At 42.0% G+C, this 65,270-nt stretch overlaps 1 protein-coding gene across 1 annotated transcript; it reads right to left on the minus strand.

Annotated features, from left to right (window-relative positions):
- Positions 1-9,895: 9,895 nt before the first annotated feature.
- Positions 9,896-54,840, minus strand: MND1 (meiotic nuclear divisions 1). The gene is made up of 8 exons (XM_072130130.1): positions 54,675-54,840; positions 54,502-54,567; positions 50,681-50,738; positions 48,116-48,264; positions 22,263-22,337; positions 16,954-17,068; positions 12,820-12,864; positions 9,896-10,118 (listed from the first exon to the last, which is right to left on the minus strand). Exons 1-8 carry the CDS (start codon positions 54,675-54,677, stop codon positions 10,012-10,014), a joined length of 618 nt encoding a protein of 205 aa, XP_071986231.1. The 5' UTR covers positions 54,678-54,840; the 3' UTR covers positions 9,896-10,011.
- Between the last annotated feature and the right edge of the window lie 10,430 nt (positions 54,841-65,270).

Here is a 65,270-nt window from a genome sequence, read left to right on the forward strand (position 1 = left end):
TACATTGCTCACAAAACATAGGAAATTTGGCTAGTGGGCGATGTTGGCTTGTCGACAGTAGTGGCACTTGCCAGATTTCATGGGCAAACTATAGTGCAGAGGGCAGGGCTCTCAAGATCATAATGATACAGGATGTAACAAGTCCCTTCTCCACAGCATCACAGACTTGTAATTATGATTACTGTTTAGCACTGCTGTTATTCTTTACAGGTGAATGTGGACATACTCTAAACAACTGTTCAGTGCTTCATTATGTTTTTCACAACTTTCTGTTCAGTCCTCTTGATTGTGCTGCTAATATTTTGATAGCATTACATATAACAAGTGATCAACAGTAACTAACCATTGCTAAATTTCAAGCAGGATGTGCTCATATGAAAGAGAGCATTGAGCTTCCAGTGTCATCAGCAGATTGTAACAGAGATTAGAATAGAAGAATCACAAAAAGACATAGAGATGGGTGTTCTTTGGCCACATTGTGAACAATGCCCTGCCAAATCACATGATTAATGTCACACAACTCCAGGCATATTTAAGGGAGGAGAGATGCACCAAAGTGTCACATGTAACCATTTAAAACTTCTTATATCAGCACCTATCTACCCTGAATTAAAGGCCTGTAGGTCTCATTGCTGTTCACTGATGAAAGTTGATTCAAGTTGAGTACTGAGCAAAAATTATGTCTGCCACCGAATGTGCTAATTAAGCTACCTTGTGCGGAGGAATATCTTCAGCTGAAGTAAACAGCCCGGGGCGCCAAAGCTAACAGCAATGACCAAACAAGAATGGTGGCTACATAAATAAAGACGGCTGTAGAACAGCACTTATTGCTCTGATATAGTAATGTGATATAGTAATGAGCCCCAAGGTCCAGCAGAAAGCAACCCAGTTTATCTATTTAAGCATGGAAAGAGCAGAAGGTGTTGGAGTTGTTGAAATAATCTCTTTAAAGGGAACCCGTCATCATAAATTGACTCAATTAACTATAACCAGTATGATGGAAACAGATTAACACCTTCCAGATCATGTTTCTTGCATGGATCAGTGTGGTGGCATCATTCAGAAAATCAACCTTTAAATGAGATGTAAAAAGGTTGTATAAAGTCATGGAGGTGGAGAACTCAGCATTCAAGAAGTCAAGCTCTCCTCACCTCAGAATGAAGATCTGGTTAGTGATGTGTCTGAATGCAGGACCATTAATTACAGTGAAGGGGCTTGACTTCAGTATTAAACTCTCCACCTCCTTGACTTTATACAACCAAATTACATCTCACTTCAAAGTTGATTTTCTAGACCAGTGATGGCAAACCTTTTAAAGACCGAGTGCCCAAACTACAACATAGACCCGCTTATTTATCGCAAAGTGCCAACACAAAAATTAAATTTGTGGTTTATACTCCCTTCTCTGTCACAGTTTTCATTAATACCAGCACTCTGAGGACACCAATAAAGCAGAAAATAGTCCCAGGTAGAGCTGTCACTTTAAAATACCTCTGTGCACAGCAAGTCCTGGGCTGTCTGGGACTGCAGGAAGATACCTGGACTCATCTCTGGTGATGGCCTGAGTGCCCACAGAAAGGGCTCCGAGTGCCACCTCTGGCACCAGTGCCATAGGTTAGCCATCACTGCCCTAGCGCATTGAGAAGCCTTTTGCTGCTTGAATAACATCAGTGATCCAGACATTCTGCATGTACAACACACATGGTAGTTTCTTTTTTTTTTTTTTTAGAGTTGCTGTTCGGTCATGATTGTATATGCTAACTCTATAAAGTCAAGAAGAAGGAAAAACAATAAGCTTAATAATTATAACATCACATCTTCTCTTGTTCAGTTGACCAGAACATTTATAAATTGAACAAATTGAGTGGAAAATAGAATTATCCATGTTATGAATCATGTGTTTTATTGCAAGCATTTTTTCTTTCATCTGTAGCACCATTAAAGGGTTAAGAAGATGTCACACCATTTTATCATAACAATCATTAGTCCTTGTTCACAGGGCACATGTTTGTCAGCTGATCACAACATTTACGTGGGCTTAAAGCCACGGCAGAGAATCTCCAGAGTAAACATTGTACTACATTGAAATTGTATGACACAATTGGGAGAATTCTTTAAGACTGAACATGACCATGGGGAATGTAAGTATAAGTCGACCACAGTATAAGCTAATAACCTTAATATTGCCACAAATAACTGAGAAAACGTATTGACTCGAGTATAAGCCTAGGGTGGGAAACGCATTGTTCACAGCCTCCCAGAGTAATGAAATTCCCAGCAGCCTCCCGGATAATGAAATGCCCTGTAGCAGAGCCCCTAGTAATGAAATGCCCTGCAACAAGCCCCTCCACCAATGAGATGCCCTGCAGTCAGCCACTCCCTATTTATGAATGGCCCTACAGCTCCTGGGTGTATAAAAAAATAAACTACTATACTATACGCCTTCCGGCATTCCCCGCAGCTCCTCTTCCTTCACCTCTTCATCTGTAACAAAGTGAGCAGAGACGTGTCCATGCTTTCTGCCCGCTTTGTTACAGATGAAGAGCTGAAGGAAAAGAAGCCACGGGAAGAATTGGATGGTGAGAATGGAAGTTTATTTTGTTTATACACTAGTGTATTAGCCAAGGTGGTGTTTATCAGCTAATTTTTTTGTGCTGAAAAACCTGGCTTATACACAAATATATATGGTACTTTCTAAAAGATTTCCCATGGTAGATTGCCCCTCTCTGCAATAAATTTAAATCCGTGTAATATGCAAATTCATTTCCGAGGCTACTGGGGGCTTGGAGTAGCCTCAAACAGCTCCAGGGGCAAAGTTTACTTCACGCCCCCCCCAGTTGCCCCTGCACATCTCCGTGTCTCGGCCACCATGCGAGATCTGCGCAAGTACAGTAGCTCCTATTCATGTGTTGGCAACGGGCCGGCAGCAGGCGCATCTACAGCAGGTGTTGTTGCACTTGCGCATAGCTCACATGGTGCCTGAGACGCGACGAACTGCTGGCGGGTATGCAGGAGCATGGAGAAGCCGTCACCCATGGAGCTGCCTGAGGCTACTCCACGCCTCCAGTAGCCTCTGAAATAAACTTGCATATACACAAATAAAAGTTTATTTCTGCAGCATCTGCATTCCAGAGTTAGGAAAAAACAGGATGCAGCTGCTGCAGGGTGGGAAGATCCACCATGCGGAATCTTTCGGAAAGTAGATTCCCCATCTTTGATTTAATTTAACCCTTTCCCACCGAGGCCCTTTTTCGTTTTTATTTTTCACTCCCAAACTTCAAAAATCTGTAACTTTTTTAATTTTCCATGTAAAGGGCTCTGTGATGGCTTGTTTTCTGCATAACAAATAGCACTGGTATTTAATTACGCATGCTGTGTACTGGGAAGCATGATAAAAATTCCAAATGCAATAAAATTGGTGAAAAAATGCATCTATGCCATTTTCTTGTGGGGTTGGATTTTACGGATTTCACTGTGCGCCCCAAATGATACATCTTCTTTATTCTTTGGGTCGGTACGATCACGGGGATACCAAATTTGTATAGGTTTTATAATGTTTTCATACAGTTTCAAAGATTAAAACCTATACAATTTTTTTTTGCCAATAACTTTTTAATACTTCGATGTACAAAGCTGTGGGGTGATGTCATTTTTTTTAACTTTTGATAACGTTTTCAATGCAACCATTTTTAGGACTGCATAAAAAGGACCTTTTGATCACTTTTTATTAAAATTTTATGTTTTTCATAATGGCAAAAAAAAGTGCCATTTTCGACTTTGGGCGCTATTTTCTGTTAAAGGGTTAAACACAGTGAAAAACCCAGACATTCTCTTAACTTACGGAGTTCCTCTTGATCAATAGAACACTCTATTTTGTTGATTTCCAATTTTTGGAACAGTGGGAGCAATGAGCACTTACGTATTTGTTGATTTCCTATTTTGGGTTTCTTAGCTAGATGAAAGATATGAACTTGCATAAGAGTGCATCATGTATAGTATTATTTGCTCAACAGGGATTCTTACTTCACATTTCCTTATTTTTAGAGTGATACAAACCCCCCCGGAAACTTCCTAAACTCTGTGCTGATTTGGTACCGTACTGGCTTGTTTCTAAACACGTCTACAGTATATGCACGTCTGTGAGTCAGTGTACGTGTCATAAAGCAGCTGTGTTTATTTTAATTTGTCATCAAAACATAGAAATTGAATAACGCTTTTTTTTTTTAAATGCCAGAATCAGCAATGAAGATGACGTCATCAGTGTTGTTATGGGAATGTTCTAAAACAAGCCGCCTGAATACCAACAATGTCCCTACCTTATTCCCCGGGCCCTCTGAAGCTGTAATCCAATATCTTTACGATCATTAATATAATTGTGTTGTGAACATGTGTGTAGGGGGCTGTAATGCAGATGTATTACATTTATTTATACCATTTAGTTACTGAAAAAAAATAAAAGGTTAACCTATTTGAATTATCTGGAGTTAGGTTGCGGTCACACGTCGCGTTTAACGCATGCGTTTAAAAACGCATGGGAATAGTTGAAGAGTGATTTGCCTAATTAAACAGCTGTTAACACTTGCGTTTACAAAACGCAAATGTTAACGCTTGTGTTAATGCATGCATTATCATTGCGTTAACAAGCGCATGCATTAACCATTAATGGAAAAGACAAAGTAGCTATATTGCAAATTGTTTAATATAAAGATATTTTCCTAGCTTAAAAAGGTATGGTGTATCTATGATGTAAATGATTACAAGGTTGGGGTACCAACTGCAGGCAAATACAAAATCAAGAAAAGTCAGTCAAAAACCAGCAGATGAATAAAAAGGGTAAATAAAGATGGTAGAAGATTGGTGAGTACTTTGGGGGACACTTTTTCTTTTATGTCATGCAACATTTTTAATATACAGACGGTCCCCTACTTAAGGACACCCTACCTACAGACGACCCCTATGCCTGCTGTGACCTTTGGTGAAGCTATCTGGATGTTACTATAGTCTCAGACTGCAATAATCAGCTGTAAGGTGTCTGTAATTCAGCTTTGTTGATAATCCTTGGTCCCATTATGGCAAAAAAAAAATTGAAACTCCAAGTGTCACTGGGGCAAATATTTTCATTTGTCTGGAACTACAATTATAAAATATACAGTTTCGATTTACATACAAATTCTACTTAAGAACAAAACTATGGAACCTATCTTACGTACGTAATCTGTGGACTGTCTGTATTGCACAGCTATGCCAAATGTGCCGTTTCAAAGTAAGGACATAGTAAGAGAAGGTATAACTCAATCAAAGAAAAAACTGGGGGTGTACAAGTAAAAGATAAAGTAACTAAAACAGTGGTGCACATTTATATATAAAAAAAACCTCTGTTTCCCATAGCAACTGATCTCAGCATCTCTTTTCTCCATTTTTTTTCAAAAATTAAAAACATTTTTGTAAAACAACTGTTTTAATAAATGTTCCACATTATAGATAGTAAATTGTGATTTAGGCCACTGTCATAAAAGCCTGTTCTGGTGACCATATAGTTAAAAAATGAGGTCATATAAATATCTAATAAGCTGAATTGTAGAATAGCAAGCACCAAACATCTTAATTATATGTTGACACACTGTATACAGCAGAAGCATGCATACAGGAGAAGCATCAACGCTCGTCTCACATTTCTTAAACACCTGGAAGACACAAAATATAACACACCAAGAAGTTGTTGAGTCCAGTGAGACTAATAACATTTTGCTATCTCCATTCTCTAAGATTAAACATGGAAGTACACAGGTTCTGTTTGCAGTTGGGTCTGTAAATCTGGCATATGTGGAAGTCGTTGAAGCTGGCACGCCAGCTGGTTATAATTGGCACTAAAACTGACAACCCAGTTGCCCAAGGAAGTGTGGCAATCTAACACTGAGCTGTTCATGTCCAGAACCAGACTGTCATCCCAAAAAGAACCTGAATTCATTGCTAAACACAATACATGTCAGTTTTGTAGAACCTTTGTAGACAAAGTGCCCGGCTGTTACATGGCCGAGTGTTATTGGCACTGAACCAATAAATTTAGTTCTGTGAAACACCTGGAAATAATCCAGCAGCAAACAATTATATATAATGAAGGTGCCACCCATGTCTGGCATCATGTGGAAAAACAACTAGTGACTGGCTTTGTATTCAGCACTATAGATACAATGCAGGACTTTTATCATAGCCCCCGCTCCATGCACCCGCCGCGGCAGATACATCATGAGGCTTAAACCTTCTGATGTATCCATAAGGCGGCTGTGCCGCAAGACCGATCCTGGCGTAGTTTTGTTTAAAGACCTGCGAACACTCAGAAATGAATGTTCCCAGGCTTTAGCAAGTGTGAAGGCATGGGACAGGAACACCCCACGCTGGTCCACTCCTCCAGCGTCTGTACCCCCCTTGGCATGGAGTTGGCATAGTCGCAAGAATAATTATTTCAGTGCTTCTATACCACAAAACTGCCATAGAAGCACTGATAAATCTGCCCCTATTGCCTTTTGCAGGGTTCATTCATACACCTTCGCCAGGAGCAAGAGGCCAATGGCACTTTTGCCAAAAGGCTGTAAAAGACTGATATCACATTTCAGAGTTTGGTTGAAATAGTTGTTATGTTTCTTGATAATTAAATGCCTTTCATAAATTTCGTATTGGAAAAATAACTTGTATTACATTGCACTGACAGATCAGAGGATGTATATGGTGTTTCCCTGTGGGCAGAATACTGGTTGTTTGTTGTGTAGTGACTAAAACAGATTTGAAATGTTGATAAACTGATTTATTGTACCATTACATATTTAATATTGCCTTGTCCTGTGTGTTCAAAGCACACAGAACCTGGTCATTAGAAATGTACTGAATCAAGCCCCACACTAATACACAGAGGCGAATGAATGTGTGACTCTTCCCGATCAGGAGACATTCACACTTTCCAGATCCCTCAACAAAAGTAGGCTTCTGTCATATAAAATGGATATGAACCATTTTCTCTGTTGGCTCTTACTTTAAAAAACACAATTTAATACAATTCCATAAAAGGTCTTAAAATTATACAGAGTTCTCCTGTTTAAAAGGTTCCATCCACTTAAAGGAAACCTACCATCACAGAACTACCTAATAAGGTAGATCCGGTGGCAGTATTGGATTTCAGCCCAATACTTTTTTACCTAATACTTTAGTTTACAAAGTTCTGGGGCACTAAAGTATTAGGTAAAAAAGCATTGGCCTACAATCCAATACATGAACCTGCTACCGGATCTACCTTGTTAGGTAGATCTGTGATGCTAGATTTCTTATAATAGAGCAGCATTTCTTCTTTGTCAAAACATGGTAAAGCCTTTCTCAACAGCCAAAGAAGCTGTGAAGGTTTACCTCTTTCCACCTACTTACATGCGGTCTGCTTAGTAGTGTAGTAGTACTCACTGTTGCTAAATGGGCCACAGACTGCAATGGTTCACACAAGTCCATAGTGGTGTTTTTTTAGTCATGTTCTGTGATCTGTAGAGGAGGGGCTTTAAACTCCTGATGAAGCCTACTTGATAGGCGACACGCGTCTGGTCCTCCTCCTCAGACGTAGGTTGGGTTTTGGTTATTTGTTTCTTATATTTTTACTATGTGCACAATCATGCCTTATATGCTTAGTAACTAGTATTACTATCTTTTGCCTTACAAACTCTATGGAGACCAATGTAATAGTTCTATATTCATATTTATATCGATTACCTGCCACCCTTTTTTGGGATCTTATTACAAGTATTATTGTTTTTCTTGTTGGCCTCCTTGCATATATAAGCCACGTATTATAAATGTATGCACATATGTATTTTTATAGTCTTATATATAAACCCCCTACTATTGTCTGATTGATTTATTGTGTATGTCCGTCCCAGGACTTTTTAATGGTTTTTAATTGTGTCTATGTATTTGTCAAACAATAAAAGAGTTATTTTGTTGATCCTACTTATATGCATCCCCCTTTTTTCTTTTCCCATTTTTTTGGGGCTTTAAACATCACCTATCACGAATGGTGGTCCCTACAGTGGACAAAACAGGAAGTGTCATCATTTTATAAGACTTAGCACTTAGCAAATTTTTTTAAAAACGAAAATGACATATAAAAGCAACATCACAAAAAACATTCTGTATCCATGACAGGTTTCTTTAAAAAAAAATCTACTACATCCCCAAAATGTTTAAATCCGTGGGCAGCATGCTGAAGAAAAATGCTCTGTGATTTCCAATATTCCTGTATTATTTATATCCATTATATTGTTTCTCAATAATACCCATTTTAATCCATATGCTAATGAAGCAGTTGGTGCACCTAGGTCATGTTTTTAGCACCTGGACCACTGCCCCCTAGTCAGATAAGGAGATTTGTCTAGTGAGAAACCTCGAGCAACAATAGAAGAAGAGGGAGATGATTTAGGTGGGATAAAAGTAATAAGGGTTTGTAAGAGAGGAAGTGCAATGTTCTACAACATGTCATAAACAGATTTGAACAAACATGCCATCAACAACTGAACAACTGGTGGAGGTGGTAGACTCACTTAAAGTGTAGTTGAGCTTCAGTAACACAGTCTGGCCACAATGCAGAGAATTAAGCTGTTTATCTGGTTACTTTCTCAGTGATGCTTGTAGCACAGAGAAGACTAGGATTACATAACAAGTGGGTGTGTGTGTGTGTGTGTGTGGGGGGGGGAGCGGCAATCTTCAAGGTCAGATACGCATGATTTATTATCGAAATAAAAATAGCCACAACTATCCATATTTATCTGTTGTTCTTGTATGTAGCAATATTTGCTCAGATTAGACTACTTTTTATAGTCACGAGTGGTACATAAACACCGTGCTATGATTATTTTGTCTTTTCATCCCAGGAGGATGCAGCAATTAACTCCCCCTATCATTTTTCTGACAGACAGGATACACAAGCATAGTTTTATAGCCGCAAGTAAACACCAAGTTCCATTAGGGATTGCAGAAACACCATACAGAATTCTGTGCACAGCTCCCTTAATCCCATCAGATATACTCTCAGTGTGACTATTACACAGTTCAGAACACTCAGAGGTGTGTCTGAAGAACAAAAGCTCTTAGCATTGACAATCTCAGTAATTAGCTCTTCCCAAAGGCTCTAAAGTCTCTAGAAACTGTTATTGAAGGAAAATGCATTTAATCAAGTAATGAGAATTAAAGTATATGACTGGAAAAATGATTCAATTATCCCGATCATCTTTATATGTGTGGTAATGAAACAAATGGTTCAGACTAATAGAAGTGCATTCTTTGTCTGTGTGCTTAGCCTAATGTATATACCAGGATAAACCTCTGGTGCAATATTATATATAGTAAAAAGAGCTGTGACCATTCTTGACTGGCCCAACCAGAGCCCAATTGAGCATCTCTGGAGAGACTTGACTTGATAATAGCCTCCACCAACATTCACCATCCAACCTAAGGAAACTGTTCTCGTTTAAATAGCAAAAATATCTACATTTCTGCTTTTTGTCTGTCAAGATGAGGTACACATTAATGAGCAAAAAAGAAAAGAACTTTTTTGATCTTACCAATTGGCTGCAATGAAGCAAAGTGGAAAATGTAAAGGGGTCTAAATACATTCAGTACCAACTGTAATCGACTGGGTATTACCAATTGGAAGTTGTATCCTATTTCCCTAAAATATGTTACAGGGGTTCTCTGCTTTTGCAGAATACTCCTGGAGGGACAGCATTTGAAGGGTGGCTAGAAGAGATTGTTATACTTAGCCCATGGATGTCCCTGGCTCCCTGGTGACCACCCACCCCATGATGCCTAGTAATGTTACATTCATTGCATATGTGATGTTTTCCATGTGTCATCCAAGACATGATAATGTAAAACATCTTTATTTATAAATAAAGGTTTAGAACACCTTTAACCAATGTTAAACAATATAACAAAATATCAATGTTAGTAAATAGCAACAAATACATTCATCAAAGTAATTCAATCAATGTAATCAAATTCTTCTGGTATTCCAAATGTCTTGTCTATCTTGCTTTCTTCAAATCCAAACTTCTTCTTTGCCCAAGACTTCACCGAAAAGATATTATCTGCAAATAATGTTAGAGGTGAATATCACATCTTTAATCCAACCAAAGGCTTTATTTTTATTTTTTTTTTTAAAGGAAATCTACCATCAAAATCCATTATGATAAACCAGGGACACTTACTCAAAGATCCAGGCACCGTGACTGTGGTAATATTATTATATAACATAATATTTTAACAAAAGTATGCTTATGAGCCTGAAGGGCTCTGGAATGTATTACCAGTGCCCCACCGTTCTGTGGATTTACAGGCTGTTACATTGCACAGAAGCATTTCACTTCCCGCTGTGTGCTGAAACATGCGCTGCAGTGAGATTCAGGCGGGGTAGTGGGGGAGTGCTAAGGGAGTAGAGGGAAGACCGTGTAACAGCCTGTTAAGTGCATGGAGGGGACTCTAGCAACACCCCATGAGAACATTAGCATAATTTAAAGAGTTCATTTTAGAATTAAGGAGGCCTTGGATAACAAATATAAGAAGATTACCACAGTCACGGTGCATGTATCTACGAGTCCCTAGTTTATCATGATTGATTTTGATGGTAGATTGCATTCAAAGTGAAACTCTTCCAAAGGCCTGTGTAGGATATAAGTTGTAGTGCGCCTGAATAGGAGGTGGTCGCGCGCATTAAGTGGTCGTGCGCGCATTAAGATTAATAAAGCATTTAAACGCTTTATATCGGTTTAAAAACATAACAAAAAATAAGCGCCGGCACCAGCTGCTTATAACCACCATCGGAAGTGGTGGGTTTCCTTTAAGTGGTGGGTGCCGAGCCGTAGATTCCGTGGCATGGGTCACACATGACTACTAATGAAGAGGCTGTACTCCAAGGTACAATCAAAATCATTGCTATATTACAATCTATATATTGTAAAAGAAAGCGGGCGTTGCCTAAGCTGCCACAATTTCCCAAAATGTGCAACTAAATTTTGGAGTGTAAACTAAAAATTCATATACAAATTCATATGCAGACTAGGAAATGTAATCTACTATTGTGAGCAATCCTGAGCAGTACAAGTCTGTCCGACACTTTTAGGTGATTTACCAGAAGTCTCTAAGGTAAAACTGTATTCACATGGAATAGATCCTCTAAGGTATTTTTTAATACAATCTATGGTGTGCTGACTTCTTTTCATTTGTCTCTATAACTGAAGGAACTGATGCCCAGGCCCTCTTAGGCGAGCACCCGCTTTTTATTTTGTTTACTCCTTGTGTGTTTTGATAGTGCTGCTTGCATCTTTTCTTACTGTAAGGTAAAACTGTTCTAGTTGCTCATGGAAGCCAATATGAGTTCAACTTTCAAATAACATCTGTGGGAAAATTAAAGCTGAGCTCTGATTGGTTGCTAGGGGCAACTAGAACAGTTCAGCTCTAAAAAGAATAAAAAAGTCTGCACAGTTACGTAACGTATCAGGCGGACACTCGAGTAATGTATGGCTGGTTGAATGGTAGCCGAGTCTTTACATCTCCATCTCATTTCATACTACAATCTGTGCTTACATTCCCGCAGCCTGTATCCTATACAGTTGTAATGCACATATGTTTCATGCATTTAGTGGCAGCTTCTGCTTCATTGCAAAGAGGCAGCACAGACATCAGACTGCTATAGTGACAGCCTTATCTACACAACAAGGCGCGGAGCAGAAGTGATGTTTCCTGTCACTAGTTGCTACACACATTTCTCAACCAGAGCATTGTGCGCTGAAAATGAAAGTGCTGAGCAAATATATATTATATATATATATATATATATATATATATATATATATATATATATATATATATCTATATATCTATATATCTATCTATATCTCACTATATCTCACAGGTACCAGGTTTTCCTGGGGTCAAGAGCAAATGTTACTTATTGGAGGGTATTAGAATAAATATAGTTTGCTGGTGCCACCAGTAAAGAATAAAATCCAGACAATAAGAATATTTATTCTTCAATATATTAAATCAGCTATTAACTATCAGCTATTTCTTCTATTCTAAGACAAAAATATTCACTTTCTGTGGCCTATGCTGCATGTAACGCAAGAACCTCAGAAATGGAAGCAGAACACTGTGGGTTTCCTTCCTCCATTTTGCAAGGAGCAATACACATTTCAAGAAGTATTCAATAATAAATCTCTATTTATGTAGCACCATCGTATTCCCTAGCACTTTACAGATCATGGGATGCATATACAAACAAAATTAGACATTACAGAGTAATAACGTTGTCTGTTGAAACAATAGGTATGAGGGTCATGCGCACAAAAGCTTACAATCTGTTAATTTAGCAGAGGTTCCCTTACTAAATACTGAACATCAGGAGGAAGTGCGCAGCTTTATATTTGAAGACTCTTCAGCAAATATAGCCTGAATATTACCTGTGCAATAACAAGATGTTTAAAAAAAAAAATACTCTTCAGAAGTCTCAGTCTCGTTTGGATCTATTAGTAGTTTATCAAACAGCTCAGAAATGGTTACATTATTTAATAAAAGCATTAACACTCATTCTGCTGATCTTTTATCAATGTGGCCTAGGTCCATCTGCTTGTCTCTACTTCCTAGTTCCTCTGGACTTACAGGAAAAGTCACTCACTGGTTTAAAGGGGTCAGCAGCCAGTGACAGGGTTAACAATAGTTCTTGGGAAAAGTCATTTTCTGATGGAAAACTTCTCAAGAAACACATAACAATATGCTAATCCGACAACTTACCAGTCCATCTGTTAATGGCTTCTTTAGCTACTTTGTTTGCTTTGCCTACAAAGATATAAAATAGAATAATAAATAATAAACTTTTACATAGAGGAAAAGAAGTTTCACGTTGACTGGTTTCCTCTACTATTTTCAGACTTTTTTTGTCTAAAAAAAAAAAAAAAAAAAAAAGACCAAATAACCCACAGATGAAACCAGACAACTCTGTAATAACCCTCCCCCTTGGACCATGGGGAAACAACTTCATATCACTTTACTGATCACAGATGAAAATTCCGAGACCTTACATCTGGGAGCACAAAAAAAGGACATTGTTGCTGCTGTAAAGGTCCCTACATTTCTATCACCTGCAACTAAACTCAAACTTGAAGCACTTCACTTTACATGGCAGAAGGTTAAAAGGGACTCTGTCACCAGATTTTCACCTAATAAACTACCAGCCCCCTAAGCTAAGGTGTGATATGTCCTTTCTAGTATTCCCTCTTTTCTGTAAAATTTACCGTTTACTGTTTACCGGTAAAAATCTTCTCCAAAGACATGTGAAAATCAGCAGAGAAGAGTCAGTTTTCCTGAGATGAGTCAAGTTTAGTGGTTGCAGGAAGAGTGTTCATCGTGACATTTATATTTTCGGTTCAATAGTATCTTGAAACATAATGGTGTCATAATAAAGATAAGAATGTCTTTCAGTTGACATCAGGCCTGTTATGTGATCTACACAACCAGAGACGCAGGCAGTTAAAGACATATTTGGAAATGCAAGTTGCATTTCCTTATCTGCCTTATTAAAGATGAGATTATATTCTTTAATATAACACAACCAAAGGCTTGTTATTAGGAACTATAGAACTAGAGATATTGGTATCTGAAGTGACTTCCCCCTGCAGACTCTAAACGTGACTCGTCTATATGACTGTTCTCTGCTTTTATATAAATTTGGAGATTTTTTTAATGGGTAAAAGGGCAAGATTATACATAAAAGAGGGAATTCTAGAAAGGACATTTCATACATACCTGAAGGAGCTGGTAGTTTAAGGAGGTAAAATCTGGTGAGTATTCCTTTAAGAGAAGTTAGTCACAACCAGATTGGCACGGATATATATTTAGCTGTACCTGGTGACGTCGCTGATGGCTCAGCGGGCATAAGATCTACACTGTTTGTTTATACATTCATTGCCACAAAGCGGTCTCCATGGTAAAAGTCAATAAACCCCTTTCTTTCCTTACTGACAAGCGAGATTTACATCAGAGATGGTCAGGAGCCAAACTATTATTAATGTGCCAAGCTGTAATCTAACAGCAAAAAAAAGTAATTGCTCATATGCTCCATCTGTATATTCACTAAACACAGGCTGCTCCATGGCAGGATCACATATGTGTAGATAATAATAGCTCTGCTAGTTCTCCTTATTTACCTACAAACTATTAAAGGACACCTGTCATCAGGTCTCACTATTTCTGTCACTACTACCTGTTGGAGCAGCTCACAAGCCTTTTTTCTAGGCACTTCATACATTAATCATTGCAAAGTCATCTTTTCTTATTATGTAAATTAGTCTGGTCACATGGTCAAAGGCAGTGATGTCACCCATGTTACCCCTCCCCTCTCCTCCCCCTGCTCATGTCTGTGTGTAATGTATAGTAATGCATTGCTAGTATCTGTGCTTTATCTGCTGACATGCTCTCCCTCCTAATACACATGTGTGCGACAGACATCAGCTACACAAATACCTGACATGTTCTGCTATAAGATGGCTACCTGGAGCTGTTGTATCTCGCCTATGTACACACACAGGCTGCAGGGGGGCAGCACCGGGAAGCACATGGAGGAGCCATTACACCATTATACCTCACATCATTATACAGGCTGTCAGTCATGTGTATAGGAGTATCTCATACACACAGGCTGCAGGGGGCGCCAGCACCAGGAAGCACATGGAGGAGACACTATAACCCAGATCATTATACAGACTGTCAGTCAAGCACTGGGGGTGTGGCTGTGCCTCCCACTCATGAATAAGCTGGAATTGAATAGCCTGAATATGATAATGTCTCATTGGACCTCTCTCAGGTCATTTACATACAGCTTTAGGACCTCATTGCTTAGGTTTACAGGCATGTAGAGGGACAATGAAGGGATAGAGGCAATACTCTCTAATGGCAGTTTATGAAAATATATTTAGTTTAGGGGGTTATTTTGCCTGATGGGTTCTCTTTTGGGGTTGTCAGAGATTATGAAAAAGCCCTCGTTTCTTATTTTTTTAAAATCTGGGTTGAGACTACACCCAAGGCTACATTCACACGATGTATGCCCGCCGTACCGTAGTATGGTGGGCAAACATCGGCGCTGCGGAGAGGAGCAGGGGATGAGTGCTGCTCACCCCGCCCCTCTGCATAAGAATATACAGCGCACGGCGCCGTATTCAATATAAGGATAGGACATGTCCTATCTTTCTATAGGCTACACAATGGTATGGTGCCACACGTGTACGGCAGTGTACGCCGTGAGGCCATAGAAGTGTTTGGGGGCCATATATACGCCCCCCATACGTTCGTGTGAATGTGGCCCTACAATGTATTTGAACTTAGAATGTAACTAAACCTTTGAACCAGAGATCGCATTAACCCCTCCACAAGCGTCATAGACGCTTCCAAATACAGTATTACTCTTTAAAAAGTCACGCACTGACTTTTCCCTGTGACTGGGGAGACTAAGGAGCTGAGCAGCAGCAGTTCTGCCATGTCCTGTGTCCTGACAGCTCGGCCCCCGCACAGCTGCTACTGTGGAGTTATTGTGGAGGCGCAGGTGACCTGTTTTGTGTGTGAGCCCGAGCAGTGCAGCAGCGGGACACAGCCCCTCCCTGACCTCATGCTGTTTCTCTATAGCCGGGGCAAAGTGGGCGGGGCTACCGGAAGCCACGTCCACTCCCATGCCGATGTCTCTGTGTGATAGTTGTGGCAGATATTAAAGGCTGGGGCTGTACCAGAGGAAAAGGTGACAACAGAGAGCTGACTCCATAGTGAGTAATCACATCAGTGTAACAGCCTGCTGCCCAGGCAGGGTTATACATGGAGGTGCATATATCATGTATACAATGTGTAAAAGCAGCCTTACATGTTGGGTGATAGTGGCTTAATACTTTCAGTCAGTTTCTGAGACCATAATGATTTTTGGTGGATATGGCCATCCCTGGACAATCATAGTCACAGCTAGTTGCAAGAAGCTTCAATTTGCTGCATTGTCGTTTGGGCTGTTTGGGTCCGGGACTCGCGGTAGAACCAGAACGCGGAAATCGTGACCGCTTATCTCTGGTGGCCAGCATTGTCCACAGTCAGGTCTGCATGACCAGCATCACCCCCCTTGCGTGGTCAGGGGTGGTCTGGGGCGTCATCCATGGTCTGGAGGGGAGTGCTAGGGGTCATCTATGGTCTGGACAGAAGGAGTCTTGGGCGTCAGCCGAGGACTGGAAAAGCGGGGGGGCTGGGGCGTCAGCCATGGTCTGGAAAGGGTGGCCATAGTCTGGTCTGTAGGTTGAAATAATTTAAGGAGACAAAAATAGCTTATGCTCCATTATTTAATGCATGATGTGAAATTGATATAATTGTCTCAATTGGCAATATAAGCACTCAAAACACTGGCTGCAACCATATTCATGCATAAATGAATGATTGCAGCCAGTATTTATTTATATGTATTACTGAAAATTTCATACTCCTCCTCGCCTAAAAATACTCCTCAAAAATGGTGAGAGGAGTATTATTACCCTTCTGGAAAAATGTTAGTGCGACCTCTACTTTGAACCATTTTTTAAAATTTTTTTTCAGAAATGAATAAAAGACATAATAATAAAGTTTGCATTGTACTTCATTAACCCCTTTCTGACTAGGCCTTAAAATGCTTTACTGACCAGGTAATTTGTAACAAATTTTCATACTTATTGGTTTTTGTGCAATACCGTAAAAATTTTTGCTGCATTTTTTTGGTGACACATAGGGATAGTTAAAAATAAAAAAGTTAAAACTACTGAAAACTACCAAGTTGCTAACATGGGAAAAAAACATCAATATGTTGTTTTATGAACTGGAAGCCATAAAAATGGCATTAATGCTACACGTATGAAAATGACCATTACTTACGAATTTCATCTATAACATCTGGGTCACATTCTTTGTATTTTTCCAGCTCAGTCCTTAGTCCCTCCTTTTGCTGCCTCAATGATGATAGTTCCTCAGATAACTTTGTCCGTTCCTCCTGTAAAAAAAACAAACAAGCAAACTGTGTCAGTTTGTTTAATGATGAATAATCTCATCTAAACCTAAACCTAAACCTAAACCTAAACTAGGGCAAGTTATTGGGACTGCCCTTGTCAGGGCGGGAGCTAATCACACCTGGGGACAGGGACAGTTGTAGCCTTGTTACAGTTCGTGACGTTTTTGGATCTAACATATACAGGTATGTCCTTTACCATCTTAATGCTCCCGTCAATACACGTACTTTGGAAACAGCACAGCTGACCACTGGACACAACTACAGACCATTACCAGTTGTGGTAAGAACCATCTTTTATTTCCTCTTTGCAAGGTATTTTTTGGATGGTATGGTGCATGGCACCGTGATTTGCAGGTACGTGGTATCCCCATTGTTTGATCCACAACCGTTGGGGGTTGTGGTGATCAGTATAGTCGCCTAGGTCGGCGTCTATAGTACGGATTTTTGTTGTTGTTTTTAGAATTCACAACCTGTGACCTTTGTATATTTTAAGGTATATCTAATAAAAATATAAGTTTTAGTTCGCAGCCATGCTGATAAATTTTGAATATTGAGTGAACCAGAGGCAAAAACGTCCTTGATTTTGGGCCATAATATTACATGCTTTGTGTTTTGATGAATAATCTCACTAACCAGTTGTCCTACAATAATAACTTATCACCTACCTACAGGATTGGGGATCAGTGTCAGGGGTGGGGATCCCTCTTCTGGAACCAATACTGATCATGTGAACAGAGTTCTTGTGTCTCTAAAGCTCTATGGCACTTCATAGAGTCAATATGGTGACTGATTGTGACATCTGAGTACAGTACAGAACTCCGCTACCCTATGTTTTTGGGCGGTCCCATGGTTTCTGAATAGAGCAGATACTATTTTCTTTAAGAAAATGTTGACCACTCTTTCCAGTTTCAATCCCAAAATAGTAAATACAGTTCTGTGCTAGGAACTATAATTCATACCTGTAGCCAAACATTAAAAGTTCTTCTGTGTACATAGCAGATGACAGTAAGGACAAAGCTCTTTTTATTTATCATCTTATAAAAGCTACAAGCGGGCTTGAGTAACAGCAGTAGGCATTATTCCAGCATTGTAATCATGGATTAAAAAAAAACCCCAAAGCTTTTAGGATTCACCGTCCATGTAAGTGATGGGCATGATTTAAGGTACATAAGCTTCTGAGGTACATTGGGGTGCAAGGATGACCCGTCAGGCTCCCTATGACCAGCACATGTCCCCTAGTTGTTGCAGGCATCTGCCCTGTGCATAATACCTTATATACAGAGCAGATCTACAGGGACACATTGGCTAAACATGTCATAGCACCCCAGCTGTCATGACAATAGTTCATTGCTCTCCAATGACCCCATATGAGGGCGAGGATCCAGTCCAAGATGGTGGCGCACATGTCCGTGAGCCATTTCATACATTCTTAACATCATGATGTACAAATCCTTCATGTGTCTTTAAAGGTATTAAATGGTCACTAACCATTTATCAAACGTCACATAAATTACTATAGCAAGTGACTTCATAATTTTAATCAGAGCACAATTCAGAAGTATCCACTTATATCTTCTCTCCTTCCCTGCAAAACCGCTTTTCACTATGAATTTCATCTTGCTAGCAACAAGACAGAAGGAGAAGGAACAGCAGTCTCCACCCACCGGCTGCAAGTCTACTGTTACCTTACATACAAGGTTGTACAGATGGACAGCTACTGGAAAAATAAAACAACTAAATAAAAGGAGAGTTGTGACCCATTCACACATTATTTATTCCACCAGCTATTGTGAACCAAAACTAGGTGTGGAGACTACACAGAAATGAGTTACAATAAAAACGGTCACCTCCTGGATGACCACTCCTGGTTTTGGCTCACAACACACTCAGAAGAATCACTGGACTATTGATTCTGGTTAGTTTTCACGCAAAACCTGGAGTTTTTACCCCAATCCTTCCAGTCCACCAGGTATCACAAATTTTTAACGTTACTATAATTGAGGAACAGATAGTGGGGACCCAATAAACCTGTGCAATATACGAACAAACATGATTATATGACTGCTGGTCAAACAAATGTTGAAGATCCCCCCTTCCCCCCATAACTTCTATTTGTTACCCATGAAAGAACATGTATAGGTAAACCAGAGAAATAAAGTTCCCTAAAGTCTGCTGCTTATGTTCAAGTCATAAATTCAGCTTTAGATTTGTGTTCTCTGTTTTGAAGTATGAGATTCTCCATGAAATAGATGTATCACTACAGGGAAAGTTGGAAAAGGTCAATATTCTGCAGATGTCTAAAGAGATTAGAAAAGGTATCCACAAATCATCTCTACATGTCCTGGCTGGTACAGAAGTAAATAATTCCCGGGCTACAATCAGGGGTTGGAGATCTCAGGTGCTAAATATATCAAAAAATGGAAGCTTACAGATGGCAAAGTCCCCTTGTAATTAATAAATGGCCACAAACTACAAATCAAATGAGAGAAAATACTTGCACCACAAGTCTAGAGAAGTATGTGACAGGGGAAATACAAGTTTCTGTTACTGGCCTCATTCATGGCATACGGCTCAGTCCATACTTGAAGTTTAAGGGGCTTTAAGACAAAGGTTTTGCTAGAGTTTTTGTCTTTCTCTAGATGTTAATTTCATAGGTAAAAAAGTTACAAATAGTAAATGTGTTTCACCTGTTGAAGATACAACTGCATGAAAACTAGAGAAACCGAAAGCAGTTTACAATGTGCTCATTTCCTATATGGTTTTTACAGCACCAAACCCCATGGAATAACTATTTCCATGGAGTTGGATTTGTGTTCAAATGGACTGACTAAACAAAAATATAATTAAACAGTATGCTCAGTACATTAAAAAAATAAACTCTGTACTCACCTTTCCGACGACCCCCACAGGTTCTCGTCATGCACAGTGCTAGAATTACTTACACATGGAGCCTGGAGGGGGCGTAGAGGGTCGCGGCCGCCGGCGGAGTTTGCAGGTTTGTACATAAAACTATGGCAGGTTGGACTGGGTGTAGTTTTGACCAGCGGCAATGACAGCTGCCAGATACATCAAGAGGCCTAAGCCTGCGCTGATCAGTACTCATTTCCAGAAGTGGGCAAACCCCTGTGCCTCCCTCCCCCTCCCCTGGATAAAGACCTTATCTGTCTGTAGCTTGTAGCTTTACCCTCCTCACGCTGTCAGAAGGAAGTCTCTATGTGCGAATGTGAGCTCATCTTGGAATGCAAGGGTGGGAGCTTAAGTGCAGAGAGGAGCTCAGTGCAGCGTCTGATACGAGACTAATATGTCTTCCTGGCCTTAAAGTCAGAAGATTCACAATCGGATCCTGTGGCAACCAAAATTGTGTACACCAGGACTGATAGAGTTTGGAATTATATATGTGAAAAGTTTTTTTTTTGTTAAAGCAGTGAGTTAGAGAATGTGTTATTTTGCTATACTGAATATATCTAAGAATCTTGCCTTTTTGGAAATAGCCCTTTAACACTTTAACACCTGTGATCAGTGCCTGCAAGGGTTTTGCAGTTTACTGTATAAGGGATAAGGTGCCCTGAAGTGCAAGCAGCGTAGGGAGGGGGGGTCTAAAAAAAATGTATATATATTATATATACACATACATACACACACATATTCTATCATTTTTTTTAATCCACCCCCTTCTCCTAAAGAACACATAATATACATTTTGTAAACATTTTCACATGATTTGTATATTCAACCCATACAAAAGTTCTCATGTATTCATAGTTTACACTACTCTATCATAATACAATTGAGAAGCAAATCAGACCTTAAAGAATAAGATACATAAAGTGAGAGAAGTTCTCATTATATGCAATATTCCCCTATTTGTGTTATACAGGATAATGGTATCTATACATTATAAAGTTTCTTGTTCTAGATAAAGTATCTAGTATGTGAATAACGATGAAGCACTTAAAAGCAGTTTGTATATTGTCAATGCATTTCAGAAATTCAATGATATATAATACAAAAGGATTTCAAAAACCATTTTCAATGAATTCCCATGAGTATTATACTACATCAGTGTACTCCATATAGACAGTATTCAATTCAGACCTGTAATATATTCTCATCCAAGCTTACTAAAATCTTCCAAACACATTTAAATGAATTACCACATGAAGACTACATGTTTATGTATAAGGCTTACAGACGGCAATGGTTTAGGGGAATTCATGTAATCTGTCACTCAAACCTGAAGATCAATGGATTACACACTTATAAAGGACAGACTACTGCTGACCCTAAAGATTATTATTATTATTATTATTATTGAGTGTATATCGTCAGCAGCCACCAATTGGCTGCTTCCAATGAAGGGGGTGTGTGTGTGTGTGTTTCCCCAGTGATGTCATGGTCCTAATATGGACAGTGACATGACCGGGTCCTCCCTCCTGTCGAGCGACTTGTGCGCTTGACGGGGCTGTGAGGAGTGATGAAATACATTGCATCCGCTCTCCTTAGCGATCTATTGCCTCCTCTGAGCGCATGCCTCCATCCTGCTTTTTTTGGCGTACTTTAGGTATAGTGGTCAGACGGAGGCAACAACTATGCCTCCGTCTGCCACTATTTGTCAATGGATACGCCAAACGTGTATGTCGGTTGCTTTTCCAGCGTATACGCTTAGCATAAACCAAAAATATTACGTGAACCCAGCCTTAAATACAAAGATTAAAATTACTATTTTGTTTAAAGGGAACCTGTCAGAGTGATCTTTGACACCTCATGGACTGGTGGTTTAATTTCCCAAATCACCCTCTACATGGTTGTATTAAAGAAAAAATAAAATTCATACTTCCAATTATCCGGAGGTCCCGGCACAAGCACAGTGTAGACAGGATATTATCCCCACTTCACTTGCCACAGACCTGTGGTCGGGGTACGGTCCCCAATTTACTTGACAGGTCCTCTGTAAGAAATTACACGTATCATGCTTGTAACACGTGTGGTCTGCGGATTCATTAATATGGGGGATTAGGGACCCACCAATCACATAATGGGATCCTATTAAATGTATAGAGGACAACTTTTAATCAATTCAGCCCCCCTTTAATAAACTGCCATCCCTTTCACTTCATTACTGTTTAGACAATGTTCCTGGAATACGGAAATGCTAAATATTATAAGAAATCTGTACCGTATCCTGACGTCCAACTTTAGCTTTCTTTACCGCCTCCTCTAGCTGCTTTTTCTTTTGACTTGCTTCTGAGAACTGAATTAAAGAAAAAGAAAAGCACATTACTACACATACATAAAATATATACTGTAGCTTCTGGATGATCTGTTCACGTTGGCCATCGTCATGTCATTAATGTTTCAAAAAAATTATTAAAAAAAAAAAAAAGGTTACATTAATACTTCATTTAACAGATCAGTTATGGAAACCCTTGAGGGACACCGTCACCAGGTTTTTTTCCCTTTATTTAAATTTTTATTACAGAACAGCAGGGGGATACAATAACAATATATCATCATCACATATTATACAAATACATATATAATTATACAATCCTAAACTCAGCACAGGATTAAATAAATAGAAACCGTCACTAGGTTTAACCGACCAGGTATTGTATATCCTTTCTAGAATTCACTCTTAAGTGAAATCTCGCCCTATTATCAAGACTGATGCGATCAGATGATATTCGTATCTTTAATAAGACACCAGAAGACTGTATTATATGTACTATAGAACTAGAGGCGTCTGAACTGACACTCCTCCTGCAGTGTCTGAACTTGACCGTTTTCAGGCAAAGAAAATGACTCTTCTCTCCTACTTTTCACATGACTTCGGAGGAGACGTTGTTAAAGTAAAAGGAAGGAACAGGAAATTTTAGAAAGGACATTTCATACCCTACCTGAGACGTCTAGTAGTTGAATGGGGTAAAATCTGGTGACATTCTCTATATCCTAACCCTGGTTAAAAGCAGACTTATGTTACTGTAAGCCAAAATCTTCTAATACTTAAGTTCAGTTGTGTGTCCATTGTTTTATTCATGGAGTGAAACACCAGAGGGCTACTAAGATTGCTGCGGGGGTTAAACCCCAAGGATTTAGACACTTATACATGGTAGAAGTGTCTTTAGCTAATGATTTCTTAACACTCAGTTTGCCTTAGGCTAGGATTAGGCTTAGTTTGCTTTATGTTTGCAGTTATGTATAGTTTCTGTTTGCAGTAATGTCTAGTACAATTGTACCATGCATGTTATCTGTTTGTCAATGACCATTTGCCAATGATTTGGCAATAGCTGAACACGTGGTACAACTGTCAATCAAACCTGAACACCCTTAAATTCTACGGGGGCCCTCGTGCGACCAAAATTTTAATGCAACATGTTTATTTCAAGATCAGCCAAATTTATGATTTGATAAATCTGGCGCGTTCCTAGGTTTTCCGAAGAAATTTCTACAATTTTCCTGGAGTCAGTTTTGAAACACTTTTTGCCACTTTCTCAATGAATGCTTCTGACTTAACAGGCTAACACCACACACTTTCCAAAACTAGAATGGGGTACACACCCCAATGTTCACAAGATTTTTGTGAATACAAGGCTGAAAAAGTTGCAAATGCACTTCTCACATGGCTTGTCAAGACACACTACATGCTCCATCACTTATGATGCTACTGTTCCAAACCAGCTGAGAAGTATATGACTTATGAGACTCTCTCTGGGTTTCTTCCTGTAGCTTACAATGAAAGAATGCAAGAAGTCAAGGATATTAGTCTAGAACATCACTGTAAAGCTTCTGTATTTACTTGTCCATCTCTCTCTGGTAACATGAACAGCAGGGAATACAATAACTTAACATGGGAAAGAAGTACAGTGTGGGAAACCAAGCAACTGTAAAAATTCCTCCCCAAGAAAAAAGTTTCAATAAATAACAAGGGTTGTGACTCCAGGGTTAAATATATTAGGATCCAACAGAGACTTGAGCGATCAAACATATAAAAGAGATGACTGGGAGCTATGGGTCTTCAGTAAGCAAGTCATGTCTCTGAGTATTGTGGGTGGGAGAACCACTAAACCTGGCCCACATTCCAGCTGCATAACATACACACACAGAATTAGGTGGTGCTGGAAGTTACTACCTATTAATGACCTATCCTGCTGGTGGCAAACTTGTGGAACGGGTGCCAGAGGTGGCACTAAGAACCCTCGCTGTGGGCATCCAGGCTGTATTCACGGCGGTGGTCGCGTTCCGATGCATGGAGAGGGCTCGCGGGCCGAGCCCTCTCCATAGCCGGTAAGTCTCTGCTGCATATTGCAGCAAAGGCTTACCGGTAACACCCGCGATCGGTGACGGCACCGATCGCAGGTGTTTTCTTGCTGATCGCCGCCGGCAAAGCTGCCGAGGATCCGTCGCCAGCCATGGTAGCTTTGGGTCTCACGAAGACCCGAAGCTACTTCGGGTTAACCCATTCATTACAATGTGCTATCAGCACATTGTAATGTTTGAGGAGTAAAATCCCCATATACTGCCATGCTGTAGTATGGCAGTATATGGTAGGATCGATCAGACAACCTAGGGTTAAAGTACCCTAGGGAGTCTGAAAAATAGTAAAAATAAAAAAAAAGTTAAAAAAAATAATAATTAAAAAAACCTAAAAATTCAACTCACCCCCCTTTCCCTATAACTGATATAAATATAAATAAACAGTAAAAATCATAAACACATTAGGTATCGCCGCATCCGAAAATGCCTGATCTATCAAAATATAATAACGGTTTTTCACTGCATTTAACCCCGTAACGGAAAATCGTGTTCAAAATCAAAACTGGCACTTTTTGGTCATTTAAAATTTTTTTTAAAATTCTATAAAAAGTGATCAAAAGGTCGTACAGTCCTAAAAATAATATAATTGAAAACATCATCAAAAGTCGCAAAAGATGACACCATCCTCAACTCCATACAACGAAGTATGGAGAAGTTATAAGCACAAGAAGACGGCAAAAAAAAAAAAAAATGTAAATGTATGAAAACATCCCTGTAATCGTACTGAACCAAAGAATAAATTAGATGCGTCATTTGTGGCGTGAAGTGAAAGCCGTAATATCCAAGCCCACAAGAATACGACACAAATGCGGTTTTTCACCATTTTCACTGCATTTGGAATTTTTTTCCCGCTTCCCAGTACATGGCATGGAATATTCAATGCAATCACTATGAAGTGCAATTTGTTACGCAAAAAACGAGCCGTCACATAGCTTTTTACGTTTAAAAATAAAAAAGTTATAGATTTTTGAAGGTGGGGAGTGAAAAATGGAAATGAAAAAACGGGAAAGGGCCCGGTCTTTAACCGGTTAACTGACTGACACCATTCATTTAGCTAAAAATTGTTTCGTTCTCATTGACATAAATCACCTTTTATCTTGTATTACCTGGAATCAGAGGGGGCGTGTCCTGCTCGACTGGCCCCTCCCATCTAATCCTCCCCATGCCTCATGTCTCCTTACTGGTCACAGTTCATGTCATGTGACCAGCGTGACATCATCTCAGGTCATTTAGCCACTTAATTATAGCAAACTGTACCCGATGCATGTATCTGACCATACAAAGTCACAACAATCTCCATGGATATACATGGTGTACAGTTTGCTATTGTTAGAAGGCTGGAGAGATCTGCGATGTTGTCACTGGTCATGAATGTAACACAAGGCACTGTGTAAAGAAATTGACACAATATTTCCCATCTGTACATAGAGCTTTATATGTCTGTAGTTGAATATTAGCAGACGGTCCCCTAGTACAAGGAGGCAGGGCAGTGATTTGAAGAGACACACAGCTGTCAGTCATAATGGGGTGTGGCTCACTGCCAGCCTAAAAGAGAGAGGAGTCACAGATACCAGTGGTAAGTCAGAAACTCTAATTTGCATATCAGAAAACCATCTGTTTTAAGGTACAGTGCCTTAAAACAGATGACTGAAAGCTGTAACACAGCAATAATAAGTTACTGCTTAAATTGCCAGTTTGGCACTTCGTGATAAACTAGTGGTAATTGGTTGTAGTTTGGGCACTTGGTCTTCAAAAGGTTCGCCATTACTCACCTATCATATTATATTATATATACACATACACACACACAGGTCATTATCACTTTAGGGCCCTAAAACCCCTCTAAGTAATATGTGTTACCCTTTCTTGCCAATCTCGTAAATACTTGTATTCCCAATTAAATGAGAAAAGGCGATTTATAACGGTTATTTATAAACAGACAATTGGGTGTTACCATGCTATTGTCAATGGGGTGTGTCCTTACACTGCCTGACGCTATAAGTGCTGATTAGACTGGGTCAGACAAGAATTCACACCCAGATATCCATTTATAATGTCCTCTGAGAAATAAGATAGCAAGAGAACATAAAGTTATAAGAGAAGATGCTGTAGAACTGTTCCTTCAGGTATTTGCTCAATCAGATATACAACACAAGTGATAGGTTTTCAAAATACTAAAAAGCTGAGTTACACTCATACAACAGGGAGAAATAATAAGTGAAACCATATAACTGAATATACTGTACTATAAGATGCTGTACGAAATACAGAGCTGCATATGTATAAGGCAAGTGAACACATTTTCAGTAAAAGAAAAGGTTAACTACAAAAGACATCCGGAGGTTTCCTGTGCAAGATACAAGTGCCTGGCTGTAGGTGGTGGGGGGCTCACGGCTTAGTGCTGTTAGTAAGAAGGCTTCAGAGGAAGTGTTCATAGACCCAGGTACATGTGCTGAAGAGGTGGCACAGTATATGACAAGTAAAGGAAACTATTAAAAAGTAAGGTTATATATTCTCACCTTAGAGATTATCTTTTTTAGGTGAAAACTGAGAACTCATTGATATGTAAGAAATACAAGAAAGCAAGGCTATGTTCCCACAGGTGTTTAGGTCCTGGTTAGCAGGTTTAAATTGCCCTTACAAATCTACAGGTGGAATCTCGCTGCACACCCTATGGCACGTTCAGGTGCTCTGAACAGGGACAATCTGTTTTTCAGTACAATACTGTATACAAACTAAGTGCACACATGGAATACCAGAGGTGCATTACGGTAGTTTGAAAGAACTAAAACAGAAAAAAAATTGTAATAAAAAATGTGTACAAGAAGCATTTCTAGATACTCCTTTAAAAGGAGTACCAGTGCCTTGTAATAGCCTGTTCATCTTGTATAAAAATGTATTACATATTTATGCAAATGAGGCCGAGGACCCCCTATTCCCACCACTTACTGGCGTTTGCCACTTACACACAGTGGGGCACATTTACTTACCAGTCCCGTTAACGCCACAGATCCGGGAATGTCCAACGAGAATTCGGGTCTGCTGCGATTCACTAAGATCGTGAGTCCAATTTCCTGCATGTGTCGCTTCCCCTACTGAGGTCTGCTGGAGTTCACCATCTTCTTCCCGATACATGTGGGTGCTGATATTGCAACACAATTTGCTTTTTTAAATTCTGCGGTTTGTCTGAATCAGTCGGGTTGTCCGACGTCCACCGCTTTGTGTCGCATGCAAGCCGATCGCGTGTGCCGAAAACCCGGGCCAATTCAGGGCATAACGATAAAAAGTTGGGAAACCCAACGAAAATGCAGTGTTTGGACCCTTCGTAAATGTGCCCCAGTGACCGCACAAAGCAGAAGTCCATTGGAGGGGCTTAGCATGCATCAGAAAGTATTCCCGAGAACATCAGTACTCTCGGGACGTCAGTAAGTACAAGGCAGTAGTTCATTGGAGGGGCATAGTGTGCACGAGTCCTCCCCTCCAATGCAGTACTGTCTGCTATGCTTTGCCGATTTAGAGGCACTAGGAATTGCTGAAGGTTCCCCGGGAAGTTTAATTCCAGAACCTGGAGGGACTCTAGTGACACAGCCCAGAGCCCTTTGTCCTCATTTGCATAAACATAAAAGTCATTTTATCCGAAACAAGCGGGCCAATTTCCCTAATAAAGGCATACTACTATACAGGTTTTAACCTCTACAAAGCACCACCAGTTAATTTAAGAGACTTCCTTTAACTCTTCCCAAACACATACTTTATTTAGGAGGCACAGGAAGCAATGTAGATTACAGACACTGTAACTTTATGTTTTTTTTTTTTTTAACACCGAGCCAAGATAGACCATTACTGGGATATGCTCTTCACACAATCTTTCCCAAGAACGTCACGCATAGGTTTAGATGAAAGTCAGGCTGCTGTATGTCATATGAGGCAGGAGACAAACGTTCTTTTTTACTTTTATAAACACAATATAAATCATGTGTGTTCATGCGTTGAAATATGAATATACACAGTCAGCGAATAAAAATACAAGCTATAGTGCCAATCTGTCAGCATTACATGAGTGGCCAAATGTACATGAACAGCTGAAACAATACAGCGCACAGTATCAGGACACTGTGACAACTATCTTTGTTTAGAACAGGCTAAGACCATTCTTTCTGCTGCCAAGTTATTTCTTACCGAGTTCTCAATATCATATTAGCTGAAGTGTCAGAAATAGAAATAGCGTTGTGATTCTGTATTCTAGAGCCTAGCGCCTGAATGTTACTCCTACTTTTTTTCTGCTGGGCTTGCAACATAGACCAAGGAAATTTTGTAGTTCAATTTGTTTGCAATTATTTGCATGAGGATACATTATTAGTCAATGTACCAAATAAGATAATCCAGTACCACATAAACCCTTTAAAAATAAATTTTCCTTATTCAACAAAATTTCAATAAAAGATAAGTCTACACATTTCAAGTGTTTCCACTCTTAGGCACCATGCACACGGTGGCATGTTGGTCCGTGATACAGCTACACAATTTGCGGCTGAATCACAGCCCATATGAAGGTTTATGGCACACTGTCAATATTTTTGTTACTCGGCTTTCTATGGAGAGCGGACGGGTGAGAAGCCACATGCCCACTTACTTATAGCCTGGGAAAGCACACGTTCGTGTGCAAGGTACTTCGTCATGGCTAACTGGTTTATTATTGGTGTGTGTTACTGTATAAATTGCAGAATTATTAACATTTTATTTGCTTAATCTAATAGTATTTAGTGGAATTAAATGTGCTATAGTGATTGTAAAGACTTTTTTCGTTTTATTTGTACTAATTTTGTATTTCTTGGGGAGGTGGAGCTCATAAAGACTAGAAAATAAATTTTAATTTTTTTTGCTCTGTTTGTTAGATTTTGGCAGGTAGGTGATAACATCCATCGGCTAGCCAACATCCCGGAGGTAGTCCAGAAGGGCAAATGGAAGATGGTCTTGCAGTGGTGCGTCTTCATGCTCACCCCACTATTTTCCTGTATGCCATGGCACCCATCAAGGTTGCCAGCTTTCCATAAACCAAATATAAAAATATATCAACGGGATAGGGCCTAATTTGCTGAGGGTCCGACGGACTGATCAGCAAGTTAGGCCCTATTCCGTGGGTAGGGCCTAACTTTTGTGGGAAAACCCCTCTAAGGTAAAATCTTCCTCTACAGCTGCACAGCACAGAAACTGGAAAAAGTCTCAGTTTGAGACCTTGGGGTCTGTACTATATTCACGAATAAATAAGCTGTATGCTTCACCATGCCAGAGGTGCTGCCAATGAGCTTTTGGGAGGACACACCACACAGACAACACACAGCGGGGATCGCAGGAGGACCGGGTAAGTAAAAGTGCCCCTATTCACTGTGCATTGTCCGACGATAATGCTTTATGCCGCAATTTAAAAAGATTGTGCGCCGGATATCCTGCATGTGTCGCTTCCCTGCTCAAGTCCAAAGGAGTTCACCTTCCTCCTGGTGCATGTAAGTGCATGTCTTGCGTCACAATTTTTAAATTAAATCCTGAGGTTTGTCCGAGTCAGTTGGCCTGCCCCCACTCCCCGATGTGTGTCGTATGAAAGGAATATCTGAACCAGCATCTGGGCATATATATATTACGGTATATACACACACAAACACAAAAGTGCTTCTTTATTTTATGTTTTTCTTCTAAAAGCTGTTATACAGTCTAAACAGAGAATCACTACATTGACCAAAAATTACAGGAGGCTAAATCCTAACTCTTTACATGCCTAGATAATATTCAGGTTTAACCCCTTACCGATGCGTGTCATAACAGTACAGGCTGAGCCCTCTCCATAGCCAGTAAGACTTTGCTGCATATTGCAGCAAAGACTTACCGGTAACACCCGCGATCGGTGCTAGCAATGCTGCCGGCGGCTTCTTGCCAAGGATCGTCGCACCGCGTGACGTCATCAGGGAGCGACAATATGTTGCCATGACAGCCTCAGGTCTTCCGAAGACCCAAGGCTGACTTGCGTTAACCTTATAATTACAATGTGCTATCAGCTGTGCTAGGGTTGATCAGACAATCTAGGGTTAATGTACCCCAGGGAGTCTGAAAAATAGTAAAAAAATACAAAACCAAAAAACATTAAAAATAATAAAAACCCTAAAAAAAAATCACCCCCCGTTCCCTAGAACTGATATAAATATTAATAAACAGTAAAAATCATCAACACATTAGGTATCGCCATGTCCGAGAATGCCCGATCAAAATATAACGGTTTTTCACTGTGTTTAACCCCATAATGGAAAATAGTGCCCAAAGCAAAAAATGGCTCTTTTTTTTTTTTTTACTTTTTTTGAAAAAAATAAAAAAAAATCCATAAAAAGTGATCACAAAAGTTTGCAGAGTCCTAAAAATGATAGCAATGAAAGTGTCATCAAAAGTCGCAAAAAATGACACCACCCAAAGCTCCGTAAACCGATGCAAAAAAAGTCACTGGTGCCAGAAGATGGCAAAATTAAGAAAAAAAAAATAATAATTGTACTGGAGGTTTTAAGTTTTGTAAATATATGAAACCATTATAAAACCTATACAAATTTGGTATCCCCAAATAATAAAGTAGACATGTCATTACAGTAAAGCTGTAAACTCCAAACCTACAAGAAAACGGCACAAATGCGATTTTTTTTCACGATTTTAACTGCATGGATTTTTTTTCCCGCATGGAATATTAAATACGGCCACGAGGGGGCGTGGCCTGGCTGTGGAGAGCGATGGACGCACACTGACAGCGCTCCTGCACTTACCCCACTTTCTCCCGTTATAACCAGCTATCCAGCGAACCCTCTCAATTCCTGATGGGAGCAAAACGGAGAGCACCATCCAAAGCACCCGTGGTGCCAGCAGGCAAGGTGTCCGCCCGTGGAATCGGGAGATATTTGGCGGAGATGGCCACTACTGCAGCCGGGACCCGGGCCTCCAAGATGGCGGCGGGCCCGCCACATGCTGAGGAGAGTCGCGCGGGACCCCCTGCTGCCGGACAGACTCCGGCGCTGACACCGGAGCCAGAACGAGCTGTAAATTGCCCTGCGGGCAGAAGGGGAGGCTCGGAGGCACCCACTGGACCGGGTGAGCACGTGGCACCTACCTCGGTAAGCCACGTGGGGAAGATGGCGGCCGCACAGGAGACTTCCAGCGGGGGCGGACCTGAGGCGCCGGAGCGTATACCTGCGCGCCCTGCTCTGCAGCGAGTGGTTGCGGAGGTGCACGCTGCTCATGGAAGAGCACAGCGGGGATCGGAGGCTCCCACGGCCCAGCCTGAAGCCGGTCCCACGTGCGACGGGGAGGTTATACCGGCCTCCCAACAGGTACTGTTATCCCTCCCCCCTGCCTCTGCAGATCCTACAGCTGGGCATAGAGGGGATCAGAAGTTCCCTGCCTCCCTAGACCCACAGTGCAGAGATCCCTTTCCTAGCTCCCCGAAACCGGGCCCTTCCTGGGCTGATGAAGTGGAAACCCAGCAGCGGGGGTACGGGGAACCGGGGACCTGGCCTGGGGAGTACACGTCGAAATCTCCAAGTGGCGCTCAGGGGCAGGAGATGACATCAGCTCCCCAATCCCCCTTGTTGTGGCCTGAGAAAGGAGATAACTGGCCAGTCACACCAATGCATAACTCTCCAGCTCCATATCCTATGACTCCGAGTCCCTCCCAGCTCCCAGAGATGGATTCTAGCCTTAATGTTCACAATGGACGACAGTTACCCCATGCAGCTTTCTCTCCAGGGGGCACCCCTACCTCTCAGCGTATGTTGCTTTCACAAGAACAAGGCGCTCTTGCTGAGCTGCGCGCTCTGAGCTCTTATCTCCGCACTATACCTACTAGAGATGATATGGAGAGCTATATGGCTAGATTGGAACAATCGTATACTATTGAACTTAATGGAGTGCGAGAAGAGGTCCGGCAACTGGATGGTCGAATATCAGGGGCAGAAGCGGCTCATCAGGTTGTCAACGAACGCCTGGATTCCCATGATGCCACCTTATCTGCCCATGCTTACCAATTGCAATATCTGTCGGATCAGATGGATGGATGATGCAGGGGGCGCCGTAACAACATCAGAGTTCGCGGCCTCCCGGAGACAGTGGAAAACTCTCAGCTTCACGAGACTTTGCGTCAAATCTTTAACTCCATACTAGAAGTTCCGGCCGATTCGCCTTTGGAGTTGGATAGGGCTCATCGTTCGCTACAAGCACGGCCACAACCTCAGGAGCAACCTAGGGATGTGATCTGCAGGGTCCACCGTTTTCAGCTAAAGGACGCCATTATGTCTAAAGCTCGATTGGCAGGCAACATCGTGTATGAAGGGACTCAATTGCATCTTCTTCCTGACTTATCCCGTCTGACCCTTCTTAAGAGAAAAGCTCTTAAGCCTTTGCTGAATGAGTTACAACGAAGGAACATTGTTTATTCATGGGGATTCCCATTTCGCCTGCAGATAAGGAGAGCAGATCGAAGATTTGTTATTCGCCATCCTAGTGAGATTCCAGCTGTGGCCGAGGCATTGGAAATTCCTGTCCCGGACATAGCGGAGTGGCCGGGCCTTCCTACAGTAGCACAGAGGGGAGCTCCTCCCCTCCCCGAGAGGGCACCCAGACGCCGCGCCCGAGGGGGCGTGGGAGAGCTCCTGCCAATCGGGGCCCGGATCCTCGGCCTCCCCCTCTGGAATAGGCTAAGCCATATAATGCGTACTAATTATACTGGTCCTTAGATTAATGCCTCAACCTAAGATTAATGGGCGTACTATATTATGCCCCTAGGGGCCTGTGATATAGACGATGTTTAACCACGGAGGCTTATACTATACTATTCTCTCCCTCTTTCTCGCCTTTTTTCTTCTCTTTCTTACCTCCTCTTCCCCCCGACTCCTTCCTTTCTTTTCGCTGGATATCTCTAAGAATTCTTCTTTCCGTGATGTGTAATTAACGGGTTTGGTGGGGTGGGTTGGGATCTGTTCCACAGCTAGTCTACTACCCACCGGGGAATCCGTGGTCAGCAGGCTGCTCACGGTATTGTCATTGTTGTTTCCCCAATATATATATATATTTGTCGTTTTTTTTTAGTGTGGTCTACTGTTTGTTTCCCCCTTGTCTTCGTTGAATCCAGTTTGTTCAAAAGGAGGGCCCTAGAGTGTATAGAACCTTACTGGGTCGGTCCTAGTCCGTTGTCTACCCCCTAGTTGCCTTACCTCTTGTATTTCCCCCTGGCCGGTGGTCTCTGAACCTCAATATGGATACCCTAAAGATAGGGTCCCTTAACGCGAGGGGAATAAATGTCCCACAGAAACGATCTCAGATTTTGTACGATATGCATAAGCAGAGGGTTAACATTCTCTTTTTGCAGGAGACACATTTCAAGTCTACCAGCGTGCCAAGCATACGTGACCGATATTACACGCACTGGTTCCACAGCGCCAACCCAGAGGCAAAGTCAAAAGGGGTATCTATTGCCTTTCATAAATCGCTACCACATGAAGTGATAGACTCACGCGAAGACAACGAAGGTCGGTATGCTTTTGTGAAGGTTAAAATATGGGGACAAGTGCTCACTTTGGCCACCTGGTACCTCCCTAATCACAACCCGATCCCTTGCTGCAGAGAGATACTAGAGCGACTATCAGGTTTTGCCGAAGGTCATTTAATAGTAGGAGGGGATTCTAACTTTACCCTAGACCCATCTGTAGACACCTCCATGGGGCGTAGTAGCACTCCTCTTCACCATATCCGCGCGCTGAGAAAAGACCTGCAGGCCATGCAATTGTTAGATGTATGGAGAGTCCTTCATCCCCAGGACCGTGACTACTCTTATTTTTCCCCAGCACATGGCTCATACAGCAGGATTGATTTTTTCCTGTTAAGCCATGACGCGCTGTCATGGGACCCTACGGCCTCAATTGGAAATATAATTCACTCTGACCATGCTCCAATTTATCTGACGCTCACTCTTTCTCGGAGACCTCGTAGTCCGTGGACCTGGAGACTGAATGACAATCTTCTTAGGGACTCCCTATGCACCGCAGACATTACAGAGCACATAACATCCTACCTACAGTCATTAGGGACTGAGGATTCATCAGGTTTACCAGATCGGTGGGAATTGCTTAAGGGTGACTTGCGAGGCATCTTCATCAGACATGGCGCCCGACTCAAGAGAGATAATTTAGCTCGGATAACTGACTTGACTACACGTATTCAGACGCTGGAGACGCGGCATAAGTCCTCTTTAACTCCGACGGACCTGGCCGACTTATTGGTGGCTAGGGAGTCTCTGAGATCACTACTCGACCAGAAATACCTTCAGCATAGGACACGCTTTCAGGGTTACCTATATGATCATGCCGATAAGTGCGGTAGACCCCTGTCTCGCCTCCTTCACCCACGGAGTCAGGCATCATATATGCCCAAAATTAGGGGACCAGGAGGGGCAGAAGTATATCACCCTGATGAGATGTGTAAGAGCTTCGCTTCCTTCTATTCCTCATTATATGCCATAGATAGGCCCACTCAGCCTCGAGACCCCCCCCCCTCGCGGCCCAAATTGAATCCTACATAGCGGACACTCGTCTGCCGACTTTGGATGAGGAGGTAGCCAATAACATGGAAAAGGAGATTGAGGGAGATGAAGTTCTTAATGTCATAAAAAACACGCCAACAGGGAAGAGCCCAGGTCCAGACGGCTTTACTCCTGCATTTTACAAGCAATTTAAAGACGCTCTCGCTCCGTTACTGGCCAGGATATTCAACGCTGTCTCCGTGGACTCTGGGTTTCCGGATTCCTCTCTGGAAGCACATATTAGTGTCCTGCCAAAGCCAGGTAAGGATTTATCTCTCCCAGCCAGTTACAGGCCTATTTCCTTAATCAATATTGATGTCAAACTTTACTCTAAAATCCTGGCGGACAGGCTAGCTCCTCATCTGCCTTCGATAATACACACAGACCAAGTCGGCTTTGTCCAAGGCAGAGAGGCTCGCGACAACTTGAACAAAACACTTATTCTCATGTCTCACGCTCATGCTCAGTCGATTCCCTCTTGCCTGTTGTCAATCGACGCAGAGAAGGCGTTTGACCGGGTCCACTGGGGGTTTATGGAGGCAGCGTTGAAGCAAATTGGACTGGGCCCGAAGTTTTTGGGTAAAATAATGGCACTGTACTCCGGACCTACAGCTAGGGTGAGGGTCAATGGTCACCTGTCCATGCCTTTCCCTATAAAAAACGGCACAAGACAGGGGTGCCCACTATCCCCATTACTGTATGTACTCGTAATGGAGCACCTGGCGGTTGCTATTCGGAAAAATCCTAGCATCCACGGCATCCAGATAGGTTCTCGTCATTGTAAGACAGCCCTATATGCAGATGACTTACTGCTATACGTGTCTCAGCCCAGGATCACTTTCCCTTCCATCGTACAGGAATTTAAAAGGTACAGTGCAGTAAGTAACTTTAAAATTAATTACTCCAAATCGGAGGCCCTTAATATCTCACTCCCTCAGGACGAGGTACAAGGTATCAGAGACAACTTCCCGTTCCAATGGCAACCAACCTCTATAAGGTACTTGGGGGTCTCAATACCACACGACTTGTCTAAACTGTATACGCTGAATTATACACCACTCATGGATCGTACCGTGAGAGACCTGCAATCGTATGACAAGCGGAAATTGTCCTGGTTCGGTAGAATTAACGTCTTAAAGATGGATGTACTCCCCAGGTTTCTGTATATGTTCCAGGGTGTGCCAGTAACTCCACCGGCGAGTTTTTTCCGCACCCTGCGCAGTGCTATGATGCGTTTCATTTGGGGGACGTCTCGTCCTAGAATGGCGTGGAAAGTGCTGATTAGATCAAAAGCTATGGGAGGAGCGGGTCTTCCAGATCTTAAAATGTATCATCAAGCAACAATCCTTTTGCGTATTATAGACTGGAAACATCATACCGTAGATAAGCAGTGGGTAGCGTTGGAACAGGCCCTATCTCCGGTCCTCCTCAAAATATTGCCATGGATCCCTATAGGATTAGACATTCATATCCCTCCTCAGGCATCTCTGTTAAAAGAGGCACTACGGCTTTGGAGGAGTCTGATCTCCAGAGGTACCCTGTCCCGCCAGTGCAGCCCGCTTACCCCGATATTTAGGAATCCAGCTTTCCCCCCAGGCATGGCGAGGCTCTCTTTTCTGGGATGGAAACTCCAAGATGATCCGTGTATGTACGACATCCTTAAGGGTCATCCTCTACCGGCACTGGGGGATTTTCATCTAGGGCAGGACAATGCTGCTGTCTCTTGGTTTGAATACTCACAGTTAAGGTCTTTCATACTCAGCGCGAGTTCGAATGCGAAATACGCAGACTCCTTGACGTCATTTGAGGGACTTCTCTATTCTAAGACAGCTCCAACACACACTATATCGCAAATATATTCGCTTCTCTCGCAGGGATCAGACGTTTCAGAAATCCCGTTTGTTAGGAGTTGGAACAGAGAATTAGAGACCCCATTGGACCAAGACGAATGGGAACGCTCCTTTCTTTATACACACAAGATGTCCTCGGCATGCGCAGCGCAGGAGAAGGGGTACAAAGTAGTTGCCAGGTGGTACCGGGTGCCTACAGTGCTGCATAGGGCCTTTCCTTCCATACCGGATTCTTGTTGGCGTTGTGGAACGGGTGTGGGCGACATGCTGCATATATGGTGGACCTGCACGAAACTTAAACCATTCTGGGATCGAGTATTTGAGGCATATAATCAAATGTCCGGAAAGCAAGTTATTCCCTCTCCTGAAATTGCGCTTCTCTCAGCCCTTCCTGGGCCGATAGGTACTCAAAAAAAAGATATTTTGAGATTCTGCTTGGTGGCTGCCAGAGCGGTGGCGCTCCTCCGTCTGTCCATCCTCCTCAGAGTGGGCCCGAGAAATGTCTCATCTTTTTCGCATGGAGGAGCTAGCGGCGGTGTCTCCGGATGCACATGCGCGATTTTTGAAGGTATGGGAGCCCTGGATACGCTTTAGGGAATCCGGGGAATTTAAAATCCTCTTTGGGGACTAGTTTCATTGGCCGCCCCCCCCCCCCTTTTTTCTACTTCTCCATCGTTCCTCATTGCTTTCAAATATGGCTTCTTTTGCCCCTTCTGTTCCTTCTGCCTACTCTCCCCCTGCTCCCCTCCCCCCCTCCTCACCCTAATGTGTGACCCTATTGTGTGACCCCATGTGACGTGTGATATGCTCGTGGAATACCAAGTAAATCGGTCTGGTATGTGTTATTGCAAGTTGGCATGAGGTTTTAAGAATAGACATAAGAATACTGCCACCGGAGTTTTGCATCCCCTTTGGGGTTACATTTCTAACTGGGGCGGAAGCAGGGTGTGAGATTATCAATTATGATATGAGTAATGTGTGCCTAGTTTTTTGTTTCTTTGTTCACTTCTCTACTGTTCATTCTTCATGTTGCGCACATTATACGTACCTGAACTTGTGGACTATCCTGCATATACCTATCTAGGCCTTGTACTGCACACCGATACCTTACCATTTATTGTATCTTAACATACTGTTCATTGTACAACTTATCTTGGTATTATGTTAAATTTCCGGTATGCTGCAATATTTTGTATTGTATCATATATAGTATCATAATTTTTTGTCTTTCTTTTCCGATGTTTTTGTTGTGTAATGTTTTAGATTGTTTACTACTTGTTGTATACTTTTGTCATTTGACAATAAAGAGATTCAACATTAAATACGGCCACCATGAAGTGCAATTTTTTTCTGCAGAAAATAAGCAGTCACACAGCTCTTTATTTGTGAAAATAAAAAAGTTAGATTTTTGAAGGTGGAGAGTGAAAAATAGAAATGAAAAAAAAAAAGAGGACCTGTCACCCTACAAATCGGAAGATCTACCCCAATATTAGCAGTGTTAAAACTGCTAGCGAACACGGCAGTGCCATACCCATGAGGGAGCGATACGAGTTCTCGACCCAGTGTTCTCAGAGTATGGCAGTGCAGTGTTCAATAAAGCCAGCAGTTTAACACTGCTAATAATGGGGTATGCTCCTAAAGTAAGTAGCTCCTAGAGCGCTTTTTTAGGGTGACAGGTCCTCTCTAAGGCAAGCCAAGACAAGCTCAGAGGCCAAGCCCAGGTTCTATTCACGGCTCTAGACAGAGTCTTTAACCTCTAGAATACCCCTAATATAGAAGGGTAATGTAGAAGAACTTCTAAAGGACCTGAAGAGAGAATTCTTGCTACAGGACCTCAAAAGTCCCACAAGCTTTTCCATTCTAAGAACAAAAAACTGTTTTTATCTTATGTTTATGTGCAGTGAGTGGAATGTCTGAAGAGGAGATGATGTCTTGGATAAAAGAAAATGGATTTTTAATTTTTATAACATAAAAAAAAAAAAACATTATACATTCATTATGATTCTAAATCCCCCCACAACAATTTAGCCAGTTATCTTCCAGTTTTAAAAAGGTGGAAATATTGCTGATGCACACAAATGTAATAAACTTGGGTGTATTCATGTTGTTGTCTTCAGATTTTATTACATTGTTATACAGTTGTTTGAATGGTCCAGTACATTCTTTAATATGAAACGTATCTAAAGTTGAAGTACTATTTTTAGTGCTGTCCACCAATATAATTTATTCTCCTAGACAGGAATGACTGCAATGTTTTCACACAGTTTAGCAGTGGATTCATAGGTCACAGCATCTAACTCAAAGAAGGTCACGAAGCCGAGGATTAGTGTAAGGCAATAGCATAGACAGAGCTAAGCGTTAATTCCTAAGGCATTGGTAGCTTTTCAGGCTGCAGTCCAAGAACATTTAAAACACTTTCACCAGAGAGCTAAAAATATATGAAGGAACTTTACATTACACTAGTACATACAGACTTTCAAAGTGGCTATAAATCAGTGGCTAACCAAACATAAGATGTACTAGTTACATCTTATGTAATCATTTACATATCTGTACAAGCAAAAATTCAATGAAGAGAAACTTTCCCCAAAGTTAAGAAATTACGAAGAATAAAAACAAACTGGTTAACATAATAAATCAATGTGCCCTCTGGAACATTGTCATTACCCTTGTTTCCTGGCCTAGTTTTATCATCCATATACTTTATCAGGGCACATGTAGTAAACTGAAGGATAAGAAAAGTAAATCCGTCACACAAGTTGACTTTGAAAAAAAAAAGAAAAAAATGAATTGTGTCGAGTGCAAAAATCAAGCAACGCAAATCAGCTATAATTTGAAGGCACAGTGTCAGAAGACACAGGGGCTGTCATGCAGGTATTATGACCATGAAATCAGACCCACCAGTGCCCCTAGAGCAGCGATGGTGAACCGATTGAGTGTGTGACCATACAAGGTAAATCACCATCTCAGGGAGGCCATCTTCAGTGTATTTCCTGCTGGTAGGTGTTCAGACTTTAATTCCCAACCATGAGCATAGAAGGCAAGAACATCACCAGTGAACCATGAACTCATCATAGAAAACTTATGATGAAAGCACCGCCCCTACTCAGATACTCCTGATGTATCCGCCAGACGGCTGTGATTGTGCAGGATCCTACGGCTGGCATATAATTGCTCTATTACCAATTGCTCATAGTCCATGGCGAGTGTACAGACTACGATCTGGTCACCCAATGCTGGTCTGCTCCGCCGCTAGCTGCAAGCCTTCATGAGAGGAAAATAATTGCAATTCCTGGCAGTCCGCAAGAAATTGAGATTTTCTCATGGCTTGTAAGCCAAAAACTTGTGTTCAAGTCTGGATAGATCTATCCAAATGGCTGTCTATGGGAGGAAAAACAAGAAAAACTGGAAAAAATAAAAATAATAATAATCACATGGTCATATGTATTCAGACCCTTTGCTCAGTATTGAGTAGAAGCAAATTTTGAGCTAGTACAGCCATGATTCTTCTTGGGAATGATGCAGTTTTTCACACCTGGATTTGGGGATCCTCTGCCATTCTTCCTTGTAGATTCTCTCCTGTTCCCTCAGTTTGGATGGTGAACGTTGATAGTCTCTCTAGAGAAGCTTAATTGGGTTGAGGTCAGGGCTCTGACAAGCATGGTCAGAGTTGTTCCGAAGTCACTGCTTTGTTATTTTATATATGTGCTTAGGGTCATTGTCTTGTTGGAAGGTCAACCTTCAGCCCACTCCGAGGTCCTGAGCGCTCCTGGAGAGGTTTTGATCCAGGATATCTCTGCACTTGGCCGCATTCAGCTTTCCTTCAATTGCAGCCAGTCATTCTGCAGCTAAAAAACACCCCCCATAGCGTGATGGTGCTGCCACCACCACCATGTTTCACTATTGGAACTGTACTTGGCAGGTGATGAGCAGTGCCCGGTTTGCTCCATACATACCGCTTAGAATTAACACCAGATAGTTCAATCTTCGTGTAAGCAGACCAGAGAATCTTATATCTCATAGTCTGAGAGTCCTTAACATGTTTTTTTTGCAAATTGTATGCGGCTTTCATATGTGCTTCTGTCGGGGCACACAAAATCCCCACTGGACTGCAGTGATAGGTGACTTTGTGGCACTTTCTCCCATCTCCCTACTGCATCTCTGGAGCTCAGCCACAGTAATTGAGGGGGAACTTCTTTACCTCTCACAACCAAGGCTCCTCTCCCATGATTGCTTAGTTTGGCTGGCCGGTCAGGTCGAGGGAGAGTTGGGATCATCCCAACCTTTTTCCATTTTAATAAAGAAAAAATTTCCAGCGCAACGTCTTCCACGCTCTAAAACTTGCTTTTATTGGTGCATCAGTACATTGGGTATATTTACTTAGAAGATAAAACGATCAACGCGTTTCGGCTATGCAGCCTTAGTCATGTGATCATGACTAAGGCTGCATAGCCGAAACGCGTTGATCGTTTTATCTTCTATGTAAATATACCCGATGTATTGATGCACCAATAAAAGCAAGTTTTAGAGCGTGGAAGACGTTGCGCTGGAAATTTTTTCTTTATTGGACTGAACCCTGCCCTTGCCTTGGGTGTTCCATGCTTGCAGCTCACCGGTCTGCGTTAAAGGAGTAAGTAGAGCTGATCTGGACTTTTATGCTGCATAAGAGTAATCAGTGTCTGATTCACCCCCTTTTGACAGGCAACAACCATTATGCGGTACTAGTTGTAAAATTGCCTGAAAACGGTCTAAACCCTTGATGAATGGACAGTTTTTTGGTGCTGAATTCTGTAGTAAGAGGATTGATAAATCTAAATGACAATGAGAGGAGTAACTATTTCTATATTAGTAATATATCACACATCCAAGATTAAATTACCAAAATAAGAGAAGGCAGATGTGTATGGATAGCAATAATGAACTTTAGTGAGAGAATTGACAAATGTTAAAAACAATTCAAATCTCCCCAAACCCTGACCAAAGAGTGGGAAACAAATGCCAACAATAAAGGATGGTAGACACTGATGAAGGTAATCACATGTATGAAGAGTGTAAAGACTGGGACAGCATAGCATATAAGGGTGATCCTAGTACAGGCGGTCCCCTACTTAAGAACACCTGACTTACATACAACCCCTAGTTACAAACAGACCTCTGGATTTTGGTAATTTGCTCTACTTTAGTCCTAGGCTACAATAAGCTGCTATAAGTTATCACAGGTGTCTGTAATGAAGCTTTATTGTTAATCCTGGTTCTTATGAAAATCCAACATTTTTAAAATCCAATTGACACAGAGACCAAAAAAATTTTGACTGGGTTTACAATAATAAAGTATACAGTTCCGACTTGCATACAAACTCAACTTAAGAACAAACTTGCAGAACCTATCTTGTACGTAACCCAGGGACTGCCGTATACTCACAATTCCTTCTCCCCATCCATGACCATACTTATGGTAATGTTATTGTTATCTATTACTTTGTTATCTGACTTATCTGGGCCTCATTTCCATGTATTACCTCTTAGGGTACATTCACAGGCAGTATGCCCGCCGTGTGCTGGAGGTGAGGAGGAGGAGACCCCTCCTCCCTCCATAGGAAATAGCGGAACACGGCCGCACATCCGCCGAAAGATAGAGCTTGCTCTATCTTTTTGCGGTGTGCGGCCCGGATCGGTGCCACACATGTGTGGCACCGGATCCCCGCCGTGCCGCTATTGCCGTCTATGGGGACGTACATGCGGCCGCATGTACGGCCCCACAGACGGCAGTGTGAATGAGCCCTTATTGTGAGTATACTAGGATTACCCTTATATGTTATGCTGTCCCAGTCTTTCCACTCTTCATACATGCGATTACCTTTATCATTGTCTACCATCCTTTATTGTCGGTGTTTGCCACTCTTTGACCAGGGTTAGGGGAGATTTTTGATGCATATCCAGGTTGGGTTTTTAACATTTGTCAATTCTCTCAATAAAGTTTATTATTGCTATCCATACACATCTGCTTTCTCTTATTTCGGATTGTTAAGTCTGCCCCAAAAATAATAATAAAAAAAGCAGCCAAGTATCTGTCATGGGTGGTCCTGCAACCCATATCGGGGGTCGGTGGGCTCACCTGTGTCCCTCTGCCCCCCGCAAGCGCGTTGTGCGTGTCTCACCTCTCCTGGCTCCTGCTACAACTCCCTCCGCACGCGCGTATCTGGTCCCTAGGGCGCGCTGGCTTCTCTAGGTTTAAAGGGCCAGTATGCCGTTAAGTGGCACTGGTCATTTTTAGGAAACCATATAAGCCTGCCTCTGCAACCTGCTGGATCTTCATGCCTTAGAGAAAGCTGAGTTTGATGCCTTGCGATATGTCTGATTTCCCGTTGTGACCCTGGTTTCTGACTTCGCTCCTTTGCCACCTGCCCTGACCTGTTGCTACTTCTGCGACTTTGAACCTGTGCTGTCCTTCTTGCCTGTCCCCACCTGCCGTTTCTGTACCTCGACCTTGGTTGCCACTGCGGACAAGTCACGCCTGTGGAACGACCTGGTGGTACCACACCGCAGCACGTCCAACTCGCTTTGCAGTGGGCTCTGGTGAAAACCGGGTGCCACTTAGACTCCAGTCCCAGGTAGTGGGTTGTGTCAGCGGACGCAGTGGTTCAGAGGATCCACTACCTCTGAGTCTGACAGTATTGTTTTGGTATTGAGAGTCGGGATACTACACTGTTTATTAATATGAAATGTCACTTGCAATTGCAAAAATTGCGGGTATTAAAACTGACTCATTTTAAAGGAAATCAACCACTAAAAGAAAAATAAAAAAAAAAACACCCTATAAATACTTATCTCCATTCCTCTTCACCCTGATCCCAGCGTTGTCCGTCGCTAGTCGTGAAATGCTGAGATCACCTTGAAAAGAAACTTATAATTAGCAGCATGGAGCGCAGGGAAAGATGTCCGGCACTCTGGGCTGCTTATTATGCACACCCCCGCACCTCCCTCTCCCATAGGGGGAGAATGGGAGGTGATGTCACACGTCTTCATCTTCCACTCCCTCATCTTGTCCCCGCACTGCCAATTATAAACTTTCTTTTCTAGGAGATCTTGGCGTGTCAAGACTATCAACGGACAGCACCAGGATCAATGTGAAGAGGAGCAGGTGAGTATTCATATTTTATTTTTTTTTAGTAGTTTATTTCCTTTAAAGTAGTAAGTATTGGGGACAATAAAATGTTAGTGGGGTCATTTTATAGTTTTCAAACATTCACTGCTGCAGGGAGAGCAGATACATCATGAGGTCTAAGAATCATGCTGTATCTGCTGTGGAGGCATGGGGCACAACATTTATGATCCCCTATAGGTCCAAGCACTGTGACTGTGGTAATCTTCTTATATTTGTTATCCATTGCCTTCTTCCTTCTAAAATACACATTTAAAATTATGTTAATAAGCCAAAAGTGGGCAAAACCAGAGCCCCTCCATGCTATAGTTTCACAGGTTGCTACAGTCTTAACCTCGGCATTGCACACTAATATACTGTGAGACTACAGAACAAAATGGCTTTGTTAACAATCCCACAGAGTCCTTCAGGCTCATTAGGATAATTTTAACAGTTGATTTTAGAAGGAATGAAACCAGAGATAACAACTATATGAAGATTACCATAGTCACAGTGCCTGGAGTATCTATGGTTAATCATGCTTTTTTATGATGATAGATTTCCTTTAAGTAAAGAGCAAAATCTATGTCAGGTATATTTTGCTAATGATCAAACCTAAATCCCACGCAGATATGCACATGTTTGACATGTCACAGCATATGCTACAGATCGTATCAGGTACTTTGTTCTCTTTAGTAAACCACTAACACTGCACAGTTCTTTCAAATTGCTCAGTTTCTGTTCTGCAGTTTGCTTGTGTTCACATACAACACAGTCTATACAAGTGTCTGTCCAAAACAATGTCGGATGGCTCTTTTTGGGTCCTTTAGCTACATTCTGCACATTCAGAAGGCAGTCATGGCTTTAGATTGAAGTGTGTTTGGTTGCACAACTGTCAGCCTTGATAAGTGTCCAGAGAAGGGGACTACAATACTATTGGTCAGTTGTACGCTTTGAACGATTTAACCATTCCTACAGCCTATGCCAACAACAATTTAAAGGGAAGCTGTCATCACATTTGTTTCACAAATTCAGATAGGGACCGGGTCCCATAGAGTCCCATTAACCAACAGTCACCCTTTTTAAGCTAAAAGATTTCCTTACATCCCCATAAATCAACGTTATACTATCCTACCAGGCATCGGACGTGGCACGCCCTGCTTGGTCAGCCCCTTCCATCTACTCCTCCCATGCCTTATGTCTCCTTACTGTTCAGCACTTACTGTGACCAGGGTGATTTCATCTAAGATCCTATACCCATTACAATTGCAAAGAGTACTCGAAAACAGATAAAATCATAGCAGCCTCCATGGACTTCTCCTCATCCTCCATGGAGGCATGCTGTGATACATACATCGGGTACACTTTGCAAAGGTAAAGATTTAAGACCTTAGATGACATCACCCTTGTCACATGACATTAATATAAACACAAGGAACTGTGTATGCTTGGGGGGGGGGGAGCATTTCGCTGAATTTCATAGGTGCTAAATGTTGCCAAAGCGTTTCCCTGCATAAAATCCCTGTCAGAGTATGTACACAAACCAGAATTTAACACAGGTAAGTTGACAGGAAAAATAAACCAGTTACTGTCCTCAAAATGTGACAACTTTAAAAGACATAAATAGTGTTTTATTGTATTTTATTTTTTATTGTAACAATGTATTTTAAAGATAAATTATTTATGTTGCATGGTGAAAAGTGTAAATTTATAACACATTAAAAAATGTGGTGTAGCTGCGTTATCCAAACCCCCATAAAAGACTTAATACAAATTCATCAATACATAGTTATGTAGTTATGGACTCTTTGATGAAAAATAGAACTTGTCCAACAAAATATTAAAAAAAAGCTGACATTTAGCCGTTGACAGAAAAATAAAACAGGTATGGTTCTTGGATGTTAGACACATTAAATATTTAGCAATGGTTACAGACTGCTTGTGAAATGCTTGGGGGAGGAGTGATAAAATGATCATTATGGAATCATAAGACCTTTCTAAGCAAATCTAATGCTAGCTACTGCAAATATTTATTTTTCACTGAGGAATATGTAATATGTGTGATGCTAGATTATGGTCTAAACCTTCCTAGAGTCGAGAGGTCTTATATTGAAAGAACATAATGGACATTTTAACAGAGAGGAAATATACACAGTTGCTTTAAATAACCTACAAAACGGCTGCCATATAAGGTAAAGCTTTTGGACACTAATTTACATTGGTTTCGTTCTGAGACCGATTCTAAGCAGAGAAACCTCATGGTATAGATCACCCTCTAGTGGTCATAAAACCTGCTTGCTTGGTATAGGTAGATATGTATGGCTTATGTCACCATGATGGTTTATAAATAACACAGAAACCAATCACTGATGTAGGAAAGGTCTGCGATAGGTTCTTGCACGTGTCACAACTCTGATGGTAAACATGTAACACTGTGCTCTATAATACACCAGACATAAGCAGTTCAGGAAGTCTATAACCTTCCGGTCCTCAGCTTTTATACATGTATTCCATCTTCATGATTGTTTAGAATTGTGGCATTTTTCCAAAGTACAGTTTTTCATTCCGTTGCTTGAGCCAAGGACAGGCATGGATTCAAAAGGAATGTTATATACAAAGGAAAGATGTGTCCTTCTCCGGCCTGCTTGATCCACTCCTGGCTTTAGCTCAAAACTATAACATATAAAAATAAGGGGGGGAAAAAAAAGCTGAAGCTCACCTCCCGTTATGCCGCTGCAGATGCCGATGTAAGGAATACTGTGTGGGGGACAGTTTACTGTGCAAGAAGCAAAAAAGGAAGGTTTCCAGCATCAAATGCTGGAAATTATGCTGTGAGGTTTTTAAAAGTTTGACACTGTCTGGGGAAAACAAATGGCTACTCCTGGACTAGGGTCGCTGGCCCTACTAAGGGATTCACTGATCCACATATAGGATCAAAGACATACATAAGTGATGTTCCAATAGGGACCCTACTCTTGAATAAGGGATCCCATCTATTGGCCGAGCCTTATGGAAAATTGCTAGAATTTCTAAGCTAAATCTCCTGACTGGATCGGTAGGAAACAAGATACAATGTAACTGTCTTTCACGGCCTGGTCTGGGGGTTCGTATTTTGTTTTGATTCTCATGATGTATCACTGATTGTGCAATTTGATGTTTGTACTGAACCTGTGTTACGAAAATGGAAAATTGTCTGATTTAGAAAAAAAAAAACAAATCAGAATTTTCTGGCGATTTTTGGTACAAAGTTCCATGACCAACCTCCAGGTGCCCTTTCCAGCGTGGCCTGGCACTTCAACCTATTTGTTTTAGAATTTTTGCTAAGAAAGGGAGGCTCTCAAAAATAATGGCCACCCTCCTGCAGCCCTGACACGGCCTGGTGTTGGGGGACCAATTCTTCCAGCTGGGGGGAGAGCCAGAACTGTAGTTCTCAAGGAAATTCCACAAGCTAGCACTCTTCCTGCAAGCCTAGGAACAGGAGGATCCTGCAGGGTGCAAAGCCACAACGGAGAAGGCTCTAAGGCAGATAGATCTTCTCTCCTGGTGCCATATCTGGGGATCTTTCCTTAGTTGCAGACTAATTTCTACCAAGCCCTGGAGCCTCTAAAAAAGTAGCAGTCTACCAAGACACCTGATGGGTCCTTCCACTTCCAGACTTTCATGAATGCACTGCATGGCAGACTGCAGCTCATGTTCTACACCGAGCCCTCCCCCATTCCAAGTCAGAGCACCAGGAGGTTGGCCGCAACCTCCTGGTGCAAATTGGCCACAACTGGGGCAAGGTGCCAGGCCATGCCAGAAAGGGCTTCCATGACCTCCTGGTTTATACAGTTTCAGTCTGAACCCAGACAATTTTTTTTTTTGCAAAATATGTAAAATCATTTTATTTTTTTTTATTTTTTTAGAAACTTGCTCATATCTCTAGTGCTTAACCCAAGAGGGTTTTCTGCCTTCCGCTGAATAAACATTACAGAGTAATAGCCTGGACATACTACAGTAGGTTCAAAATATAATTTATCTATGTATAAATCCCACAATAACGAATTTCTCTCTAATAGTTTACACTAGTATACACTAATATTTATTAGGATGTGCACTACAGAAGAACAAGTCAGAATTATTACCTGGCTTTCCAACATTTCCAGTTTTCGTTTTCGTGCATGAAGAGCTTTGCTAGGGAATGCCCAAAAGTAATTGGAGGTTCCAATGCGCTCCGAATCTACCATTCCATCATCCACCAGGCTTTGCAGGACATCTTTCACAGACATGGAAGCTGTAACAAATTATTATTCTATTAGTATATCTATAAATAGATAAGTAGATTACAATGGCAAGGCAGCACATCACCTTTTCCACATTGAGATCTATCAAATGTTAGTTAAAACTCTTACGCTGCACCAGATGCTAAATGATAAATCTGGTTTAGTTTAAGAATATCTACCAAAAAAATCAAGCATAATAAACCAGGGGCACTTACTGATAGATCCAGGCACCATGACTGTGGTAATCTTCTGATATTTATTTTCCATGGCCTCCTTCATTCCAAAATCAAATGCTAACAGGGCCCCTCCATACCGCAGATTCACAGGCTGTTACACTGTGCAAGAGTACTCCCCCCTTAGACTGTGTCGTGAAACTACCTCTGCTGCAGTAAGACTACAGCAGGCAGGGGGAAATCTCCTATTCTATAACATGCTACTTGCAGAACCAAATGTGTTTTCCATTTGACAAGTTCCCATTATATACAGTTTTCTTTTCAAAATAAAAAATGCTACAAAGCTAGCACCATAGCCTTAATACTATTACAATCTTTTAAAATACGGGTGAACTTCTGCACTCAGCTATAGGCATCCATATATATACTCAAGTATAAACCGAGTTCTTCAGCACAAAAAATGTGCTGAAAAACACTAAATCTGTCTAAAAAAAATATATATATATACTCCTTTTCCAACGCTACCCTGGGAGGTCCTCTTCTGTCCAACGATGTTTCAGCTCAGACTCCCTCTCTCTGTGAGGTGCTGTCGCTAGAGACGCCCACGGGCCACCAGCTTTTTACGCTGCCGGCATCTTTACCGGCTGTGTTGAAATGGTTAACACTAGCATTGCTCACGGGTGTTACAGGTGGGTGTTTGCTGCAATATGCAGCAAACAACCACCTTGTAAGGAGAGGACTCAGCCTGTGAGCCCTCTCCATACACCCGCAGCCAACGTGACACGACGTGACAATCCTCACACGACGGTAGGGGGTTAAGGCCGTCTGGAAAACTTATTTGCAGATTTTCTTCCAGTGGAGTGTCAATGCCTATAAATCTCCACATGCCTACAAGGCAGCCTTAATTGTCAAAGTCTCCGTAAGGAGAGCTCTTACAAGCTAAAAAAGCATTTGTATGTTTTATACTAGTGGCAGATTAATTTTCATCAAAACAACTCAACATTTGCAGAAGTTTTCATTAGCTCAACAAGTTCTTCCCTTTGCGTCAAGAAAATCATGATGCTCATCCACTCACTGTGGGACTGCTGTGACTGATGGGGAGTGGAGTGCAGTGCTGGGAAGGTTGGGTAGCAGTGCTATGACTGGTGGGAAATGGGTAGTGTGGACAGAATTACAGTGTAGTGTGTGTGGTGCTGCTATGAAGTGGCAGAAGTAGAGTGATAGAAAAAAATGTGACATTGATGACTGGATCATAGTCCTGATTTGGCGACTATAAAGACAAAGGATACACTAAATACTATACTCTTGAGAGGAATCAGTAGCCCAACATCTGAAAAAAAACCTCTCGGAGTTTTATAATGTCAACTTGTGTAGACCAGGATCATAGAACAAAACCTCATTAATTTCTAGGTGAAAAGTGGTGTGGAATGGAGAGATTGACTGGCCTGCGGCTCCCTATTATACATGTAAAAGGGAGCCGTTCAGGAGCCAGAAGAGCCGGCTTTTCTTGGTGAGCGGAGCTTTATGAGCCAGCTCACTAAGAAGAGCTGTAATTCCCATCAGTATTTCTGGCACCTTTTCAGAAAGCTGTTGTCTATTGTGTTAACATGAGAAATAACACCTGTGCAGCCTTGTATGCAACTGACCTACTGGGATGAGACTTTACTCCTGTAACTCACTTCTCTCCCTCCCCCCTCTATGTAGCTTCTGTCTTGTTCCTTGCTAGATGAAATTAACAGAATTGAAGAGCAGAGTGAAGAGCAAAAAAGGAAGGAAATATTCCTTTCTAGTTTACATTTACTTACTACTAGAAAAAAGTGAACTCGAAGTTTCCATTTAAGTTTGACCCCGTTACCCGGACATATTGCTATTGGTTGTTGGGCCACCAATAAAGTGATCTTACTGGGTCACTCAAGCCAAACCCAAACAGAAACATTGGGTCTATTTATCTCTAGTTACTACTCCGACTTTACTAACAAAGAAAAATTATTTTAAATGATCATGATTAAAAAATATTATATATTTAAAAAAATCCCCAGCTCTATGCTTACTAAAACCTCTCAACCTCAGTCAATCATATGCCAGAGTGACAAGCCTAAGTCAGATGTTTGATGACCATTTCCCTTATATAAAAAGCGCCCAGAATATATTTTTATGTCGTATTTTTATTTATTTTGTTTCTGGCTTTTCATAAAAATACAGTATTATTACAAATTATATAAAGAAAGGAAGGACAGCATTGGACGTTACTTACTTATTCCTTTTTGCTTTGGGGCAATTTTCTCCAAATCCTTTAGTTGGAAAACATCCCTCTATTAAATGAAGCATAATAAATTTAAAGAATTGGAAATTTACACATTTTCTGAATGTTTGTTTTTGTTTACAGTCACATATGGCCGCTTTGCACTACACAGCTATAGGCACCCCTTTGTACTACAATATCCTGCGCAGCTTCTCCTGAAGTGCCTGGGCTTCCTGGTTGCGACAGCTAAGGACAGCGAGGCCAGAGCACTGAAGGCATTCATTAATGTGGACAAACCTAGCCAATCAGGACATAGAATCAGTGTTGCAGCTTGTGCAGAGTAAGGCAGGGAAAACAGAGCTGACAGCACCTGAGCACTGGAGCTCTGCATCATAGTAAGTAATCTACTACACCACAGAGGTAAATCAAAACATGTCCACCTACAGAGAATGAACTCATGGCAACATCACAGTTGGTGTACACACACAGAAATCCTCTCCAGAACACCATCTCTCCAGGATGACTCCTCCCTAAAAGACAGTTTATTTAATTCATTGTCTGTTCATTGGATGCTGTAATGGAAAACCAAAATGGAGTCGAAGATACAACATGTCTGATCTTGAGGTAAAAGACAGTTCATGTAACCTTATTTCAACTGTGAATGAGCCCAGATCAACATATTTTGATCCTCATTACATTTGACATTTTTATTCTCATTAAGTTTGACATATTCTTATCCTTATTTGGCACTCTGTTAGGCATTACACACCTGCTGGGATGTGCCTATCTTCTGGGATGCTTTCCAATGAAAACTGGCCACTTTCATGGGAAAGTATACCATTAGGAGAATAATGAGCGAAAACATGTGCATGCATATGTTTTTCCATATAGTTTGGTGACGCACACACATGGGGTATAAAACTTCCGTACTATCACCTAGTGGTGGGATTTGAGAAAATTGAGAGCTATCTAGTGACTGATGCTATACTGCTTGGGTACTTGTGGCACGCCTCAAGACCTGATGCTACCTGTCAATACCTGTCATTCTACTGCTTGGTGATAGTCCGTAAAGATTCACCAAAGCGTCATCAATGATGCTGGACAAAGTTGTAAGTTGATAAGCCCGTGAAGATTTTGTGTGCTGGAGCTCATCAATGAAAGTTGACAGTGTTGTGAGTATAATATTTTGATATTTAACTCTTTATATACTTTTGTATTACAATAAACCTTTTAAATATTGTTGCCTGTGTAATTTTTCTTATTCTATAACACAAAATCCAAAGAACCTGTCACTTTTTGCAACACAGATGCGTTCACACAGAGCATTTTGGTTGCGTTTTGAAACAGCTGAGGAGAGTGTTAATAATAGTGTAAATAGGCAAACCACCTCTCCTCAGCTGTTCTAATGCATTTCAAAAGGGAAGGAAAACGCAATCAAAACATACCGTGTGAACACGCCCCATGGTAGCTGGATCTGTCATTTATTAGAACTGATGGCGAGTCTGAGCTCTGGCTTTATTTGTGCATTCAAACTTCCACACATACACAATTCTACTGCATTCAAACTTTCAAACACAACCAGCTCTGCTACATACCATTCCTAGGGCAGTATGCCTCCTTTAATTTGATCACCTGAAGCATGTGATCAGTCATATGGTTGTGACATCACTCAAGGTCCTGGAGTTTTTTTTACATGCTTCCAGCAATAGTGAAGACTGATATTCTCCTCTACCCAGCAGCTACAGATCATCTCCTACTGCCCCTCCCAACAAGATCCATCTACCCTCCTCTTCTCGAAAGTACAGGTATTGATTTGCATGGCCACCAATCCAAACAAAGTGAGGGAGAGCAAGTTAGGAGGACAAAGTAAAAACCCCTGCTAGCAGGCTAACGACTAAAGATGGCTAATGAGAGTAAATGAGAGAATTCCTTATATTAGCTTAGTGCAGAGTTAGGAAAAAGTTTTTATACTTTACAGTTCTTTAAACAAGATCTGAAGGAGAGTGCCACAATGTTTACTTTATGTGAATGTATGAAGAAGTATTTGAAAGTCTACAGGTAAACCAATAGGACATGCAACTTAGTGGAACAATATTCCCCAAGCACCTGGTACTGGGCCGTAGGTGGAGGATAAGACAGGAGCAGCTGATGACTGAAGGCAACCGATCGCCACTCCCCGATGACATTTCAGGGAGCGACTATCAGAACACACGGCAGTGCCCACAGCGGTTTTAGAGCAGGTTGGTACCAATAGCGGGCATTAGTTGTGGGTGTTTGCTGCAATATGCAGCAAACCCCACCTCTGTGTGAAGAGGGCTCAGCCTGTGAGCCCTCTTCATACAGCCCCCACACCTCTGCACCATATATGTACGTGAAGGGGTTAATACATGGTCACCTGGATGTATAAAAATAATAAAGTAGCTTTAGTCTCTAGCGCAGTGTGACACTTCCCATCACCTCAAAACTACAGTTCTATACAGGAGCTCAGCTGTTACGACAACAAGCTAGAAGCTGCAGTGGGTGCTTGTTGTCAATGCCTTGTCACTGATTAGCCCCTGTATAGAAACAGAGACTGGCACTGACGGGAGGCACTGCAAGTGGGCCCCAATTGTTAAAAAAAAAAAACTCTTAAAACTACTCTTTTAAACTAGAAACAGATGCAGGCATTAGAATGCACCATAATACTGCCTCTTCTGGCATTTATTTGTTCATCACTGGCTGTGCTGTTCAAGCAGGGGGCCCATAATGTTTGGTAGCTATTGCACACTTCTTACTTCACTGCCTGTTTGGCATGTATATGTATACTAGCTCTTATGTTTTGCTACTTTTTGACATATTATATCTGTCCCTGTCCTTCTGTATTATCTGTATTACTCTCCTTATACTTTACTTACTTAGGACCTATTACCTGGCGTGCATTGTGTATCTCGCCCTGTGATGCACTATATATATATATATTTTATGTTTTCTGTGTGTAATAAAGATTACGATTTGCCATTAATTATTGTGGAGCCTTGTTTTCTTCCTCTTTTCTTCTTTTTTTGGTATTTCTTACCCCTACAAAAGCTGACCCAACAATTTTGATTTGACCAGATAATTACCTAATGTGTACAGCGGCTGCCCAAGGGCAGATGTTCAGAAACAGAAGGGTCAGGTACTTTAGATTTGAACATGCAAATCATTTTGCTCTTGGGAAAAGAAATCGTTGCCATGGCATAAATGTTCTCTCCTCTCCCCATACAAAAGACAAGGCTGCGTACATATGGGACTTTATTGCTGGATTGGCTAACCGCACCTAGCAATGACTGTGATTAGCCGGGGAAACGCCGCGTTCACTCATCTCTAGTAAAGATCTGTCTGCATTCACCCAACAGGTATCCCATGTGCATAGCAAGCGTTATAGGGGGAAGATAATTAGGAAGATGGAGTAGCTTGGACCTACAGAGACCACTCAGCCTGCTGCTGGGGCACATAATATATACCCATTTCTGATCTGCACTTTATGTGCTCGGTCCATGAATCCCAGTCTGTGTGGTGGTCAGATTTCATGGACTAAACAATGTACCGGGGGAAGGGACTCCAAACATCACAGTGATATATGCTATTATATACGATACAAGGAGTCCCCGCTTTCCTACATAACACTAGCCGCCGCAGCTCCTACATGATATATCACTATGATACTTCACGTCTGGTCCCTGGAAAACCGGAGACCACAGCTTTGGACGGAGAACACTCATGTAATACTGTAATACATGTAATACTGTCTATAGTTTATAGCATGACTTTTTTCTTCATGTGTTTTACTTGTTACCACATAATACACAACTTACAGTTTCAAAAAATATTTCCATCATCTTGGTTCTTTTCTCGTCCACACTAAGGCCCCTTTTCTTAGACTGAAAAAAATATAAATATATCATGACTTTATCAGAGCAGTGGCGGCATTTCCATACTACCATACTAGGTTCCGTATTCGGGATAAGCGCGGGAATGGGACACTCACCATGCTGGCGGGAGGCGCTTACTAGGACGGGACACTATTAGTGACAGGCCGGGTACCGGCACATGTGTGGTTACACTGCGCGGCACATAACACGGGGCGGGGCCTCGTACACTGGGAGCGGATGATAGTGATGCCGTCGCGGTCACATGACGCATATCACGTGACCACGCGGGAGATTTCGTGAACCTGGGAGGGAGACTGTTGTTTTTATCAGAAAAGGAGGTCGTACACATGGTCACGTGAAGGGCGAATACACCGCGCGTCATATGTCCGGCCTTCTTCAGCTTATTTGCTGTTCTAGCGAGACCGACACCTCACATACATGACACATTATCATACACTTCACATGTGTTACATGTTGTCCTACCACATCATACACGTCACACACATTATATACTATCCTACCACATCATACACGTCACACACATTATATACTATCCTCCCACATTATACACCTCACACACATTATATACTATCCTCCCACATTATACACCTCACACACATTATATACTATCCTCCCACATCATACATCTCACACACATTATATACTATCCTCCCACATTGTACACCTCACACACATTATATACTATCCTCCCACATTGTACACCTCACACACATTATATACTATCCTCCCACATTGTACACCTCACACACATTATATACTATCCTCCCACATTGTACACCTCACACACATTATATACTATCCTCCCACATCATACACCTCACACACATTATATACTATCCTCCCACATTGTACACCTCACACACATTATATACTATCCTCCCACATTATACACCTCACACACATTATATACTATCCTCCCACATTATACACCTCACATACATTATATACTATCCTCCCACATTATACACCTCACACACATTATATACTATCCTCCCACATTGTACACCTCACACACATTATATACTATCCTCCCACATTGTACACCTCACACACATTATATACTATCCTCCCACATTGTACACCTCACACACATTATATACTATCCTCCCACATCATACACCTCACACACATTATATACTATCCTCCCACATTGTACACCTCACACACATTATATACTATCCTCCCACATTGTACACCTCACACACATTATATACTATCCTCCCACATCATACACCTCACACACATTATATACTATCCTCCCACATCATACACCTCACACACATTATATACTATCCTCCCACATTATACACCTCACACACATTATATACTATCCTCCCACATTATACACCTAAGACACATTGGGGGTCATTTACTAAGGGCCCGATTCGCGTTTTCCCGACGTGTTACCCGAATATTTCCGATTTGCGCCGCTTGTACATGAATTGCCCCGGGTTTTTGGCGCACGCGATCGGATTGTGGCGCATCAGGGCCGGCATGCGCGCGACAGAAATCGGGGGGGCGTGGCCGAACGAAAACCCGACGTATTCGGAAAAACCGCCGCATTTAAATGCCGAAAATGTGTCGCTTGGGGAGCGCTCACCTTCACCTTCTATGGGATGGTGCATTCCGGGGCGTTAAGATTATTTTCGGCGCTGCAGCGCCACCTGGTGGACGGCGGAGGAACTACCATCTTAAATCCCAGCCGGACCCGAATCCTGTGCAGAGAACGCGCCGCTGGATCGCGAATGGGCCGGGTAAGTAAATGTGCCCCATTATATACTATCCTCCCACATTATGCACCTCACACACATTGGGGCACATTTACTTACCCGGTCCAGTCGCGATCCAGCGGCGCGTTCTCTGCACTGGATTCGGGTCCGGCCGGGATTTAATAAGGTAGTTCCTCCGCCGTCCACCAGGTGGCGCTGCTGCACTGAAAAGCATTTTAACGCGCCGGAATTCACCGAGGCCGTCTGAGTGAAGGTAAGCGGGTCCCGAGCGACACATTTTCGGTTCTTAAATGCGGCAGTTTTTCCGAATACGTCGGGTTTTCGTTCGGCCACGCCCCCCGATTTCCGTCGCGCGCATGCCGGCGCCGATGCGCCACAATCCGATCGCGTGCGCCAAAATCCCGGGGGAATTCAGGTACAATCGGCGCAAATCGGAAATATTCGGGTAACACGTCGGGAAAACGCGAATCGGGCCCTTAGTAAATGACCCCCATTATATACTATCCTCCCACATTGTACACCTCACACACATTATATACTATCCTCCCACATTGTACACCTCACACACATTATATACTATCCTCCCACATTATACACCTCACACACATTATATACTATCCTCCCACATTATACACCTCACACACATTATATACTATCCTCCCACATTATACACCTCACACACATTATATACTATCCTCCCACATTATACACCTCACACACATTATATACTATCCTCCCACATTATACACCTCACACACATTATATACTATCCTCCCACATTATACACCTCACATACATTATATACTATCCTCCCACATTATACACCTCACATACATTATATACTATCCTCCCACATTATACACCTCACATACATTATATACTATCCTCCCACATTATACACCTCACACACATTATATACTATCCTCCCACATTATACACCTCACATACATTATATACTATTGATGATGGTGATAAGATCTAAATTATGAGGGTTCAGACGTTTACTGTAAGTACAAAAGATTTTTATTGTCGGTGTGTACTGTGACTGGATGTAAGGCTCCTTCTAACAGATGTCTCCACTCCTCCAATGCCAGCTTAATGGCGAGAAGCTCCTTATCCCCAATGCCATAATTTTTCTCTGCTGCAGAGAAATTCTTGGAGAAGAATCCGCAAGGAGGAGTTATCCCTGAAGGAGATGGTTGAGCGAGCACTGCTCCAACCACAAAAGAAGAGGCATCCACTTCCAGAAAGGATTTTAAGGCTGAATCCGGCTGGTTGAGAATAGGGGCCTAAAGGAAGGCTTGTTTAAGCTGCTTGAAGGTTTGGACAGCCTCTGAAGGCCATTTCTGGGGTTAGCTGATTTTTTGGTGAGAGCAGTGATGGGAGCAATAATGGATGAAACTCCCTTGATGAATCGCCTGTAATGAATCGTCTGTAAAACTGGGGGTTGAGGCCAATTGGATCCATATTTAGGTCTGAGCCTGACAGAATATATCCAGGAACTGTAATTTGCAGTAGAGTTGATTCTTCCTGAGCCAATTGCGATGTTCGGGCAAAGAACGAGAAAAAAATGAAAACGTCATAAAGATAAACAACAAAAGAGTAGAGTACTTCCCGGCAGTTTTATTCATAAAACTCTGGAATACAGCAGGTGCATTACAGAGACCAACTGGCATAACCAAGTACTCCTAAATGTCCATCATGGGTGTTGATGGCCGTTTGCCATTCATCCCTGGGTTTAATTCGGATAACGTTGTAGGCACCCCGTAAATACGGCTTTGTAAAAAGAGTGGCACCGCAGATTCTTTCCAAAAGTTCAGAAATGAGGGGTAGGTCCTTCCTCATGGAGGGTTTTTGCCTAGAAGTAAGTTGATAGCACAATCCTAGGGACCATGGGGTGGAAGCTCCTCTGCCTGAGACTTACTGTACACATCAGCAAAGGAGTGATAGGGCTGTGGAATATCTTCTCTTGTTTCAGAGAGGCACAGAGTGACTAGTTTCATTGGTGATACTTTTTTCAAGCAGGAAGATGGTCACTTAGGCTGCAAGCAAGTAATTCCCCTGTAATCCAGTTGAAGTGAGGAGTGTCTCCCCTTAACCATGGTAACCCCAAGAAGAGTGGGCTGATGGTCTTGGGGACCACTAGAAATTCAATATCTTCATGGTGCAGCACTCCGACATGTATAACTAGGGGTCGGGTGTGGTATCGGACAGAATCTATCTTACCGGATTACCATCAATGCCCAGCAGGGATACAGGATGAGAGAGAGCAAGCAATGAGATTCCCCATTTGGCTGCAAGCGAGGTAGAGATGGAGTTCCCTGATGCACCAGAATCTACAAAAGCATGTGTAGATAAGGGTCCTTTAGTGGTAATAAGCGACACCACAAGTGTGAACTGGTTTGTTTCTTTTTTCAAAGGAGAGAAACACAGTGCACCTAGGAGAAACTCTCCTACTTTGCCTATGCCCTGAAGTTTTTCTGGCTTTTTAGGGTAAGTTTTCACCTGTTGCCCAGAACCTGCACAATACAGACACATATGATTTTTCATGCGGTTCTCTCTCTCTCTCTTCTGGTGTGAGTTTGGTTTGTCCTAACTGCATAGGCACTTCTGGGGTTGACACGGGTGCCTGAAATTTGGGAGCGAGCTTGAAATTAAGACACCTGAACCTCCGTTTTTCAATGGCACGTTCACGGAACTTGAGGTCCACCTTGTTACATAGAGAAAGGTGGTCATCCAGAGAAGATGGTAATTCCCAAGAGCATAACTGATCTTTAATTGGGTGAGATTAACACCCCCCCCCCCACCCAAAAAAGAACGATACAAGAGCTTCCTCATTCCACCTTACTTCAGAGGCCAAAGTCTGGTACTCGATAGCATACTCAACCACAGTTTGAGATTCTTGGCAGAGGCGTAGCAGGAAACACAGCTGTTGAAGACACCTGAGCAGGCTCATCGAAGAAATTCCGTAAGGTCTCCAGAAATGCCTGATGTTATATAATAGTGGAAAATTTTGTTCCCAGAGAGTTGAGGCCCACGCAATAGGCTGTCCAGTCAGAGAGATAACGAAAGCAGCTCAAAATGGATGGAGCACTGGTTCAGGAACCCTCAACAATTCTTGGGATCCCTGTCGTATTTTGCGGGGAGTAGTGGGAGTAGTTGCTGGTTTAAAGAGTAACCGTCATTTAAAAAAACTTTTGATATGTTGTAGTGCAGGTAATTTTAAGCCCTTTTGCAATTGGATTAGTTAGCCGAATCTTGCTCCTTCCTCTTGTATTCTGCAGACTTCCCCTAGATGGCAGTGACTGCTCAGATAGCTGTTACTATGGACATTCCGAAGATTACTGAACAGGAGACACGCCCCCCTCCCCCTGCAATCAGCTGATTACCTCATCTCTCCCTGCACTTAGCTGTTACCTCATGTGTCACTGCCCCAGCACTCAGCCATGTGCAGGGAGAAGACCTCACTAATATAGTGACCAAACACCTAAAAACATGTCTCTCCTCAGCTTCCCCTACACCTGTATACTGTATAACAAATAATCCACAATGACAGAAACTCCAGCCCCTCCCCCCCACCCACCCCCCATCACCTCACACACACAGGAATGGCAAGTCTGCAAGCTGTCCTGTCATGTGCTGTGCTGGAGTGTTACTTAGGTAGGTAGACAGATAGACATGGATACATAGATAGATATTATATAGATAGGAGATAAATAGATATTAGATAGATATGAGAGATAGATGGATAGCTCTGGTGTCATTGGTCAGCAGCAGGCGCTTGTGATGAGGTGACAGGAGGAAGTCCCGCCCTCCATCTTGCTGATTAGGTTTTTTGAGAGCTGGAAACCCTGGCTGCTATGGGCCAAAAAAGGTACTTAATGAGGACCGAGAGGGAAAATACTTTGAGGAATGATTCCCAGGGACACCTGGAGCAGAATTATGTTTTTTTTTTTTTGCTCAGAAAGACGGTTACACTTTAAGTCCTGCTTATCCACCCGTTCTTTTACTTGCTACAGAAGTTGAGCAGCAGTTGGCAGACTAGCGGACTCCATAGTTTCCTGGCTTGAGTATACTGTCCCGACAGTTGATAGCTTTGCAGGTTGGATGAAATGCTGCTTCGCCAGCTTCCCTAAGTACTTATAAGGGCTGTCCTGCAGAGTCTGCAAGCTGGTGAAAGCTTGACCGGTGGTGACTGGTACAAGGCCGGTGCCGAGGACAAGCAAATGGCGAAGCAAGACTTGGAGTCGGAGGAAGGAATAGCAGAGTAGTGGTCACAACAGATTCTGGAACACACAAGTGCATGAAGCAAACAGAGCAGGCAGAGGACGGGAGCACAAGGTAGAGACCTAATACCTAAGCAAATGCTACCCATTCAGGAAGCTGATTTATAGCCCTTCCCACAGAGCAGATAACGAACCACAAGAGGATATTTAGGGAATTGCGGGAGTCCACCAATCAATCCACATATTTTTCATTAGAGGAAGACCGCATGTAGAATCATGACAGCAAGTAATCGGCATATTTGCCACCAGAGGGAGATGGAATGCAGAGTCAGTGCAGAATCGTGACAGACGGTGACACACGTGGCATCTTTAGTACTTTTTTTCATTACGTTTTTGCATGTTTGTAAAACGCATCAGTTTTGTATATGGGTTCTTGTATAAAGTCTTTAAACTTTGCATTTTCCCCTTTGCATTATTTGTGCCTGCGTTTTCATTGCACTTTTCAAAGCTGTTGCGCTTTTGAAAACGCATGCTTTTGTGGTCTGCTTTTTGAAATGAATGTAATTAGTTGTGGTCGTCCTAAACTTTTTCCATTTAAGCATTTTGGAGGCCACTGTGCTCTTAGGAGCCTTCTGTGCGGCAGAAATTCTTTTGTAACCTTGACCAGATCTGTACCTTGACACAATTCTGTCTGTGAGCTTCTTGGGCAGTTCCTTAGTCCTCATAATTCTCATGTGCTCTGAGCTGCACTGTGAGGGCGTACATAGACAGGTGTGTCTTTCTTACTAAGTCCTTACTAAGTTAAAAAAACAAAAAAACTCAATGGGCTTCAGAAAGAAATGGACAGCATGTGAGTTAAATATGAGTGTCATAGCAAAGGGTCTAAATTCTTCTGACCATGTGATATTTCAGTTTTTCTTGTTTGATAAATTCGAATAAAACTGAAATGTAGATATTTTTGCTATCAAGATGGGGCGCAGAGTGAAATAACTTTTTTGATCTTACCTGCCTGCAATGGAACAGAGGGGTCTAAATACTTTCAATAACTACTGTGCTGGTGTGTGCCTACTCTGGCAAGATCTGCTTTTTTGTTAGCTTCTTATGCCCTTGTTTTTACAAAAAAATTTAAAATTATGCAAAGCTTTGGAGCCCCTGAAGCTCATTTTCATAATTTTTAAAGCCTTTTATGAAAAAACAAGGACATAAGAAGCTAACAGAAAACAGGATCTTGCCAGAGAAGATGCACACTAACATCTAAGTGTGCTTGGTTTACAATCCTTGATCCTGGTGGTAGATTTCCTTTATTTACTTTGGTATTTTTGCACAAATGTATTTATCATCTTAGAATTGTTACGTGGCCCAAGCACTAGTCTCACCAGCCCCACACCATCAGGTTACACTATACACACTGGACCATCAGGATGCTCTACATGGGCCCATCCCGACGCTCCTGAACCTTGGCTTCAGAATACACCACCCTGGCAGTCTCCTGCTCTGCCACAGTTCTCCCATGCCTGTACCACTGTACCCATGGACATCATATCACTTCTACCCAGACCTCTGGTCTGTCACCTGAAATGGAAGACCATGCACCCCCGCAACATGTTTCTAGTTACTAGAGGGACCCCATAGAGACAGGTGTCCTGGCAGATCTTCATGCCTTCCGTAATCGGAGCCTTCCCAACCAGGAAGGACTTGGAGAACTATGTGGCCCAACTTGAACAATCATACAGGACAGAACGGTCCACCTTGCGTGACGAGGTGCATCAGCTTGAACAAAGAGTTACAACTACTGAGTTGTCCTATCGCATTGTCACGGAGAGGCTAGTGGCTCATGATACTCAGTTATCGCTTCATGCTCAGCAGATACTAGCCCTCACCAAACAAATGAATGATGCTGAGAATAGGGGCCAAGGAACAACATTGGAGTCCTACTGATCCTACCCATCCTAGGGACATCATTTGCAGAGTCCAAGGAACAAATCATTGTCAAAGCATGTGAGGTGGGCACAGTACATATTCAGGACCTATCCCGCCTGACACTGCAGAAGCGCAGGACCTTAAAAACCTCTCCTGGGCTTCTTGCAGAACAGATATATACCTTACTCTAAAGCAGTGGTTCTCAACCTGTGGGTCGGGACCCCAGCGGGGGTCGAATGACCAAAACCGGGGGTCGCCTAAAGCCATCGGAGCCGAAATTTTGCTGTATTTTTACTGCGAGTTGCATGGTTTGGGGTCACCACAGCATGAGGAACTGTATTGCGGGGTCACAGCATTAGAAAGGTTGAGAACCACTGCTCTAAAGGGTTCCCTTTTCGCCTTCAAGTTCGGCAGGATAGCCAACTGACAGTTTTCTGCAACACTGGAACCTCCCAGAGTTTATGGCTGCACACTCTACCGAAGATATCCATCCAAGATTGTCCTACATTTCCGCAGAGGTGCCCTCGTCAAAAAAGTGCTAGGAGGTGTTCACCCAATAGGCAAGATGGGGCTGCCCCGGACCCCCAGCATCTGGGATTAACATCTCATGTTATCACTGAGACTGAGGCTGTCCTGACCTCCATTCTATCTAACCTGTTTTTTTCTGATAGGTGAATCGGGACTCTATCACCCACTTGTAATGGCTTCTCGGTGTATCTCGTTCTATGCTTTATGCCAGTGATGGCGAACCTTTTAGAAACTGAGTGCCCAAACTACAACCAAACCCACTTACTTAACAAATACAGTTAAAAGAAAGAGGAGAAATTCAGATGATCATTGTAACTTCCTTCCAGTGCCCCCTGAACAGAAAGAATTGCAGGGCCCAGAGCAGGAGCTCCAATAATAATGCAGCTTTGTCTGGACCTCCTAGATCCTCCTGTAGTCCCAGGCAGCTAAAGATGTGTAGCTTTAAAATAGCCCTGATCACAGCACATCCTGGGTGGCCAGGGACAGCAGGAGGAGGTTTTGAGTCCGGTCTGGAAACTCTGTGCAGGGATGATGACCTGGGTGCCCAGAGAAAGGGCTCTGAGTGCCACTTCTGGCACCCGTGCCATAGGTTCGCCACCACTGCTTTATGCTGTGTAAATATACCTCTAACTCCTTCACCTGATGACATCCTTGATCCTGCGTGATTAGCCATATTGTGCCTGTAACTACTTGTCAAATTTTCCTTTCTTTTGTTTTTCCTAATTAACGTTGATAACACATAGAATTGATTTTATTTTTTGGCTTACATGGTAATTCCACACTTTTTTCAGCATACAAAATATAAGTGATCTGGTTCAGTTTATGAATGGTTTCCAACATAATTAATAAATATAAAATTGGCAGTATTAGGCTAACAGCACACGATCATATACATTCTCGGGCGGCTCGAATGCCATTGACTTATGAGTCCTCCGACGTGCCGATATGACTGCAGGGCATGAATTTGATACACCACTTTTTAGAATTTAAACAACTATCTTTATTGTTGCTATCATTACCTGTTCACCATATAAAGGTGAAAATACCATCCCAATTTATGATATTTCTTGGAAAGTATGCCGAACAATAGGTTATTTTTAGGCACCATCAGTATCTATTATCTCACATTTCCATTGCTTCTTTATTACTCATGAATTTAGTTTTTAAGGGGCTGGCCAGGATTTTTAAATATACAGGGGGGTATTGAAAAGAAAAAAGAACTTACCATATATACTCAAGTATAAGCCAAGTTTTTCAGCACAGTTTTTGAGCCGAAAAAGCCTCACTAGGCTTACACTCAAGTATATAAAAAAGTTAGTTCTCTTCTCCCCGCAGCACCTCTTCAGGTACCCAGCCGCGCTGGCAGACGCATATCTATGTGATCTGCAGGCACAGAAACTATGATGGAGCAGTGTGACACCTGCTGATGTCATAGTTAGTGCGCCATCAAATCACATAGACATGCATCTGTCGAACCTGAAGAATTTTATTAATTGGAGGGGCTGCTATGGACATTTTATTAAAAAGTAGCAGCTGCATTTCCCACCCTAGGCTTATACTCGAGTCAGTATGTTTTCCCAATTTGTGGTAAAATTATACTCCAGTATATACCCACCTCTCTTCCTGCTCCTATTCTCCCATGGTGCCGCTCAGCACTGGCAGCCTCTCTTTGTATACAGAAGCCGGCGGTGACACGGGTCTGCAGCTGCGCTCCCTCTCCTGCACTGAAACTCATGCAGAGTATACAGACAGAAGCCGGCAGTGACGGGCTGTGCCGTGGGAGAATAGGATTGGGGAGAAAGGCGAGTAGAAGTTCTTTTTTAGTCCACAAGAAAATAAAATTGGACGGCATTCACTATTCTTCTGATATTCTTCTTGCTTTATTAACGCATACTTAAATACAGGAGATATATAAAATTTAGGGTTGGGAGGACATGTTAGAGCCTAAGTTGAAGCGACGTCCGCTTTGCGCTAGTTGTGCTTCAGTATAGTTAGCAGTTATAGTGAAGAGGCTGGAAGAAGCGCAACTAGCGCAAAACGGCCATCGTCTCAACTTAGGCTCCAACATATCCTCCATTCCCTAAAGTTTGTATATCTTTATATGCAAGTATACGTATACAAGAAGAATATCAGAAGATTGGTGAATGCCGTCCATTTTTATCTTTTCTTTGGACTATATATGCTTTAACTAATAATGGCACACAGAGCACCACTATACTAAAGCAATAGTAAATTACATGTTTTTTGGGGGGAAGAAAGGTAGTGCCACTTTCACTGGAAACAGAAA

Source organism: Engystomops pustulosus, chromosome 1, assembly GCF_040894005.1.
Source record: "Engystomops pustulosus chromosome 1, aEngPut4.maternal, whole genome shotgun sequence".
Lineage (NCBI taxonomy): Eukaryota > Metazoa > Chordata > Amphibia > Anura > Leptodactylidae > Engystomops > Engystomops pustulosus.

What these genes read in the sequence shown, in the direction of transcription:
- MND1 (XM_072130130.1), bottom strand. An exon ending in AAGTTGGACGTCAGGATACG is followed by an intron (nt 17,069 to 22,262) that starts GTACAGATTTCT and finishes TTTTTTTTACAG; the next exon opens with GAGGAACGGACAAAGTTATC. An exon ending in AGATGTTATAGATGAAATTC is followed by an intron (nt 12,865 to 16,953) that starts GTAAGTAATGGT and finishes ATATCTTTGTAG; the next exon opens with GCAAAGCAAACAAAGTAGCT.